This window comes from Salminus brasiliensis, chromosome 17 (assembly GCF_030463535.1).
Source record: "Salminus brasiliensis chromosome 17, fSalBra1.hap2, whole genome shotgun sequence".
NCBI classification, from domain to species: Eukaryota; Metazoa; Chordata; class Actinopteri; order Characiformes; family Bryconidae; genus Salminus; species Salminus brasiliensis.
This window is the reverse complement of record NC_132894.1, coordinates 32316254-32386440: the sequence shown is the minus strand read 5'-3', so window position 1 is coordinate 32386440 and position 70187 is coordinate 32316254. Positions and strand designations below refer to the sequence as shown.

At 40.5% G+C, this 70187-nt stretch overlaps 7 protein-coding genes across 7 annotated transcripts in view; 2 read left to right on the top strand and 5 right to left on the bottom strand.

The window, feature by feature from the left end:
• strn (striatin, calmodulin binding protein) overlaps positions 1 to 2696 on the top strand; it is a 49940-nt gene extending 47244 nt beyond the window's left edge. Inside the window, exons 16-18 of the mRNA XM_072660683.1 lie at positions 372 to 473; positions 945 to 1031; positions 1183 to 2696. Of these exons, the coding sequence (XP_072516784.1) occupies positions 372 to 473; positions 945 to 1031; positions 1183 to 1352 (359 nt within the window). The 3' untranslated portion in view covers positions 1353 to 2696. The remainder of the gene's footprint in view (positions 1 to 371; positions 474 to 944; positions 1032 to 1182) is intronic.
• Positions 2697 to 12137: 9441 nt separating this feature from the next.
• opn6a (opsin 6, group member a) lies at positions 12138 to 21942 on the bottom strand. The gene is made up of 6 exons (XM_072660710.1): positions 21816 to 21942; positions 19658 to 19863; positions 15623 to 15722; positions 13603 to 13707; positions 12919 to 13142; positions 12138 to 12656 (listed from the first exon to the last, which is right to left on the bottom strand). Exons 1-6 carry the CDS (start codon positions 21940 to 21942, stop codon positions 12138 to 12140), a joined length of 1281 nt encoding a protein of 426 aa, XP_072516811.1.
• An 8107-nt stretch (positions 21943 to 30049) lies between these two features.
• eif4a3 (eukaryotic translation initiation factor 4A3) lies at positions 30050 to 35370 on the bottom strand. The gene is made up of 12 exons (XM_072659914.1): positions 35099 to 35370; positions 33767 to 33839; positions 33571 to 33637; positions 33399 to 33461; positions 33149 to 33281; positions 32978 to 33058; positions 32725 to 32866; positions 31745 to 31883; positions 31324 to 31439; positions 30966 to 31073; positions 30417 to 30544; positions 30050 to 30267 (listed from the first exon to the last, which is right to left on the bottom strand). The coding sequence occupies exons 1-12, from the start codon at positions 35250 to 35252 to the stop codon at positions 30251 to 30253; spliced, it is 1221 nt and encodes a 406-aa protein (XP_072516015.1). The 5' UTR covers positions 35253 to 35370; the 3' UTR covers positions 30050 to 30250.
• Positions 35371 to 37549: 2179 nt separating this feature from the next.
• Positions 37550 to 40359, bottom strand: rpl37a (ribosomal protein L37a). The gene is made up of 4 exons (XM_072660392.1): positions 40291 to 40359; positions 38828 to 38956; positions 37764 to 37846; positions 37550 to 37666 (listed from the first exon to the last, which is right to left on the bottom strand). Exons 1-4 carry the CDS (start codon positions 40291 to 40293, stop codon positions 37603 to 37605), a joined length of 279 nt encoding a protein of 92 aa, XP_072516493.1. The 5' UTR covers positions 40294 to 40359; the 3' UTR covers positions 37550 to 37602.
• A 1621-nt stretch (positions 40360 to 41980) lies between these two features.
• Positions 41981 to 55570, bottom strand: pfklb (phosphofructokinase, liver b). Its single transcript, XM_072660933.1, has 22 exons — positions 55303 to 55570; positions 53527 to 53600; positions 53356 to 53433; positions 52040 to 52229; positions 50922 to 51087; positions 50770 to 50814; positions 50357 to 50465; positions 49255 to 49350; positions 49075 to 49167; positions 48801 to 48926; positions 48199 to 48263; positions 48052 to 48115; positions 47802 to 47948; positions 47421 to 47491; positions 47229 to 47316; positions 46107 to 46259; positions 45585 to 45749; positions 45357 to 45418; positions 44116 to 44227; positions 43868 to 43967; positions 43059 to 43164; positions 41981 to 42909 (listed from the first exon to the last, which is right to left on the bottom strand). Exons 1-22 carry the CDS (start codon positions 55382 to 55384, stop codon positions 42762 to 42764), a joined length of 2340 nt encoding a protein of 779 aa, XP_072517034.1. The 5' UTR covers positions 55385 to 55570; the 3' UTR covers positions 41981 to 42761.
• A 1508-nt stretch (positions 55571 to 57078) lies between these two features.
• Positions 57079 to 61192, top strand: cfap410 (cilia and flagella associated protein 410). The gene is made up of 7 exons (XM_072660935.1): positions 57079 to 57249; positions 58441 to 58459; positions 58565 to 58611; positions 58706 to 58935; positions 59048 to 59195; positions 59876 to 59972; positions 60190 to 61192. Exons 1-7 carry the CDS (start codon positions 57173 to 57175, stop codon positions 60343 to 60345), a joined length of 774 nt encoding a protein of 257 aa, XP_072517036.1. The 5' UTR covers positions 57079 to 57172; the 3' UTR covers positions 60346 to 61192.
• A 159-nt stretch (positions 61193 to 61351) lies between these two features.
• On the bottom strand, positions 61352 to 69482 carry orc2 (origin recognition complex, subunit 2). Its single transcript, XM_072660934.1, has 17 exons — positions 69307 to 69482; positions 68798 to 68901; positions 67653 to 67799; positions 67404 to 67490; positions 66975 to 67067; positions 66787 to 66818; positions 66350 to 66407; positions 66036 to 66217; positions 65721 to 65819; positions 65376 to 65485; positions 65140 to 65272; positions 64106 to 64202; positions 63767 to 63913; positions 63453 to 63624; positions 62785 to 62846; positions 62451 to 62569; positions 61352 to 61860 (listed from the first exon to the last, which is right to left on the bottom strand). Exons 2-17 carry the CDS (start codon positions 68892 to 68894, stop codon positions 61777 to 61779), a joined length of 1719 nt encoding a protein of 572 aa, XP_072517035.1. The 5' UTR covers positions 68895 to 68901; positions 69307 to 69482; the 3' UTR covers positions 61352 to 61776.
• Between the last annotated feature and the right edge of the window lie 705 nt (positions 69483 to 70187).

Here is a 70187-nt window from a genome sequence, read left to right as displayed (position 1 = left end):
ATATTTTATTAGCCAAGTATATTTTCACATATACAGGATTTGTGCTGTATGTTATATAAAATGCAATAAAATCTGAAAATATGTAAAAAAAAAAAAAAAAAAAAAAACACATAAATCATACAAAGGCAGTGCAACACTGTACATGTTCAGGTGTATTGTCATGATAGTTTACCCATACAAAATGAATGTAATACATAAAATATAGATACATTTTGATGTTAGAGTGGAAGAAGGAGCCAGAAGAAGCACGGTAGCTAATTATAGAAATGATAAATCTTCTGTTTTTATTGGAATAACATTATTTTTACTTTTCCTTCAGTTTATTTACCTGGCAGAGTCACACTCAACATGTATTTTCTCTCTGTCCTCAGATGCTCCTCATCAGATCAATAAAGTTCTCAGTCACCCGACACTGCCCATCACCATCACGGCGCAGGAGGACCGCCACATTCGCTTCTTTGACAACAACACAGGTAACACCAGCCCAGTCTGGGGTTTAATTCTGTCCCAAAAGCACCACAATTATCAAACAGCGGCACAGAGAGGAGCCTTTTGAACTTTCTGAGCATTTGAACTTTTGTCAAGATCGATACTCTACACAGAGAAACTGTGTAGCCTTGCTCTGTTAAGGCTGTAGTGCGTCTGAGAAATTCATGGCATTACTGAGTACTTACTAAGTACTTAAAAGCTTCCTCTGTACTCTGCAGCTCACACCCCTTTTCCTGAAGTACTTAAAGCTAAATGCTCATGGAATTCTGAAAACGTTTGTTAGCAGACTGAAGTGAATGATTGCTGTCACTCAAAAACAAGAAAAAAATAAATACAAGAAAAGCAAGAACCTTCTTAATTCCCAATGGAAGTCAATGTAAACGATTTTTCCCCTCATGCCTTTTGAGAGATTTTCTATTGGTCCATTCATCAAGAAATTTCACATTTGTCTTCAGGCAAACTGATTCACTCCATGGTGGCCCACCTGGATGCTGTGACTAGTTTAGCAGTGGACCCCAATGGCCTGTACCTGATGTCTGGTAGTAAGTATTCACTGCCTAATTCCTGATGTTCAGATTGTGATAAGAGTCATGACAAGAAACAACATCTAGTGAGTTGGTAGAGTATAAATATAATTATTATATATTTATATTATTATACAACATCACGTTAACTCTAACCCCCACCCCACAGGTCATGACTGCTCCATCCGCCTGTGGAACATGGAGAGCAAGACGTGCATTCAGGAGTTTACGGCTCACAGGAAGAAGTTCGATGAGTCGATCAATGATGTGGCTTTCCATCCCACTAAGTGCTACATCGGCAGCGCCGGAGCCGACGCCCTGGCTAAAGTCTTCGTATGACCTCTGACCTCTGCTCCTACCATGGACCAGTGTGGGTTTGAGGCCTGAATGCCAACAGGACCCGAACAGGGCGGGCTGGAGGTGCCTTTTTTTAGATAGAGCTGAGGAAACGCTTGGAGGCATTTTGGTTTGGTTTGGATTGAAATGTGTGGTGATGGTGGGTGGCATGAAGAGCACGGGCTTCACTCCAGCCGTTTTTTTTTACCCGCAAGCCCCTGGCTGAAATCCATAACCTCCCTCATCCGGGCAGGCCTGGGTGTGTAATGTGGACATGTGCAGGATGATGGAACCAGATAAACATAAACAAAAACAAACAAAAACACAAAACACCAAACATTACTCTTCACCACCAGGGGGTGCCATTTGTCAGCCTCACCAGAAGTTGGGTGCTTCCCACTTTTTTTTTTTCCCCCTCCACATTCTTCTTCTTTTTTCAATTTTTTTGAAATGGGAGAGCATGAATGAGCTGGAAGTGCATCAGCCGCTCACACTTCCTAGTCCTAGTCCAGAGAGCCTCCTTTATGTTCTCTCATTCGAATCAGTTCAATGATAATGTGCCTTTGCTTACGAATACAGTTTGTAGATCTCAGTTAGGTTCATTCTGGATGGAGTTTAACTCCTCCCCACCCCCCACTCTTTGTCACATTTAATTATTCAAAGGGTCCTGATGTATAGTAGGGGTGTAACAGTATACAGAAGTCACGGTTTGGTTCAACCCAAAAGCTGAAGACAAACCAGGATTTTTTGTTCATTTATTTTGATCTGACCGTTGTACAAAGTTATGGTATAGCGCCCCCATGAGGTGGTCAGTACACTCTGTAATCTACCAAGCAGTAAACATTAGCATGTATGGTGGGTTTCCAGACTCAAACCCTACAACTGTCCAACAATGCCAACATGCCGTCCTCATCTGGATTTGGAAAAAGGCGGGTCTTCCGTCCGTAGTCAGGCGCCAATTAGCTTGAGCTAAGCTTGACACGGCATGCTGCAAACCTGCTAACTGGTAACAGCTAAGGCTTTCAGGTGGAATTTGTTACAGCAACTGTATACAAGGAACTGTGACGTCCGTACTGAGACAGAACATGTACCGTTACCCCCCTACTGAACAAATAGACCTACCAACCTGCAGCTTTTAGTAGTGTGAGGCAGTGTGGTGTTTTGTCAGGTTTTTGTCCCTGAAAAAAAACCTATAATGGATTCGGATTCATATTGTCGGAATGTCCTGACAGATAGAAGCTAAAAGTTTCAAATTTACCAAATTATAACTTTTTCTGTCATATTTGACAAATAAGCTCCCTGGACAAAAACAAATGAATCACCTTGCATGTTTAAGGTGGTAGTAATTTCAGGCTTTTGCAGATGGCGCTGCACAAGGATGATCAGGCTATAAATACCTGCGGGGTGTGTGACAGGATTCATAGATTGAGAAGAGCTGGTACAGTGCAGTGAACGTCTCGTTGGATGAGTGGAAAATGGGTCGCAAAGCAGATTCGCTGTGTCAAAGGCCGTAGTGTGAAGGAAGTAGCTGAATTTGCAGGTGTTTTGAATCGTACGGTCATAAGGGTCTACCAGCAGGCCTGTTTACCAGGAATTGGTCCTAAAAAAAAAAAAAAAAACTGACGATTTTTGCAACTTGTCAATAAAAATAAAGTCCTGTGGAGTGTTCTTTCAGAAGTTGGTGGTGAAGGACCTGCGTTGACTTCTAGAAGCAGTTTTTGCCTGAAAAAGAATCGATTTACTGTTTCGCCCTGTCTGTCAGTTCATCTTGCAGTCACAATTCTGCTGAGATTTTCCTGTAGACTGAGATTTTTGCCACTGCTGGTAGACCCGCATGACCGTATGCCTTCATACACCTGCAGATTCAGCTACTTCCTTCACACTGTGGTCTTTGGCTACGCCCAAATGCAATCCCTCCTTTTAGCCAATCATTAACGTCTGCTTTGCGAGCCATTTTCCACACATCCAACAAGACCCTCACTGCACTGTACCACCACTTCTCAATCTATGAGTCCCGTCACACACCCCACAATATTTATAGGCCCATCACCCTCGTGCAGCGCCATCTGCAGGAGCCTGAGGTTTCTACCACCTCAAACACGCAAGGTTTGGTCCGTGGAGCTTATTTCTTTTTTTTTTTTCTCCCCCAGTTTGAGTCACCAGTCTCTTCCGTAGACGTATTTGAACCTGTTTCCTCGAGGTAGAGTTTGATATATTTTTTTATACATCATCTTAAAAATAGTTATTATCCGTAGTTGAGTTTAACGACGTTCAAGCAGGGCTAGAGTTGTACATAGAATGATATTACAGTACATGATATTAAAGTAACTTATTTATTGATGAAACCATTACCAAAAGTTTCTCTGTGGCTTTACATCTAAATACGAATGAATTTTTATTGTGCTCTTGATCCTCTAATTTTCTTAAGCACCTTTAACTTAGCTAGTAAACCCAACCCAACCCCACCCACCCCCTCCCTAAACAACCCTACCTCCTCCCTAAACCACCACCCTACCCCCACCCACCAGCCTACTCCACCCTCAAAACTGTCAGTCTAACTGTTGCGTAGGTTTCTATACAGTATTTCTTTGAAGCATTAGGTGGTGATATCTAAGCTTGTTTTTAGAAAAAAGTAGTTCTCAATATTAAACCTACGTTGCCCTCTTTTCTGAAGAGGGTACCAGCTGATCCAGTGGGGTTGTAGATTTTATGCAATGTCTACAGTATTTTTTTTTATTTTTTTTTATTTTTTTTGGGCGGGACACTCCTGGGGCGGTTTTTGTACACCTGAGACACCATCACTATTGTCATGCCAATGTTATTGTAACGTTCCAACAGACTTGAGACTAGAGAAGTGGTGAAGTCCGATTAAAAAAAAAAAAAATCTGTTGTCATGTGATTCAGTTGCCTAGCTTTAGATTAATCGTATGAATGATGCATTGTGTGTTTTGGATTCAAACACAGTGAGTGACCTTGTGTGTTTAAACAAGCCTTTCAGGACGTACTGACGCTGCAGTGATTCAGCATAGCTTTTTTATAGGTTTTAAGGGATTTACAGATTTGATGTTTTTAGTTTTGTTTTATTTATTTTTCCCTTTTTTTCTTTTTTTTTCTTTTTTCCGTCAGACAGAAGCTCATAATTCAGGAGTTTTTTAAGACCTGCACAACCTGCAAGTGTGTATGCGAGTGTTTGTGTCAGCTGGTCAAAAATGTAAGCTAATGTTCAGAAACGGGTGGAAATGATGGAAGCCAGAGAAAAATAACTTCACCCTGCAGTCAATGCAACCTGTTTTCAACCTTTTTTGCACATACAGCCGCACCCATGCTCCAACGATACCATCTACCTGGTGGGGTGGTTGGTTACACCTTCTGTATGAAACATGAAACTATTGTTTGGAGCTAATATATAAATATATATAAATATATATATATATATATATATATATATATATATATATATATATATATATATATATATATATTAAGCAAAATACTAGGTTTTTTATTTCTTTACTGTAAGTTCGATGACCGAGGCTGCAAACGATTTGCAACCCAGATGGGATGCAGGATGATGTTTTTGTTTTTTATTTGCTTGTTTGTTTTGTTTTCCCCCCCTGTGGTTTCCTCTGTCTGTGATTACTTGAAATTTAGGAGTGTTTCTAAACTAAAGGGGGGTTATTCAGAATTTTGCAGTTATGCAGAATTCAGTGGTTGAAATATAGACAGAGTCATTCAGAGCACAATTTGGTGTGAAATGCTTCACTGTAGGGAATCTTGCCAACTTACCAGATTTCTTTTACATTGGGGGTGATGAGAAACAGGCATCAGGATCTCCAGAACACAAATCTGGCCTATTTCATTTAGGGGCCCATCAGCGGAGTTATCAGTGAGCAATGTCCCCAGCTTTTTGGAGGTGTCCAACTTTCTGTTGATTTCTATTTTTTTTTTTTTTAATTGATGAAATTCCCTCTGTGATAATGCAAGCACTACAAAGCAAAGGAGTATGTGTGTGTGTGTGTGTGTGTGTGTGTGTGTGTGTGTGTGTGTGTGTGTGTGTGTGTGTGTGTGAGTTGTCTTTATTTTCAGGTCATTCAATCTTGATTTTAAAAAGACATTTTTGGAACGGAGAAATGCACAAGTGGCTGGAGAAAGTAAAAGTGTGTGTGTGTGTGTGTGTGTGTGTGTGATTCTGGTAAATAAGTGAATCCTTTGTTCTTTCTGGTGCATTTTGCTTTTAAGGTGAGAGAGAAACTTGGTATGTGTAGATTTGTAAGTATTTACAAACAGTCTATTTATGAAGGCAGTATACAGTGCATGTTAAACTGCACAGAGCGAACATGCTACCCAATGATGCGAGCGTTCAACAGTGAACAGTCTTAACAGGACGTTTAACACTGACCTTTTGGCAAATGGTCTGCTGCTCCATTGGTCTGCCATGTGATGGATACAGGCACACAAACGTCTTCTCTTAGAAGACTGGGTTCTGGTTTAACACGACTGTTCGGTTCCTCAGGAGCTGGATGAAGGGTGTAGGGTAGTCGAGGCATTGGCTGTAAAACTGCTGGACTACAGCACACTGTAATGTGGCACATTAGTGACGAGCATTTTAAAGGGGAACTTTACAAAAAAAAAGTCAATATGCATAGTTCTGTTTCTGACATGTAAATTTATTTAAAGTAGGTTGGTGTGAAATGGTTAATTTTAGAGAGACTTGCCGATTTTTTTAATATATATATATATATATAATTTTTTTTTTTTTTTTTTTTTTTTTTTTTTAATACAGTGGTGGTAATAGGAACCATTTTATTTAGTACCCAGATCCACCAGTGAACCTCCACACATCAAGTTAGTTTTTAAATAATGTTAATGGTGATAAAATAGTAATAAATCAGAGAAAATACTTTTTGTTTTGGGACTATTTTGTCAGACAGCATTCTGCATGTATCCCTACGCCATTAAAGGAACCAGGTGTTGAGTTTTCTACAACACAAATATAACCATAGCCATCAATAAGCAGTGTCTCAGACCTACGGCAGTGAATTCATAACCATTTATTGTGATCTCTTTCTCTAAAGGAGCTTTTTAGAGGCATTGAAGTCCTCAGACCTCTGTTTGCGTTCTCCACCACTGTGAACGTTTCTCTGAGAGTAGAGCATTTCTCACCACACCACTCTGAGTGACTTTGGTTACATCTATCAAAATGTTCAATTCTGAAAAAGTGATGGAATTCCCCTTTAAGACCACATGCAAGCATATGTAACTAATAATAATAATAATAATAATAATAATGCTCTTCACCATGTTGTCACCAAGAACCTCGTGTCTCGATGTATTTATTGCATGCCAAACAAATGAAGCGGGCTTGTTGGTCAGATGTCTAGATTTGTCCTACACTGATATCCAATAATAATTTGCATTGATTCATGTAACAGTGTAGTGCCCCCTTCTGGTCAGAGATGGGAACCGATTAGCTGACTCAGCCTAAAAAGGGTTCAGATGACAGCCATGCGTAGCCCAGGTTCCGCATTGTACCGAGTGACCAAGCTGCTAAGTGCTGGTGTTTTCATCAGGGCTGAAAGGCCTACATCCTAAATCAACACTACTGCTCTGAGAACTCCTCCTCTAGTAATCCAGGGAACGCGGCGTGCACTTAGAGGAACACTCCAGCATTGCTCATCCCAATCTCAGCCAGCTGCGTCTGTAGAGTATGTCTGATGATCACGGAGAACACCTCCAAACACAGAAACTCTGTTTAAAACACCTTAAATAGAAACCAGTGGGCTGGTGCTGAAGTGACTGCCCATTGACTTCTCATGTAAGTGTTTCTGTTGAGTGAAGAGGTTGAGTTAGAAGGGATGTCTGTGGTAAAGTGACTGCACAGGACTCGGATGGAGATCTGGTTGAAAAATTCTGGACTTGCTCTTTAAGGAACAGGCCCACCACAGGATGCTTGTACTATAAAAAGCAGTGCGTCATATTGGCAGCGTGACCTTTGGTCACCGGTTGAAGTTTGGCCTGTCTAGAGTGAACTGTCTGATGATTCAGACGAAGACTCAGTGATTAGAACCAGTGAGTGTGAACCAGAGGCACTAATCAGAATAAACAGGGGTTTAATTGTAGAGGTTCAGGAAATTCTAAACAACCGTCAGGACACTTTGACCAAGAGTGGCTTTGCGTTTGCATGCCATCACTACAGACAGTGCAACAGTTAACAGGGTTTATATGTGACAGTTGGAGCTGTGGACAAGTTTGGTTTTGGGTTTTGTTTTGTTTTTTTGTTGTTTTTTTTTATTACACCAACACTCTGTAATCTGTAAAGAATGAATTTTGGATTTCTAACCCGTGCTTGTTGTGTAGAGAGTATGGAAGATCATACGGATTGGATAAATATATTAATTCACTTGTACATACTTTATTATTGATCTTATAGTTTATTCTTTTTCATGTTGTATTTTCTTTTTTTTCAGATGGAAGACATTTATCAATATAATACAATAATAAAAGAGAATGTTGTATTTCACATCTGCAGCTTTATTGCTGGCTTATTTCTGATTGGTTTCAGATCAATGTTCACCGATTTGTTTTTAATTATTTTATTATTATTATTATTATGTTATTAATTATTTTATTATTGGTAAGAAACGAGACCAGAGAGTCAGAATTGTTCGCAGTGGTGGTGAAAGGAACCGGATGTCCAAAGAGTTGGATGCCTCTACAAGCTATTACACAGACTGCTTATGAACAGACTGCACAATTCCATTACATTTATTTATATATATATATATATATATATATATATATATATATTGCCTCACAACACCCTGCATGTACCCCTCCACCTATATATTGAAAAATAGTCCCCAAAGAAAGCAGTTTTAATTTACATAATCACTATTTTACCATCTTTAACATTACATATTCAATTTAGAAGGCATGTGGGGGTGTACCGGTGGATTTGCATAGTCAATAAAGTGGCTATATTTGACTTATAGTCATGACAACGTCTGGTTCCATTCACCACCACTGTAAAGAAATCTAGGTCTGTGTATTTCTCTACAGTGAACCGTTTCACACCGAAACCCTCTCTGGATGAGTGTTCACATCATAACTGCCCAATCATGCAGAAAAGTTGAAAACCGGTGCAGTGCCCCTTTAAAGCCCAATACATTCAGTATATAGAAAAATATATAATGTGTGGTTAGTCAACCAGCATGACCAGCTTTATCAAACTCGTCGACCAGTAGAAGCTTGGTAAAGTTGGTCGTACTGATGGACCACCTAGTCCATCCAACTCATATAAAGGACAAAGCTCCAACAACTGTTACAGTACCAATGGCGCTCCCTTGTGGATCTGGTAAATGGAGTTAGTTACCCAGCCAGCATGCTCCTGTCGGGCTTTCATGGGGGAAGGTGGGATAGGTGGGTTCTAGGTGGGCTTGGGCTCTGAGTGGGTTTGTACATGTGTTGTTGGTGGGACGAGCAAGTTGAGCTTCACCAATGGGCCCCATCGTTACAGTCCACTGTAATCTCACATGGGTCCCAGCTAGGCCTCATGTGCTGTGTACAACCCAGACAGGGCCCATTTCTAACCCCTCCTGGTGGGCATCCATATGTGGGGCCAAGAAAATAAATAAAAACATGGACGTAACTTTCTGGGTAGGTACAAGCCTCCCCTCTTTCCACCACCAGAGGGCAGTCCACCACTTTTGACAGTTTTCATTCTAACTAAAGTGAACAACTCAAAATGATGAAGGGCCTCAAAAACACCTTAAAACTTTAACATTTTCACCTCAGTGGATGAAATGATGCTCAGCTGTGTGCATATTAAACGATGAGCATCTTTATATATATATATATATATATATATATATATATATATATATATATATATATATATATGTATATATATATGTATATATATATGTATATATATGTATATGTATATATGTATATATGTATGTATATGTATATGTATATGTATATGTATATATATATATATATATATATATATATATATATATATATATATGTGTGTGTGTGTGTTTAAAAAATAAATAAATAAATAAAAAAACACATTATGACATAAAGAGCCGATGCAAATTATATATATATATATATACGTCATAAAAAAAGTCATAATGTGTTCTTTTTTTCCTTTTTTAAAAAAAAAAAAAAACCCTCATGATTTTTGATGTCGTCCATTTGTGATCTCCATTAGGAAAAGCTCAAGGCCCAGTGCTCGTCTCAGTGACTGATTCAGACTGAGTGAGTCGATCTCCTTCACTTCATTAAAGATGCTTCATTGCCTGCTTTCATTAAGCCAAATGGCCCGGACCCAGGCTGAGGACAGATCTGTGTGTGTGTGTGTGTGTGTGTGTGTGTGTGTGTGTGTGTGTGTGTGTGTGTGTGTGTGTGTGTGTGTGTAAATGATCGTGGTGACTAAAAATCACACCTTCAGATGAAATCCCACCTTCCCAGCAGTGTCTGCCAACTGTGAGCAGACGTTTAGATGATAAAGACTCGAGCGACTGGTGACTAGCGATCGGGTGACTGCTGCTGAAAAGACAGAAGCTGAATTTACAGGGGTGTTTTGTTTTTTGGGGGGGCTCTGTAGCCACTCGCTAAGCTAGCCTTTGCCTAACTAGCTCAGCTACAGCTCCACAGGGCCTCAGCCGGCCCAGAGCAGCTGCTCTAGAGTAACTGATACAAGCGTTGACCATTAAAACTCATGCGACTGGTTTTGGGAGAAACAGAGGCACATACTGTCAGCCGGGGCAGAACGAATTAAAACATTTTAAGCCAAAATGTAAGTCAAAATATTAAGGTAAAATAATCCCTTAATTTTACTTCCGCCATGTTGCTTTTTCTCTCAAGACGAGCCGGCGCCAACCCGGAGGATCACCGGATACTTAACGCAGAGGAGGATACGTCTACCTTGACCAGGCGGCATTTTATACGAACATTCGATTCAGACATCACTCGGTTCGGCCCTTTCTGCCTTCGAACACTGCCTGTGTAGCCAGCATTATATACTTACATATACATTATACTTTATTATATTAAAAATAAAGTAAAGAAAAATGAGGAAGGGATTTAACAACAGATCAGATCGTTCCAATGGAGAACTTTTAAAACACACGCCAGCAAGGCCAGGTCAGGACATCCTAGCAAGTTCAGCCTAAGAGCAGACCACAGGATGTAAAGGAACTCCAACAATCCTGAAACGTCAACTACAGTTAATGTCAACCTACAGCATCTAAAAAAGGGTTTTTTTTTTATGTCCTGATGTGTCCTGATTTTTTCACATGACTGTGTATGAGGGGACAAAGGCCTACAGAGAAGGTCAGTGCAGTGTCCACAGCTACACAGAGAGGAGTATAATAGTAGGGTAAGTGTTGAGAGATCATCTGATGTTTAAAAGTGATGTTCTGAGTCATGTAGGCAGTAAAATCAGGTGCTGCAGAATACTGCCGTCCTGGGATGACTCAGTTCAGAGTGTGCTCAGTAGTGCTCAGAAACGAGCCCTTCTTTATTAAAAGGCCCGTGTCATGTAGAGTTTAATGGTTTGTGTAAATAACTGATTTCATTATGTATGGTTCAAATGCTTGTGGACAGCCCTTCTACTGAATGCATTCAGCAGATACACATGAACCTACTGGCATCATGTGTAATGCCAAATGTTGGCTAGATCAGTAGCGCTAGAACTGGAAGGTGGTTATCTGGAATGATGGTGGTCCGTCCAGTGCTTTTTGGATGAGTTGGGGATGAGGTGGGGTGGTGATCATCCAACATATAGACCTTGCCAACAATCTTGGTGCTGAAGGTAATGAAGTCCTTACAGCAGTGCTCCGCAATCATTTTTTTAATAACCTTGATTTCTGAAGAAACAATGAATGAGCAGGTGTCTCAAAACTTTTGTCCTTATCTATCTACCTATCTACAAATCTATCTGTCTGTCTGTCTGTCTATCTACCTAAACTACTTACATGTCTATCTATCTATCTATCTATCTATCTGTATGTCTGTCTGTCTACCTAACCTATTTACATGTCTGTCTATCTACCTACCTAATCTGTTTACATGTCTATCTATCTATCTGTCTGTTTATCTACATATCTGTCTATCTACATATCTGTCTATCTACCTACCTAATATATTCACATGTCTATCTATCTATCTGTCTGTTTATCTACATATCTGTCTATCTACATATCTATCTGTCTACCTACCTAATATATTCACATGTCTATCTATCTATGTCTGTTTATCTACATATCTGTCTATCTACATATCTATCTGTCTACCTACCTAATATATTCACATGTCTATCTATCTATGTCTGTTTATCTACATATCTGTCTATCTACATATCTATCTGTCTATCTACCTACCTAATATATTCACATGTCTATCTATCTGTCTGTTTATCTACATATCTGTATGTCTGTATATCTACATATCTATCTGTATGTCTATCTATCTACCTAATCTATTTACATGTCTAACTGTCTGTCTATCTACATATCTGTCTATCTACATATCTACCTACCTACCTACTTACCTACATATTGGTCTGTCTATCTATTCTTTTATGAGTGTTCTGTGTCATTGATGGGGAGAACAGGGTAAACTTTAAATATTTATTTTCACATTATAACTCTTACATACAGAATAATATTCTTATAGAAAAATAGCATTTCTGGTCTACATCTCAAATAATTCAGTTTCATCCAATTATCATTCATATAAAAACTGGAAAATATGACAATTATAAATGAAACAAGCGTTCTACAATCTGTCACACTCGTACTCCACGGATTCGGACGCTTGGGGCACCTCAATGAAATACACCTCCTGGTTAGCTAGTGGAGGGCTGGGGGGTCGACTTCCCACTCCAGAGTCAGGGCTGGGGGCAGGGTTGGGAGGATCTCCACCAGGCCGAGGCTTCTTTTCATTGTTTATTCGTTCCGGACTGCGTCCCTCCGCTCCCTCAACCCTGGGCCTGTGGCGTGGGATGTGGACGGCCGGGGATGGGCCTTCACCTTTGCCTTTGATGTGTTTGTAGCGTTTAAGCCGGACGGCATCTTTACCCTCTCTGGCGCAGGGCAGCAGCACACCCACGTCTTTGCGGAACTTGGAGCTGAGGCCGAAGTAGATGAGGGGGTTGTAGAAACTGGCCGACTTGGCAAACAGGCGGGTGAAGATGCTGGTCAGGTTTGGCACGTGAAAGCCCCAGGCTGACCACATGGAGACTACAGCGTACGGAGACCAAGCCAGGATGAACGCTGTGCAGATTACTATAGAGACCTGAGATAGAACAGAGAGCAGGTCAAACTGGTGAGAACTGGAGTGGTCAATCATCCAAGACACTCTATGTCCAAATGTCTGTGGACACCCTTCTAATGAATGCATTCAGCTACTTTAAGGTTCACCCATATATGCGGATGCACACACACAGCTTGTCTAGTGCCTGTAGAGAAGTATTGCCAATAGAATAGGACTCTCTGGAACAGATAAACAGAAACCTACTGGTCGATGTTTAAGTGGCAGAGGAACAAATCTGACTCACGATGGTAACATCCCGCTCGATCTTCCTCTGCCTGTCTGTCAGGTCACCCTCTGCGGACATGGCGTTTCCTCTCTTTACCGTGTTGATGATGGACACGTAGGAGAAGAGCATGACCAGCACAGGGACGACGAAGCAGAAGATGAGGATGGTGATAATGTAGGATTTGTGAATGGTGGAGTAATTTGCTTTTGCCCAGTCAATCTCACAGGTACCATACCCTCGATCTGTAGAAGAAGGGAAACAACAGATTTTATGGACTGAATTGGATTAATCAAGGGCTTGAAGGACATTTGAATGTTCATGGAAACAATACTAAGAAATAGAGGTAAAACATAAATAAATAAATAAATAAATAAATAAACAAATAAAAAAATTGTGAATTTAAGTAATAAAAATGTAATTTTCTTGTGAGTTCCAAGTAGGGCATGTCAGCTGTCCAAGATGGCCGCACCACACATCAACAGTAGTGAAAGCAGTAGTGTTGTACAGTTTATCAGCACTTCTGTCTATTTGTGTCTCATTAAATCAGGCGTACACTCAGTACCGTCCACCTTCTGTCTGTGGACATGTGGAAGAACCTCTATGGCTCTATAAAGCATCTACAAGGTAGGCAGACTTACATAGGAGATGTTTCTAATAAAGCCAATTACTGTAAATATACACTGACAGAACACTCATACTGACCTGTGTAACTTCCCCAGCCCAGCAGCGGCGCTCCAGACCAGAACACGGCTCCAATCCATATCAATATGACACACGTGCCTATAGTGGCATTGGTTATACAGTGTGCTGTGAAGAGAAGGCACAGTCTGTGAAACAGCCTGATGTTTTATTGTTGTATTAAGTACAGTAAGTGTACTCCGAGGTTCACTCTGTAGATTTGTACAGGGCTTCCCGGATTATTGGCCCCCTTATTAAAATCTCTATTTAAATAAAATAACAGAATTGAAATTATGTACCATGACAGTGGAAATATGTGGCGTACATTTTGTTTGTAAGGATATCTGGGGCACCAATACTTAATACAAAACAATAATAAAATGTTTATTTTATTATTGTTTTTTATTTTATTATTATTTATTATTTAAGTTTATTTATTTAAGTTCCATAATAAATCAAGTCTTTCAGAGTCAGAGGGATTTGGTGTGAAAGGGTTTCACTGTAGAAAACGTACAGTAAAAACACCACCAGTGAACCTACACACATCTTCTGACATACAGATGTAATATTAACAATGGTAAAATAGTGGCAAGCCTGAAAAAGGACATTATACCACGCTTCATGTATCTCTCCACCAAACAGTGGCTTTGAGTGGTGATAAAACAGTGTCTGGGGGGCTCAGAGTGGTCTAGTGGTATTAGGCGCTGACACTTATGCTGCCTGCCATCAGCATCCGGAGCCCAAGAGAGCACAATCTGCCTTGCTCTCTCCGGGTGAGTAGATGGCTCTCTCTCTCTCCCCATATCACTTCAGTATGATGTTGGTCGGCATGTGTGTCTGCCAGCCGATGCATCAGAACTGGGTACCCCACCCTTCCCCCTACTGGGCTTGCATCGCTGCAGTTCGAGAAGGGCGGTGGCTGGTTGTGAATGTGGCTCAAGTGGAGGGGGCATGTGTCAGTCCTCACCCTCCCAGTGCCAGGAGCATTACATGGGATTGGAGAGAGTACTAATGAGTGGGTAATTGGGGAAGAATCTAAAATTAGGGAAGAAATTTGGGTTAAAAACTAAACTAAAAACAAAGGTGTCTCAGGCTAATGGAGCCTGTCTTGCGAAGCTTTAGCGTAACTCGTTCCACGAAAGCAGTTAACACCCTTTTCTGTCAACCCAGGTTTAGATACTCAAGCCCATAGGATAAAGCCGTGCGCACGTTATGTTTACAGCAAACAGATAATCATGAGGTAAAGGAGCCAAGAAACATTAAGAAGAAGTTCATTATTATTACGTAGAGAAGTTAATATTATTTTCACTGGTTAAAAGAAAAGCTTTCACATAAAACCTTGTATCTCCAAAACGACAACTTTACAGGAGAAGGAAAAAAAACTCAACTTTCAATGGACGTCAATGTAAAAATATTTTATTCAGGGTCATTTTGGGGCATTTCTATTGGTGCATTCATCACGAAATTTAAACACCACGTAAAGGACAACCGCCAGATTCACATTCCGTCAAAAACTGAAAAATAAAAATGCAAGGTTTTTGCCTGACAGCAACAACACACTTGTAGTGTGACTGTCTCTGCCAATGTCTCAAGAAAGAAAAAAGAAAAAGTCTCTCAAAGGACTGGAGAGATCTACCTCAGCCCTGATTACCCCAAGAGCTGTTAATGATCCAAAATCCCAAACTTAACCTGCTTAACCTGGAGCAGATTTGGCATGTAGCACAGGTCGTCTTGGCGATGTATCCAACAAGTAAAAAGTGCCTGAAAATCCAGGATTAGATCAAACTACGCTTGAAGTTAGCTGGCTAAGCAGGACGGTTAGTGTGAGAGCTTTATGAGATGTAACAGACGTCTGGACACTATCACAGCAGGTGCTGACTCAATACGTTTGTTGTGAATGGAGTATTTCACATCAAACCACCTAAAAGGCCATTGACCTTTGACATTGACCTGCTTTAGGAACGGCCTGCTTGGAGCATTTTATATTGAATCTCTTTCAGGACTTTCCCAAATTTAGGCCATGGCCTCTAATCTCTCGCCTCACCTTTGTTTGGGTGGCATCCCTTGATGTATCGAGTGATGCTGATGGCGGTTAATGTGTTGATGCTGCCCAGACCAAAGAGCAGTGTAAAGAAGCCATCAACCTGGAGAAGACACAAACACCAGTATGAGACATAACACCACTGAATCAGCCAATCCTGAGGCAGACGAGTCGCTGGTAATTAGCAGCTCGGGATGCGAAAGCATGCAGTCATTTCTAATACAGGCTTAAGCTATTCATAGAAAAGTCGACCACATAAGAGTTCCTTGTTCCTTGTGCTGTTTGCTGGGCGTTCGCTTGTCAATTTGTCTCCTGGAATAGATGAATCAATTATGCACACGAGAAGTAAATGCTCGTGGCTCTTTATGGAGAACATAATTCAGCATAATTCATAAACTGTTAATTGTGGCGTCTAAAAGCTTTGATCCAATAAGCCAGTTTAGAGGCTGCCTGGTGCTAATTGTGAGGAAATTGTCCGTGGTGCTTCACATCTAAGGAATTAGAAAGAGAATTAGGAAAGGAGAAAGGTGGGTTTAGCAGCAATTTAGAACATTTCTTAAACAACATTATGTAGCATTTGCACATTAATCTCTTGAGACTCTGCGTCCTCATATGGGAACATTACATTTATGCTTTTCTGCACCATGAAACTTCACTGTTTATAACTCTGACCTTTTGGCCTCATAAGAGGACGTTGTTTTATGGAGAAAGACTTCCTGCACAAAGACACAAAGACAAATTAAAAATGCACACCAAGCAAAAGTCCGGATCTCAGGAGGTTAAAATATCAGCGTCGGCATCGTGCTGAAGCTACACTGACTGTAACAGAGAGAATGGCGTCTCTGTCATTGCCACTCTGGGCTAACCCGAGTCATATTAGTGTAAAATCCTGTAGCATTACTCTACCGCCTCAGTCCACATGATACACTACTTACAGATCAAGCCAACTGCTGGATATAAGCTTTCATTATGCAGTTACATTAGCTAACTGGTGGCTATAAGTTTCCTCTACTTGTTAGCTACTTTTGCTAAATAGTGGCTATAAGCTTCCTTTCCTTTTAGCTACATTAGCCAACTGGTGGCTATAAGTTTCTTTTACTTGTTAGCTACATTAGCTAACTGGTGGCTATAAGTTTCCTTTACTTGTTAGCTACATTAGCCAACTGGTGGCTATAAGTTTCTTTTACTTGTTAGCTACATTAGCTAACTGGTGGCTATAAGTTTCCTCTACTTGTTAGCTACTTTTGCTAAATAGTGGCTATAAGCTTCCTTTCCTTTTAGCTACATTATCTAGCTAACTGGTGGCTATAAGTTTCCATAATTGTTAGCTACATTAGCTAACTGGTGGCTATAAGTTTCCTCTACTTGTTAGCTACATTATCTAGCTAACTGGTGGCTATAAGTTTCCTCTACTTGTTAGCTACATTAGCTAACTGGTGGCTATAAGCTTCCTTTCCATTTAGCTACATTATCTAGCTAACTGGTGGCTATAAGTTTCCATAATTGTTAGCTACATTAGCTAACTGGTGGCTATAAGTTTCCATAATTGTTAGCTACATTAGCTAACTGGTGGCTATAAGTTTCCATAATTGTTAGCTACATTAGCTAACTGGTGGCTATCAGCTTCCTTTACTTGTTAGCTACATTAGCTAACTGGTGGCTATAAGTTTCCTCTACTTGTTAGCTACTTTTGCTAAATAGTGGCTATAAGCTTCCTTTACATGTTAGCTACATTAGCTAGCTAACTGGTGGCTATAAGTTTCCATAATTGTTAGCTACATTAGCTAACTGGTGGCTATAAGTTTCCATAATTGTTAGCTACATTAGCTAACTGGTGGCTATAAGTTTCCATAATTGTTAGCTACATTAGCTAACTGGTGGCTATAAGCTTCCATCACATAGCTACATTAGCCAACTGGTGGCTATAAGTGTCCTTTACTTGTAAGTTATGTGGGTAACGTAAGCTTCCATTACTTATTAACGTCATATATTAACTGCTGATAAACCTCTATTACTTGTTAGCGAAATTAGCTACTTGTGGCTGGAAGCTTCCATTACCTGTTAGCTACGTTAGCTTCACAGCTCCAGTGCAAAACTAAAGAAGCAAACTTTAGACAGTGAACATGAACAGATCAGTTAACTTAGACAATTTCTTTACGCCAAACTACACTTTAAAATGAGGTGAGCGTTTTTTCCGCGGCTGGTGGTCCGCACAGACGATAACACAGTGACCACAGACGAGATCATCAGCACGCAGGGGGGACGGGAATCCTCTCAAGACTCTTAAGGACAGATTGACAGGTCATGTCTAAACATATCCGTCTCTGTCTCTCTCTGTCTAACACACGTCCTGCGATTCAGCCAGCATTACAGTTTGTAATCCTCTCTAATTCAGTCTCTCTCGCGCTCTCTCGCGCTCTCTCGCTGCCAGCAGACACAAACAGTTGTGACTACTAGAACAGATTAATCTGCTTCGGAGGGCAATTCAGCGATTCCCCATTAAACCTCAATCTCGACACGAGGAGCTTCGGCCTTTATCCCATACCTCCAAAGTTCAGTCCTAGAGCCAGAGCATTCTCTGCTTCTAAACCATGCAAGTCATCCTAAACACATTCAATGACGTTGAGGTCTGGACTCTGATGTGGTCTGTCTATTTTTATGAGAACAGCAGCAGCTTATGCAGTTTGATTTGATCTAATCTTCTTCTTGTTGGTCTGTTTGTTTTTCTCTGCAGGAGCGTCTTGATCAATTTTCTTCATCCTTTCAAACCCAGAGCGTTGAGTAGTCTCCTCACAGTGGAAGGATGGACAGAGACTAGAGTGAAGAGAGCGAGAGTGGAGCTGGAGTTGCTCATCTCGCTTGTTTATATGAAGGGAGTTGGTCTTTTGGTGGTCTACAGGTTTTGGAGGTCTCATTTTCTCATTTCTCTTTGCCCTTCGTTATGCATTGACATTATTTTATGTCTGATCTCCTCAATAATATCTTCTAATTTCTTCTACTTCATGGAGTCCTGTATTTTTGAGGGCTCCATTATTAGTTAGCTACAATAGCCAACTAGTGGCTATAAGCTTTCTTTACGTCTAAGTTACGTGAGGTACATAAGCTTCCATTCCACTTGTTAATGTTGGTTATACTGGCCAGGTTACGCTGGAGTTTTGGTGGTCTACAAGGTCTTCCGTGAGTGTCTAATTTTCTCTAGATTATCCATCTATCTACTGTCCTGTATTTTGAAGGAATCATACCATGGTGTTATGGTTTGCCTTCTGTTCTTTTAACAGTTCCTCTGTACTGAAAAAAAACCTTTCCTCACTTTGAGAAATTACACACAGAGCTAAAGACGAATTACCTATCCACCAGCAAGACCTCGGCTCTGAAGGTGTAATCTCAGGGTTATTCATAGAAATGTCATTATTCACAGATCCATTCTGCACCTTTCAATGAGCGCGAATGAGTCCCTCGTCACTTTGCTTTTAGCAGGACGCGATACTAGGATGCATTAGCGCTGTTAACGCCACACCCTGAGTCCAGCAGCTCAAAGACATGGTGAGAAAAAAACAGACGTCCAGCTCGCTCTTCAAATGGGACTAGCCGTGCTAATGGCCTATTAACAGAGCTGTGGATTGCCACCTATCGCAAAGTAATAACAATGTTTGTCCAAATCCAGTCAAAACAGGACACCAGGTTGTCTGGTCTATCCGCTTCAGACGAGACGGCAAGAAAGGGACTGCAGTTCGATATGATTTTGCCTTTGATCTCCACTGCTTGTGTAGTTGTGTAGAGATGTCACCAAGTTTTGATCTCACAAAACACAACATATTCAGTATATCTGCATATTCAGCCTACTGCAGTTTAGCCCCGCCCATTCACAATACAGCACAACCAATCAGAGATCATTCATATAAATACATCAGCTTGATCTGATCTAAGAAATAAACAGAGGTTTGGAAGATAGTCTAGTAGGAGTAAATTAGGACTGTTCTTGAAACAGAAACCCATAAGTGTGAGATATGACCCCCTTTTTGACCCACACCATCGTACCTGGCAGGTCCACACAGAGGTGATGAGGTAGCCGTTGTCTCGAAACACGTTGAAGATTTCGAGGATCCCGCGTGAGTATCCAAACACAGATATACTGGCGTCGGATATGGCCAGGTTTAGAGTGAGGTAATCCGTGGGCTGCAGAGACGTCCTCTGCTTAAACAGGACAAAGATCACAATGCTGTTTCCAAACCATGACAGCCAGCCTGCAGAAATAAAATTAATAAATTATTTAATAATTAATAGACAAATAGCTCGATTCTGTGATTCCATGGTAATTCGCTCTGTGAAATGAAAGGCATTTCAATGTAAGCCTTTAACACTTTGAAGTCTATGGTCTTTTAAGTCAGTTCCTCGTCCTCATAACTACTGTTTTATATGATTAATCAAATACAATTATACAATAGAAGTTACCAAATTAATATTAATAGTAATTAATAGTAGCAGATTTCCCCCTAATTTCAATAGTTACTGAATAATTGCAGAAGGTAATGAACAATAACTGTAGATACTGAATACTGAATAGTTTACTATAGTTATACTTATTAATTCACAGTAGTTACTAATGATATACAGTAACTGGATTATTTACGGTAGTTATTAAAGTATTTACAGTAGTTACTTAATAGTTTACGGTAGTTACTGAATCATTAACAATAATTGCTGACTTTTTAATTATTCAGATGGGCCTTGGCCAGGGAAATAAGCAGGAACCTTAAGGTCACTCTGAGAAAGCTCCAGCGTATGTTTGTGGAGATGGGAGAACCTTTCAGAGGATTAAGCATCCAGGCAGCACTCCACAATCACCCCTTTATGGTAGAGTGGCCAGACAGACTCCTTTGTGAAAGGCATAGGACCGCCTAGTGGACTCTCAAACCATGAGAAACGATATCCTCTGGTCCGATGACGCCAAATTTGAACGTTTTGGCCCAAATATCAAGCGTAATGTCTGGAGGAAACCAGGCTCTGCTCATCACCTGACTAATGCCATCCCTACAGTGAAGCATTGCCGTGGCAGCATCATGGTGTGGAGATGTTTTTCAGCCGTGGGACCGGGACGTCTAGTCCTGATAGACGGAAAAAAGACGAATGTAGCTAAGTACACCGAGATCCACGAAGAAAACCTGCTCCTGCGCTCTGGATCTCAGCCTGGAGCAGGCTTGAAGGTTTAGCTTGCAACATGACAATGACCCAAAGCACACAGCCAAGAGAATAAAGGAGTGGCTTCAGAAACATGGAGAAGGTAGTAGGGGTGTGCAGACTTTCCGGCTGGACTGTACATACATGTACAGGTATACAGTATTGTGCATAGGTATAAGGACAAAAGTATTGGGACACCTGTTCCTCAATTATTTCTTCTGAAATCAAGAATATTAAAAAAGCATTGCTTGCTTTTGTTGGAGTAACTTTAGAGTCTCTACTGTCCAGGAGAGACAAGAAGGCTTTCTACTAGACCTCAACTCCCCATCTCATCCCAAAAGTACTGGATGGAGCTCCACCACCATCATTCCAGAGAACACAGCTCTTCCACTGCTCCACAGCTCAATGCTGGGGGGCTTTATACCCCTTCTAGCCCACGCCTGGCATTAGGCAGCATGGTGCCAATAGGTTCAGGTACTTCTCTGCATTTGCACCTTAAAGTAGCTGAATGCATTCATTAGAAGGGGTGTCCACAAACATTTGGGCAGGTAGGTAGACAGTACACAGAGATAAATGGATAGAGTTAGGGTTAGGATAGACCGAGCTCAATAAAGCTGCTGAAACAGGTCAGAGGAGAGTGTAATCCAGCTGCTCTATAGATACAGTACAGAAATGTACTGACCCATGACCTTTTTCCAGAAACCATCCTAATTTAACCAGCCTTATTGTATCAGGGCTGCAGACAGGAAGTTAAAGAGGCACTTAACACTTCCTGCTACCCTGATCAACACTAAGGCAGTAAGTGCACTTGATTCAAATGAGTGAACATTGAAGAGCTTAATTACCAGTCGAGCTGCCTGTAGTCTAGCGAATGCAATCCACCACCGATCTGCTAGAACCCCCCATTAACCCCCCAAAGCTTTAAGAGCTTTAAGAGCTATTCAAGTCACAGTGGTCCAAATAAGACCCCCGAGCCCAAAAACTTGGAGAAAAGCTCGAGCCTGAGCTGAAAACCCACCCAGCAGCAGCAGGTAGACTCCTATGATGGTCTCGCCCTGGTCAGACAGTGGAGGATCTTTGCTCATCAGGCTGAAGTTGTTGTTCCTCCACGGTATGTTCCCCACCTGCGGCGGACTCAGAGACATGCTGGCAGCGCGAGCCTTTAGACCACCTCAGACATGAATGACCGGAGAGCGGCGGAGCCACCGAGCTGCTGTTAAAAGCTCCTGAGCCGTTTTGGACACCCTGCTGCTACCACGCGCGCGCGCGCGCGCATGCAGGCACGCACACACACACACACACACACACACACACACTGTGTAAATCCCCACTAAAAATACCGCGTGGCGCTGCCTGCAGCCCGGGGTGGTGACGTGAGGCATCGGTAATCCAGCTAACTCCCTCCAGCAGATGGAAGTTTAGTGACGAGGATTAGCACTGGCAAGAGCTGTAGATCAATAGGAGGTGTTTACTAATGGGGCAGATCACCCAGTATGAAGTCTTATCACCCAGTATGAAGTCTTATTAACCAGTATGAAGTCTTATTAACCAGTATGAAGTCTTATCACTCAGTATGAAGTCTTATTACCCAGTATGAAGTCTTATCACCCAGTATGAAGTCTTATTACCCAGTATGAAGTCTTATCACCCAGTATGAAGTCTTATTAACCAGTATGAAGTCTTATCACTCAGTATGAAGTCTTATCACCCAGTATGAAGTCTTATCACCCAGTATGAAGTCTTATTAATCAGTATGAAGTTTTATCACCAGTATAAAGTTTTATCACCCAGTATGAAGTCTTATTAACCAGTATAAAATCTTATTAACCAGTATGAAGTTTTATCACCCAGAAGAAAGTTATACCACCCAGTATAAAGTCTTATCACCCAGTATGAAGTTTTATAACCCAGTATGAAGTTTTATCACCCAGTTTGAAGTCTTATCACCCAGTATGAAGTCTTATCACCCAGTATAAAGTCTTATTAACCAGTGTGAAGTTCTGTAGCTGAGTATCCTACTGGCCAGTGGTCGCTCTCCGTGGTGCTGAAGTGCAGCTTGTTCTATGAGTCTATAAACATAATACATACAGATACATTGTAATATATACTGTAGGTCCTTATTTATAAGAAATGCTTATAGAATATATTATTATTGCTACATGTAGGTACTAGCATATGTTAATAATGCTCGGGCATATATTACTGGTTTCATACAGGTTCTTACACATATAATACATATGGGATATTTTATCATAACATATAGGTAACTGCATACACATAATATATACATGATACATTAATATTTTCCTATTTGAACTTACTGATCATCGCTGTCAGAGTTGTCATGTGACAGGGTGCAAAATTATCATAATGGGCAGGGATGCGATTGCACATGTTTCCCAACTGCATAACAGTGGTGCCCCACAGGTCATTGATGCGAGAGGGGAACAGAGACTCCAGTAAGTGGTACACCTTCCATCAAACCCAAACTGCGTATTTAGTATTTATGGTTTTAGTTTATTGGTTTCTTACTTGCAAAAAATAATGAAACGAAAAGCAAAAATATAATGTTTATCATTATTATATCATCTCAGACACAAAGGATGTCTGTCTTGTTTTAGTGAGGCTTGTATGATCTGTTTTATATTGTGTTTTTGCACGTTGTCACCTAGAATGCAAAACAATAACAACAATAAGAACGAGAATGTCATCTTCTTCTTCATCATCATCTGCTGCAGCCGTCTTCCTGGAAGGATTTGCACTAGATGTTGGAATGGTGCTTTGGAGTTCCATCACTGCAGAGATCCCCACAGCCCAAAGCTTGGGGCTTTATACCCCTCTAGCCCATGCTTGGCATTGGGTTTGGTGACCTTAGGCTAATGTGGCTGCGTCAGAGTGTCCCACTCTACTACTCAATGGTTTTCTGTGGAGATTATACAAGCTGTGTGTCCACTAAACACCAGCAATGGGTGTTTTTCAGTAATAGGGGTGTCTACATATCTCTGTATGTCTAGTGTATTTATAATAATATTATAATAATAATAATAATAATAATAATCATAACAAATGTCCGTTAGTGTGTGCTTCAGGTCAGCAGCCACCATTCCAGTGCTTTGCTAATAGGATCACTAAAGTAGGGAGTGGAGGATAGGAGGAAAGTGCTCTCAAGGCCTCAGGATAATCCTTAGATGCATTTGATTCCCTAAGGCAGAGCTGTACAGTCACAAACACACGTTGTAGGAGCCTGTACTAGAAAAGACTACTTCAAGGTACTTTAAGTAGTGTTTTGAGTGATACCTTAGAAGAACCACTTTTGGTTTAATAGAGAACCATGTTTGTAAGATGATGAAGAATCTTTTAAAAATCTTTTCGTTTCTTTAGGACTCACACTTCTCTATTACAAACATATCTACAGGTGGTTTTTCAATGGCATTGCCGAAAGAAAACAAGGATGCCATGTTTCCCTTCCCTATGCAAATGAAGCCATGTTGTCAAATTTGCAACCAGAGTCCACGCAGTAGAGACTAGAGGCGGAACTAGACTCATCTACTCAGAGCATGCATGTCTCAGACCTCCTTCACTGAGCTTACAGCACAGAAGCAGAGCAGATTTCCTCTGTGGATACCCAGTTTGTCTGGGAAGTGGAATGCTTTACCAGTGAAAGTGCCAAATAAAAACAGAGGAAAATGAGATGAAAAAATGGGCTGTTTTATAATGGAAACATATGGAGGTGGGCGGAGCTACACATCATACTGCTACCAGAGAGGTGCTAACCCAGTGGTTGCTTTACTTCTGAGAGACATTTCGCGGTGCATGTTTTCTACAGTTATTGCCATGGACAGTAGCTTGAACATGTACTAGCTTCAGAGTTAAAATGGACTTATAATGGAGGCTAATGGGCAGATGCTTCAGCCAAATGCTTTTCAGTTCTGATTGGAATCAGAAGAGAGCTACAGATACAGCAGATGGGGATAAGGTAGATCTCCATCTCCAAAATGCTGGAGTCTTCTTTTTTAAGACAGCTAAAAGTAGAAAGCTCCAGTAAACGATGGGTATAAAGACTCTAAGCGTTACACTAATGATCTACGAAGGCCATCATTTATCTGACCATGAGTCATTTTGTGAAGACTTGATTCCTGTCCGGATGTGGTTTGGTCAAGCGTGTCAGAGCGCTCTATGTGTGCCTTGGCATCGCCTTTCCTCTGCTATCAATAGTCTAATTGTAGCTGATTATTTTGAAAGCCAACTCGGCGACATTCCAGAGAAAAGCAGGGAATAAGTGCTGGTTCCACACTCTGAAATCACCAACGCTTGCTCTATAAAGGGATCACTGGTACTGTGAAGCCTACAGTAAAAGCTAACAAATCCATACATAATATGCAAATTAAATGTAAAAAATACATGAATATATAAATATATACCTTTAAAGATTTATACTATATATATATATATAATGTATAATGTATATATAATAATTCAAATCCTGAATCAACCAATGAAAAACTGTATAAATGCAGGCCAACAGAGCTCTCCTATTGGTTAGGACTTCAGGAGCTGTGCTAAAGTGGTTCATTTACTGCAGCATTCACTGGCTTGAACTGGATAGATTCAAAATCTGGAACAGAACAGAATAACAGTATCACACTCTTATGACAAAAATAAAGGTGCTATAACACGTTATTTGAGTGATGCCATAGAAAAACCATTGTCCATATAGTTAGTAAGTAAATAAAATACTTAGGTAAGTATAGGATGATTTTGAGGTGTGGTTTACATGATGCTAAGCTAATAGCCACAAGTGTCCATTGCCTAATTGACTGCACTGGGGTTTGGGGCGGGGTGGGTGATATTGCTCTGCAAAGTGGGCCCACTGATGACTTTCTTTACCTTCTGATTGTCATCTTGCTTCCTCCCATAGCTAATCCTCCAGTGTCTGACCAGGGCACAGGTCAAGGCCTTCAGGCTATTGTGGGAGGAGATAAGAAACCACCTGCAGAGAGTAAGAGAGAGAAAGAGAGAGAGAGTGGGAACAGTCTGAGAAGCCAAGCAGGGCTCACACTCCGCATTGCACACGCTGCACAGTCTGGCCTGATGTTAAGCATTTGGCGCCAGTGGGGAGGCAGCATGGCTGGAAATGAATGACGCCATCGGAGAGCGCTGGACTGAGGGAGATGCTGATTACATTTGTGTTGCTCAGTGGAGAAAGAGCATGATTGAGTGTGTGGGGGCTGATGGATGGCATTTCAAGAAGCAGAGTGCAGTACAGTATTGGGAGATTCAAGCTTTTTATTTTTAAAAAAATCCATCAAGAGAATCAGATTATCTTTTTGTTGTATTATTAAATATGAATGTATATGAGGAATGTGTTCTTGGTGGAATTGTGGAATACCATAAATAGATAACACAGCATACATATAGTAATAATAATGCTGATATTCTTTATCAAAGGCACTTCTTTTTGTTAAATTAGGTGCAGTAGTAATTTCACACAAGTGAGTATTTAGCTGTATATCAGCTTATTCTGCATAAAAAGCCACAAAGTCGCATCTAAACTGTTCCAAAAAACCTCAGTCAATCAGATTAGCTTTCCTCACACCTCAATACCTTCCCATACGACCTCAAAAGGCTTCACTAGAGAACCGTCTACTCTGTCTGTTGGCCAACCATTTTTTATGCTAAGTTACAGCTGCGGTGGAAAGTTTACACAGAGGCCACCAGGCAAGGCAGACCCCTGCTTGGGACCCCGGGCCTGTGGGCTGCCAAACGTTAAGCATTTATTAATACATTTATTAGCTAGCTAACATGGCTAGACTCGAGGACAGGAGGCCGCTGCATGGTAATTTTGCAGCAGCATGCGTAGTGTTTAAAGCATTCTGGGATATTTGGGGCGTGCCAAGTCCACACAAGCCACATAAAGTAAGTAAAGGTGCATGTACAGCTGTGGTAGTGATCACACACACACACACACTAGTAAACTAGGGGCAGTGAGTACACACACAAACAGAGCGGTGGGCAGCCAGCTCCAGTGCCCGGGGAGCAGAGAGGGTGAAGGGCCTTGCTCAAGGGCCCAACAGTGGCAGCTTGCCGAGCCCGGGTATCGAACCCACAACCCTGTTATCAATACAGCCGATGATTCACAGCGCCTGTCACTCTAAAATCAGTTCATCAATAGAAATTCAAGGTGAACGTCTTCTCCAAAGACACGCTCACACGTGAAAAATGAAACGAAGCAGAAGAGGGGGGAAAATTAAACAAATGATTCAGAAAAAGATTTGATCTTATGAAACGTGCGAATCATTGAGTCACAGTGACTCAACAACATCCGTCCTAAGATCAACTGGAAGGAAGGTGTTTTCATGAAACCGAAACACCACAAATCAAATCAGTCAAAACATGATGAACTCAGATCAGCACCTTAGACTGAGCACCGAAACGATGGGAAACGAGCAATGGGAAGCACCGCGTTTCAAATGAATCGATTCAGTGTCGAATCAGGGTTTCGAGGCTGCATCGCTAAGCAGGCTCTTGGAGCACTACCATGACCCCACAATTCTTCTCTATTCAAAATATAGTAGATCAGACACAATAACAGGTTTGTTATTGAGGTGACACCCTGTGAGACTTGGACTCAGACTCGGACCCAAGGCTTCACAAAAAGGCTGCATCGCGAGGAAAAGCCAATCTCCCTCCTTTCACTCTCGCAGGGGCCTGAGCCAGTGGTGAACAGTGGCCCTGCTGTCCTCTAGGCTAATAGGAAAAAAAAGGCTCATCTTTTTTCCCCTCTCCGATGCACTCTGAATGAGCCTGACTCTGAGGAGATGGATCACACTTCACAGCTCATTTCCGGCTGCCGGACAGAGCGCATAAATACTAAAGCAGGCAGGCAAATTGCACATTGTTAATAATACAGTCATCATCATGCATGCCATCACTGGAGCACTCATGTCATAACTCAGCAGTGTGAGAATCGGGTGGTTTTTTTAGACAGTTAAATGAAAAACTACTTTCACATTTAATTTGCCACACCAAGCATCTGGCTATGACTCAGCCCAGCTTCGCCAGCCTGATGGAGAAAAACATTTCACTGCTGCATAATCACTGTGTATCTACAGAAGTACATTTAATTATTCGCAAATCAACCACTGGATGAACCCATCAAGCAACAGCGAGTTCACAACAAAGTTTAAGAAGCAGTAGCACAGACGAAATGACTAATTTCCTTCTTATCTGCCTCTATCTGGTCAGGGTAGCAGTGGATCCAGAGCCTACCTAGAATCACTGGGTGCCTGGTTGGAATAGCCCAAAACAGGACACCACACACACCTTCAGACCTAGAGGCAAGTTAATATCCAATGTTTTTGAGAGGTGGGAGAAACCCACATGGACTCAAGAGCATGCCAAACTTCTCAAAATTAGAAACTGGATGAGGATTGAACCCACAACCTCAGGCTATTAGAGCTGGGAGGTACCAGCTGCACCACCATGGCACACCCCACAATCTATGCTTTATACAAAATGTAGTTGATCAGATACAATAACTTGGTACGTGACCTCAGCCGCAGATTCTGACAGTGTTAGTATCCTGTTGATTCTCACTAGGATGATTTGGACTGAGTTTGGAGTTGAAATTGAGGTCAGGGTTAAGTAACGTGTCACTGTCACTTCTAGTTTTAAAGTAATGGACTTTTTGTTTTAGGAGTTTGAATCAGAGGAGCATCATGTGGTTTTTGTCTTTGTTCTGGGAGATGGATGCGATTCCCTCGGCTGTTTCTGCTGAACTCAATCAAACCAGCTTTAATCTCCATCTGCAGGGGAACTCATGTCCCTCTCAGTCTGTGGTGATCAAGCACTCTGCAGTTCAGAGCTTCATAGTGAGTAAGTACGATTCAGACTTCAGGGGTCAGCTCCATTTAATCATGGCCTATTCCAGCCATTTCCACCGAAAGATGAACAATGAGCTTCCATGAAAATGTCTTAGATAGTTTTCAAACTGCTTTCTAAATTGAATCAATCTCTGGAGCTGGCTGCTCTCATTGCTGAACAGGTTACTCTATTTCATCCGGAACTGAAAGTGACTTAATGTGAGACTGAAAGTGTGCTTTAATAATAGAACACACACTTTTGGGAATTACAGCGGTGTGGTAGCTTAAAAAAAAAAGCATCCATTTTTAATTCAGATGTATTCAAAAGTTGGATGTGACCTTGAAGGCAAGGCCCAGCCAAGCTGATCTGTCTACATCTACATCTGTAAGAGTGAGTAGCCACCACAACAGTGGTAGAATATCAGTAAACCCCAAAGCGTGGTGCATGACATGGTGCATGATCTTGCTAGAAGTAGCCGTTAGAAGATCAGGGTCAGTTATGGCCATTAAAGGATGCTCATGGTCAACAACAATGCTCAACCTGGCTGTGGAAGCTGAGTGATGATTGAGCGGTATTAACATTTCACAGCGTGCAGCCCAGTTATTTTGTGGCTTGGCCTCATCCTGATACTTAAGATGGACCAAGTGGACAGGTGGAAATGGGGTCATAGATTCATCAGCTCAGCCTATTTTGCCCAGTTAATTAACCTGCCAGTTTTACAGAGCATCTGCACACTGCAGCCTCAGCTTTCCGTTCTTGGCTGACAGTAGTGGAATCAGTAATGGTCTTCTGCAGTTGTAGTTCATCTGCAAGGTTCAACGGGTCATGCCTTTCTGCTCACCACAATAGCAGAGTATATATATATATATATATATATATATATATATATATATATATATATATATATATATATATATATATATATATATATATATATATATGACAGCCATGAAATATGTTTGCCGATATGATTTTTGAACCTGGAGTAAGAACAGAACAGAACAGAACTCATGCTCGCCACACTGAGCCCATCTAATCCTCTGGTTACAGTCAATGACCACCTGAGACCATCCACTGTGTAATGCGTTTACCTGCTGGACAAAAATACCTGTACAGGACATTTCCCTCGACACCCAGTTCACCTTCAGGCGTTAAGACAACAACATGGAAGCTGCTGAGAGCACTGAAGGATTTGCTCCCTCCTGCAGTGCAAGAGTATTACCCTGGACTTGTCCTGCATTTACTCCATAAGGTCAAGAGTTAAGAGTGAAGTTCCAGTGGAGATTTGGGAGAGACATGCATAGAATACTGCAACGTCCTTATAATGAACCTTATTTACATATTAAATATATTTTTTTTCTTTTAAAAAAATTAAACCAAAAACGGGTGAAAGATTCCAAAAACAATTCTTTATTTACAAAACCTCACAGTAAAGGTATGAGAGCAATCCACCATTAACATACTGGGCTTAATCTACATAAAAAGACATGGGTAAATAAAATAAAACAAGCCAAAAAAAGGGGGGGGGGGATAGTAATGGGTCCAGATGAAACCAAAACGCTCCTCACTCTTCTCACTCCCATAACCGCCTCAGATCAGGTCAGCCACTGGAAAAACAGAAATTTGTAGGTTAGAAATTTTAGGTGTGACAAAGGCTCAGTGTCATCTGCAACATCACACACAGATGTCAAAGGGGCATGCAAAGAACTGGCGTTTTTATTTTCTAAAAGCAACCAGCAAGTGCACTGTAACATACCGTTCATTGGCATTTCATCAATCTGTGTTGAGTAGTACTGCTCAATATCACGCAGAATGCGGATATCGTCATTCTTCACAAAGTTGATCGCCACACCCTTGCGCCCATAGCGACCTGATCGTCCAATTCTGCACAGAGAAACAGGTTGATAAAATTCCAGGTTAGACAGGACTGTTTCATTACTGTAAGACAATCCATTTCTCTTTTGTAAATCTTAGAAGGGCTGAATAATATCACAAAATTTGACAACCAGAAAAATCTAAATCAAGGTTTGCAAACAAGACCACTGCCATTTCGGTCAAGAAAAAGGAAACTTGCAAATAAAAATAGGAGCAAAATGAATAAGAAAGAAAATAAATGAATAGGAAGAATATAAGAAGTAGACAACTGGTTTGGAGTCAATGGCTAGGTTCCCCTGAAAGCATTACAGCACACTGGTTGAGTGAGCAGCACACTGAACACTCTCTCTACCACTTAAAGTGATCTTCAAATCCAGATGTTTTTTCGGGGAAATTGGGCCCTGCCCGATTGATGAAGAAAGACTCTCACCTGTGGATGTACAACTCTCTGTTGTTGGGCAGATCGTAGTTGATGATCAGGGAGACTTGAGGCACGTCCAATCCTCGGGCCCACACGTCTGTAGAAATCAGCACTCGGCTGCAAAGACACAAAAAGAGACAAAAGTGTTAGTCCACAGGGACTAGACAAGCAGAGTTTGAGGGGGTGCAACTTAGTAGCTGAGTGCAATCATTAGAAGGGGTGTCCACAAACATTAGAAGTTGGTAACAGACAAAGCCAAAAGACAAGAGGCAGACAGTGTTCCCATTACCATGCTAATTATTTTAACCCCACAAAGCAAACGTGGTCCCGCCCAAACCGTCCCAAAACTAGCCAGGCTGGTTTTTACCTGGCTCCAGATCGGAATTCCTTCATAATCGACTCTCTCTCTTTCTGTGGCATGTCTCCATGCATAGAGGACACAGTGAAGTTTGCCTCCCTCATCTTTTCAGTCAGCCAGTCCACCTAAACAAAACAGAAAACGTAAGCAGATGAGAGTCAAACTACTAAAGAGAACACTTCGAAGCACTGTCACTAAGTAACAGAGGCTTAAATTGACCCGCATTCAAAACATGAGGTGAATACCTAAGATGACACACAATAGCCCTCTAAATCCTGAAAATCCTGTGCCTGTACTTTTGCCCATTTCTAACAGTATATCACAGTATCAGTACAGCACAGTCTATTAAACTTGATTCACTTCTATAAACTAAGCCAAAACAAGACCCTTAGACTTGATGTCCTGGAGTGAGACATAGTGCGGCACTCACCTTTCGTTTAGTGTTGCAAAAGATAACCGCTTGCGTGATGGTAAGTGTGTCGTACAGGTCACAGAGTGTATCAAACTTCCACTCTTCTCTCTCCACGGCCACAAAGAACTGCTTAATGCCCTCCAGCGTCAACTCATCACTGCACACAACAAGAGTCATTTCCAGTTTATTTCCCCTCAGGAAGATTGTGCAAAAATAAACAAACAATAAAAAGCACCCAGAAACACTAATAAGGCCCATCGAGATCATTTAGATTGTGCAACTAATTTCACTTCTGCTTGTTATCCGTCCACTGCATGCAAATTAATTTTCAAATTTCCATTCATTCTTAATGTGGATCGGCAAAACATGCACAAGAGTTACAATAGTGAGTCACAAATAACTGAACAGCATGAGCAAAAGGGGCTGAGAGTAGATCAGTGGTCAAATGAGCTTCTACTCCTACTACGGCCCGGCATTTCCTGCGAGCAATGCCGCAACGGCTGCAGTTTGAAAAGAGGCGGTGGCTGGCAGTAACTTATCAATAAATTCGATTAATTGAGAAAAAGCAAAGTAGCATTGACCAATTGGGCAAATGCGACTTTCCACGGTCCTTAAAGCAGCAGCATGCAACTAGTTGTTTTTGCTTCAAGGCTCCCCCTACAGTTGGGGAGTGTAATTCACTTTAATACCACTGTGGTAGTAAGTCAGGCTTTGTGCGCCCTCTAATGGACAGATGTACACATGCATTTGTTGACAAGCTGAGAGATACATTTGAAAATACCACAAGTTCATTTGCATCCTGCACTGTACACAAGCAAAAAAAAAAAAAAAAACGCACTAGTAAAGAAAGTGGAGGGTGCTATTTGTGCTGTGGAAATCTCAACAAGAATTAACAAATGGCAAGGACACTACTCACAGCCATAAAACACCAATCCTATTTTAGCACATTATTTGATTTATTATATTAGATACAACACAAGTGGATAGATGTTCCTTACCGCTTGACCAGAATGCGGATGGGGTCTGTCATGAACTTGTTGGTCATCTCGAGGATCTCATGTGGCAAGGTGGCACTGATTAGAACCACCTGAGTGGCAGGAGGCAGGTACCGGTACACATCATAGATCTGCTCCTTAAATCCTTCACAAAGAGATTAAAGGGATTAAACACAAGACACACAATAACACTGCACTCAACCACATCACATCAGTTAATCTAACTTTACAACAGTCAGGTCCCTCAGGTCTTTACCTTTGTTAAGCATTTCATCGGCTTCGTCCAGAACCAGCATCTTGATGGCGCGGGTCCTCAGACTCCTCCTGCGGATCATATCTATGGGAGAAGCAGCACTTCCTCATTACCACTGACCTGATCTGAGCTGACAACAGAAAAGCAAACACCCTGACGCCAAGACAAACTCACCAAACACTCTGCCAGGGGTTCCTGCCACCACATGCTGACCATAGTCCAGCTTCCTAATGTCTTCACCCACATTTGTGCCACCAATACAGGCATGGCACTGCACATTCATGTAGTCACCCAGCGCAAGAAGCACCTATAAAACAAACAGAGTCAGCACCATGAGGGCACAATGCATGATAATACTAATAAAACTTTGGGTGTATCTGAGTCATCTGATGGAGCAGCATTTACTATATTGGAACTAACTTACCTTTTGGATTTGCCCGGCTAACTCTCTGGTTGGAGCCAAAATTAGTGCTTGGGTCTCACGCACCTACACAGAGGGAAAAAATCAGAGGCTGAATTAAGCAACTGAAAGCGTATCTGAGTGGAACTTTGCTAAAAAAAATCCAAGTAAACCAAGCAGACGATGAATAATATACCTGAATGTCCAGACACTGCAGCACGGACACGCAGAACGTGGCCGTTTTACCAGTACCAGACTGTGACCTACAGAGCAGAAAGTCTAGGTTAGAGGTTTCGGCTGATGTACCTGCATGTGTTGGACCTGAACAGCAGTTTAACCGTTCAGTTGCAGCATGCAGTAAATAAGTGGAAAAAAAAAGTCCATCAACTCACTGAGCGATCACATCTCTGCCCTTTATTATCTGCTTGATGGCTCTCTGTTGGATTGCTGACGGTTTCTCAAAACCTAAAGAAAGGAGCAGAGGAACACATTTGGAGATTAGACCTTTGACTGAGCATTAGAAGAAGCTGATATTGTAGAAGACACCAATAACTAATGTGAGGTATTTATTGGCATAATTTCAATGGAATAACAGATTCCACATAAAACAGTAGAGCCTCAAAATAGGGTTTCCAGGTCTGCTCAGCTCTTCTTAGAAAGCCACTTGGGCTCATCATGCTTGAGGACATTGGTTTCGGTTATTATGTTTGACCAAAATACGCAGTATTATGCAGTTACACACATTATTTCCTCACACTTAATATCCCACAGTAGTAATGGTGGTTGGTCAATTCCAGGTCTGGGTGATTATGCTGCGCTACACCAATAAGAGTCCTTGGGCAAGACTCCTAACACTACATTGACCCAGCTATGTAATACGAGTCGCTCTGGATAAGAGCGTCAGCTAAATGCCATAAATGTAAATGTAATAAAATAATTATTAAATACTACAGAGAAGCACTAGGAGATGCTCAAAAATCATCAGAATCAGGGTAAACGGCCAAGTATGTTCAAGAATTTGTTCCGGCTGTTAGTAACATTCAGCTACATATAATTTACAGAATTACTTGCTTGTCCAGAGCCACCTAAATGACCATGGTAGGTAAAAAAAAATAATATATAGAGATCTCAGTCTTCCCTTTTTTAATAAATCGTTTCTTCAGTTTACAGACAGTTTAAACTGCCCTAGAGATTCATTAAACTACAGGGATTATTCATTAAAACGATGGAATATCGTTTACACACTTTATTAACCTTACAATAATAATAATAATAATAAAAACATCAGCACTATCTAACAGTTAAAGATCTCTGAACTTTTGGACTCAGGTTTCTGAGCATCTGTACTTCTAACGTCTAGTTAAATAAACATTTTAGCATAACTAAACAAGAATAACACTTAATTAAACATCACTGACTGCTTTTCTACACGACTTTAACCAATAATTACGAATATAACGACCTGCAAGTAGCCTCAAGCATGGCTAACGTTAGCTTAGCTGCTTCACGCCGAAGCTAACAACAGTAGCTACAGCTTGTTAGCCTGTTAGCCTTTTAGCTAAGCAGCTAGCTAGCTTGGTAGCTAATGTGCCAACAACCTCACAAATAAGCCCCTAATCAATCACCCGATTGACTCAAATATCTCCTCAAAACCTGACAGGCTGGTGTGTGTGCGAGTGTGTGCGTGTGCGGGAGGGAGCCGAGCTGCGACCCGCGGCCTGTACCGTAAGCGTAGATCCCGCGGAGCAGGTCCTCCCGCAGGCCCATCGTATCAAACGTGGGGGTAACATCCACCTCCTCGCTCGTCTCAAACTCGATTTTCGTCATGTCTTCCTCCTTCAGAAGCCGCTTTCTTCCACCTGCGGGAGCTGCCGCCATGTCTGTACGGTAGTAGGTTAAACTCTAACGGGGTGAAATCGGCCTGAACCGCGCTGAAATTACCGCAAAGCTACAGGGGGGGAAACGAGAGAGCGCTGATGGCGCGTGTATGCGGCAGAAGTGACGCACAAAGCATGCGACAAAGCGCAGTGACGTGGGTTGAATCGAGGCCGCCCTTCGATATGCGTACTTGTGCTCTCACTAGGGCGCCTATTAAGTGTGGCGTGCGTGGAATACTACAATGCCGTCCTGGTGCCGGATTCCCATGTACTGCAAAGTACTGTAATAATGTAGAAAGAAAAATATTTAGAGACTTAAACCGTTCCCTCAGTTTAATACATAATTCTCGTAACTTAATAAAAAATGTTCCCTGAACAAATTGTCTCCTTATTTAATAAATTGTCTCCTTAACTTAATAATTAACTTAATAATTTCCTAAATTTTAAAATGCCCCCTAGTTTGAATTAATTAATGGACATAACAGCTTTATTGACAGATTTTATTTTATTTAATTGTGGAATCAAGTCTCAAAATATTTTTATAATATATTTTTTATGCTTTGATACTTTTTTCTTTTACACTTCTTCACTATTTCAGTAAAAATAGTAATATTATAAACCATTTAAATGCACTTAAATATTAAATGACAGTAAAATAGATTACAAATTTAAAAATAAATGTTGGATTGTTGTTTTCATCAGTCCGAGACTGAAGATTCAACTTTTAATAAAAATAGAAATACCTGGGTATGTCCATAAAATATCGTTCCTTATGAATATAGACTGTGGCAAGAAGAATTTAAAAATCACTATAAGTTCAACAGCTTTGTTCTTGTTCTCATAGTAATCTAATCTATGCTTAGATGTAATGTATATTATTACGTATGAGTTAGTGTGTAGAATTTGTGCTATCACAGGCAATCATTCTTAACACTTCTTGTTTTTATTATTTTGTTGAAATTGTTGGCAAAATTAACCCCATGACAGAACAATGTTGCCAAGCTGGGCACACACTTTGCTTAGGTAATGCATTACTTCTACTACTGTAATGTGAGGGTTTTTTCTGCTATGAGTCTAAACAAGCTCGTTAACTCAGAAGTAAGCAGCCAAAGTCTTCACAGGAACACATTTTTAATCGGTCAGGTATTGCAGCACTACTTTGGCTGCCAGGTAAATTCTGGCCTTGCCCCTCAGTACCTGAGTGACCTCATCTATTACAAACCATCACACCAACTAAAGCAACCACAGGTGGAAGTAATGGTTCAGGACACAGTCTAGACTGAAATATGACTTCAGTTAAGATTTTAATAATAAAATGACTTGAGTGTTTTGGTAAACAGAGTTTGTGGGGTTCTTGATCTTTTCAGCCATGTAATAGAGGCCTGCTGGAGCCACAGGTTGTTTTATCATTAATTATCATTATTTTTTGCCTTTTTGATGTTTAAGGCAGCTCTACAACAACAGATGAAGTGGGCCAGTGGAGGTGTAGCTATACCTACAAAAATGGTAATCTTTGTTCACACCACAATCAATATTTTGCTAGCTTGTTTTTCTTTTTGCAGTACATTTCTGTAACACAGCAAGGACTTTATATCATCTGGACATAAATTCTTTATTTACATTCTGAGTCAAAGTCCCTTCACCTCCATCACCAGGGTGGTTAAATAAGAGCATTTGACCACAATGTGTTTTGTTTTCTTGGAGCTCAATCACTTTCCTATCCAGTTTGATGCTGGTTTAAGATAAACATTGCCAGGCTTATTCCACTGCCCTCCTGACTGACCTATAGGAAGAATCTTTTTTGGTAACTGGGTGAGGGCTCTCTTCTCACAGACAAACTTCTCATCATGCCATGGATTCTGCAAGATGTGGTAAACATTCCTTTGAGATTCTGGTTTATGGTGACATGATTACATCACATAATTCCCGCAACCACCTTCAGTGTGCCAATCTCTGATTCTGATCATCACAACCCGAAGTGTTCAATTTACATCAGACTGACAGAACAGGTGTGTTTGGCAGCAAAGATTTTTGAAAGCCTTTTCATTTGGGTGGTTTGTATTTTGCATAGAAAGCCAATGGAAGCACAGCTACTGTTTATATTTCATTCGTCTCCTCGGATAAACCATTTAATTCACCATTTGGTTTAGCATAAACTTTTTATACCTGCACCTGAATATGAAAGAAAACAGATGCTTTCTGTAAATTCTGGCCCTTTTAAGCTGTGGATGCAGAACAAATTAAGTGTGTGATGTTCCAAAGAGTCACTGAGAAAAAAAGATGACAGACAACGCAGAGTCCGAGACATGGTGGTTTTAATGTCGTAATCTGTACAAAAACTACAGTCCAGCCTACTGGTCTTTCATCTCCTTCAGTCTCTTCATGGCAGACTTGACTGTGACAGCAGATGTTGTACTGTAGAAAGAGAAAACAGGCATGTTAAAGCCAGAGCACAATAACCAAACAACTACAACACTGCACACTTCACTACTTCAAATAGTCAGAGCCTTACTTGAATGTCCAGGCACCTCCAGCTACAGTCTTCATGCAGGATGTGCAGTGCCAGATGCCGACAGCACGTCTCTTCATCTTAGTCTGAAAGTAGAAATCAACAGCACAACAGATCAGAGTTGTGAATAATACCATTTCTCATAACACCATATAAAAGTTAAGGCTGCTTCTATTCTGTCAGGCAATCTGTGTAGTTTAACTACCTATTTGACATCAATGCAATCCTGACGTCAGCCCAATAACTGTCAGCAACCTCCTTCATAAATCTGTACCAGGCTGATTTGCAGTCCTCCACATTATGATAGAAGTCATGACCCTTTTAAACAGCTGTTTGACAACCCCACTTCCCTTATAACACTTACAAACCAAGACAGAGACCAAGCGTCCAGTCAGTGTGTGTAGCTATACAGTCCTGTGCAAGTCTTGGGCACCTCAGAAAATTGCTTTTAAAGCCATTTATTTGGTATTTATCCGATTATCAGAAAAACATTAGAACTGAAATAAAAACAAAGTAGTGTTTTTTTTGCTCATCAACTACTGCAAAACTCAAAAGCCCTACTTTACTTGTAGCCATTATACAGAAATTTGTTACATGTGCAGCTGGCAGTGAATATAAGCCAGTTTAAGTGAATTCTGGGGGCACAAAGAGAATTACACATCTTGCTAGATCATTTTTTTTTTTTTTTTTTTTTTTTTTTAAACAGGACCTTCCTACTTGGTACAGTTCGGTTTTACTTTATGTATAAAAGCACAAAACAAATGGGTTATAAAACAACTATGTGCCCAAGTCCTTTGCACAGTACTGTATTCGCACTAAGTGGCAACAATACACAAACAATCCAGCCAAAAGTAACACGTAACTCCATAAAAGACAGCCACAGGAGAAACGAAATATACTCAATTCTTGTGCATGGAAATGACGGGGTCAGAACTGAGGGTTGTGCAATCCCGATCAACCCCACAACTGTCATGCTTACTGCTGGAAAGTGCAGAACAGCCATGGCATCATTTCCTCAACTACGAATCCTGCTATGCTTTCATTAAACCCTTCACTCCAGTACTCACCTTGCCGCAGAAGTAGCAGGTGTACTTGGCGTGCTGGCTGATTTCAATCTTTTTCACCATCTTCCTGAGGGAAGCACCATAACGGGTGCCGTATTTCCCCACAATTCCCACCTTCTTGGTGCGCTTGGCCTGCAGAAAGGAAAGGAGGCAAAGACACAGAAACAACAATTAGTGGATTTCAACTGGCCAATATGATCATCTGTGTGTAAACGTTAGGAAACCCTTGTTTGCTTGCCATGTTCTGTTGATTTCGTAAGTAACAATGTTAGCTAAATCCTCTACAGGAAGCAAATTTAAATGCCATTTTCTGCACAATTTATTATCTGGATTAAAATATACAACATATTTGCATATTTCCAATGTTATATGAAAAACAAATGCATAGTTAGGGATGGGCAATTTTGAAAGACAGTATTTATGACGATACAGGTCATCACTAATATCAACAGATCCTCAAAAAAAACTACTACACAGATACTCTCCCATACTGACTACAGTGATCGTTATCCATTATATGCTGTACTTCCTATCTAATTAAACCAGGCTAACAACACTGTAATGAAACTAACAGTTGACCCCTTTTCTTTAAACACTAACAAGATCACTGATCTGCTTAGAAAAGCATGTTGTGCATCACGGTACATTAAAATCCATCACATTGCCCAGCTCTAGCACAGTGTCCTCTATACTACACTACTCTATACTCAATTAAAGCAGCCTGTCCTTTACATTTTACCAAGTTTCTTCAGGATTTACCTGCCACTATCTTGCCAATCCCACCATAACAGCCCACAAAAGCTGTCATCAGCCAGTTTAAGTTACTGTAACCTTTTCAGGGACCATAAACCACACAACACTGTTGTACAGTCAACCTCTGAGATGCAGCACAAGCCACTGGTAACCCTACCAGCAGCTAGCACTACCCCAGGGCCCGTGTTGATAGCCAGCATGCTAAGGTACTGCCAAGCACTCTGTAAGCACTTCTCTGTAAAGCTTTTTAACAGATATTATAATTGTTAAATAGCCAAAATGTTCACCAGACTAAGACACATAATTCACAAACGTGGCCCCTTTAACTCCAATACATCAACTCTCCATACTGAAGCCTGTCGTGCTGGCTAACACTATTTACCATCAAATCAGGGCATTTAATTCAGCAATAAAGGACAGTATAGGATCCTAGACAGGTTTATAAACGCTAAAGTTCGTGGTTTTACAACAGGTTTTCTCTCTATAAGGAGCTGAAGCCATAACCAGCTCCTCTCTACTACCAGTACAGGCGCTGATCGGCTAGCGCCAACTACAAAGAGGAAAAACAACAAAATCATAATGTTTTACTATCAACTACTTGTGTGTATAGCTTTCGCACATTTCCAAGACGAGCATAGTAGATGAATATAAGACATTTGAGGCCGGATTGGGAAGATTTAGGCAGATTTTTCCATCGCGTTAAAGTCACTCACCATCTTAGCAGAAGAGGTGCGAAGCCAAAGAGGGAGGAAGAACTGCGCATGCGCGATTTACCACCATCCGCGGCCTTGCATGCTGGGATATTGGAGGACCAACTGATCCTCTTCAGACGAGAAAACTTGTTATAAAATATGATGAATTATTAACATTAATACTTTAATTATTATTCAGATGTGTTTTCTGTACAAAACAATGCAGATTCAGTGTGTAAATGTACATGTTAAACGTGTTGCCTCCTTTTGGAAATTAGGTTACCATTAGAACCCACAGGTTTCTACAGGTATAGGGCACCACGTCTAGAGACCACTAGTTTCTTTTATGACACTTAGTGATTAAAGAAAAAATATATAAAGATTATAGGCTTTTTCCAGCATGGTGCTGCAATTCAGATGTGAAAATTACAGTTTTTGAAAAACTGGAAAAAAAAAAAAAAAAAAAAACATTTGTGTTGCACATTGTTTCGCTGCTCATTTTAACTGCAGATTAATTATAAATAAATGTATTAATCAATGCATTAATTTAGAGGGAAACAAATATTTGACTGTTAGTGGTTGTATTATATAAATATCACACATTTGTGTTGCACACCATTTAATATCCATGTTTTAACTGCAAGAATTTAAGTCATTTTAGGTAATGGCAACTAGGTGCAATCTGTGAGATATTACTTTAGTTTGTTATCAAAAACATTAATTAATTAATTTCAAAACTAAAATAGTACTGATGTTGAACAGCAGAATATTATGACTCCTGATTAATAGTGGGAATAACCACCCTTGGCTTGGCTTACACTAGTGAGACGTTGTGGCATGGACTGTACGACAGGTGATGGAAGGTGTTTACTATAGAGGTTATCTGCTCCACAGTGGCACATTGATTGCTTTGTACCACTCACCAGAGTCGTCGTTCCCCTCCAGCATCAATGGCCCATGGGGCACCAGTGTTACGCGGTTGGGAGGCACTCCATGTCTGAGTAGTCCATTCCTGGCAAACCTTCACTACGACAGCTCTAGAACATCCCACAAAGTTGCCGGTTTCAGAGACGCTACCACACTTTCACAGTCATTTCAGACTATTATAACCACCCCTGGTTTGGAATGAATTTGGCTCGGCACGTCACAGATACCACATGACATGGTTTGCTGCATGAATATTTAAGCGAGCACACCAGTCAGTTGTAGCAGAGTGCAAAATGTTCGTTGTTGTGTGAAGATTTAATCTTAAAATGCGGTATCGGTGAAAGGTAACTTGGAAACTGCTAACTTCTAGAGCAGTTCTAGAGCTGCCGTAGTGAGGGTGTCCTAAGAAAGGGCTTAGGCCATTGGTGCTAGAGGGAAACAACAACTCTGGCGAGTGCCACAGAGTAATCAGTGTGCCACTGTGGAGCAGTTAACCTCTATAATGTGCCATAAACCTCTATAACGAGCACCTTCCATCACCGGCCATTCCACAATATCTCGCTAGAGTCCTCCAAGGGTGGTTAAGCCCACTATTATGAAGGTGGTCATAATATTCTGATTTGACATTGTATAATATTACATTAAATATAACATACTAACCTAAGGTTGGTATTTGTGGACAACCAGCAAATAAATTAAGTAGGAAAAATAGCAGATTGTACATTATTATTATTATTATTACCCATAGTTTCAGAGCTGTCAAATGACCACACAAAGACATGGATACAATTCTAGAAGAATATATTGATCAAAGGGATTATTATCAGGGGAAAATCAGATGGAAGCAAGACTAGAATTTATATATCCAATAACGTGTCAATTTCATTCTCAAAAAAGACAAACAGCTATTTATACAATACAAGGAGAGAGATGACTCTTACAAACGTACAAATTCACATGCATAGAAAGGCTTAGGTTTATGGACATGCCTTCTGATTGCTCTCCAAAAATACTGGATAGTCCCTTTAGAAATGACACCTAGTGTACACTGGCATATATTACTTTCACAAAGAAAACATGTTATTTTCTGCTACTTTTAAATAAATTTGCAGCATTTAGATTACAGGACACTCAAAAATGAATTGTCATGAATGGGTTACCAGTAGGTCAAAGAGAAACCATAAAACACTTAACTAGATTTCCAGTCTGGATGGCCCAATAAACTCTACTGAGTGCACAAGTACTGCAATGGCATTTAACGCTAAATGTACAACAAAGGCACAGAGGGACCAAATCACTAACACTTCATACAGTATAATACTATCACTCTGCCACTAGAAAAGTTCAGTGTTAAATTTGCGAAGGGATTTCATTAGAGAATCAATTCATGAATCCAAACACAGAATTAATTACGCTACTGAGGTAAGCTCCAGTTTTACAACTATAAAATTCATAGGACTTGTGCAGGTTAAAGAGGTATTTGGCGCTAACTGTAGTAGTCAGTACTGGAATGGCAGGGTTTTTAGGACTGGCGCCCTCCTGTGGAGGGAGTGCGTTTCACATCTTCAGAATCCCGTCTCCATGCTGAGGGTCCGCCGGGTCACGTGCTCAATTTCACCGGTCACATACTCATCGAAGTGGGTCTGGTACTTGGCCAGCATTTTCAGCATGACCCGCAGGTTAAGCCACCACTGCTCCTTTGGCATCCTGTGCCTGAAGAGACACACAGCAGGGTGTTAGGGGTGTTGTTAAATTACCTTGCTTGGCTGACTGTTGTAATGCAGTCATATAGATTAGCTTATGGCTTGTAGTATTACTGTGCTATGTGTTACTGCTAATATTAGGACAATGGTGCCACTCACTCAAAGTCAGTGTGGTCCTTGAGCTCTGTGACCGGGCTGAAGGACATCACTTTCCTGTTCATGCCGATAACGCATGCTGTCTCCGGGGCATTGGCAAACACACGGCCTGGGATGGGGCAACATAAAAAGGAAAAAAAATAAATAAATCAACAAAATTAGAAACGGCATGAGTGTGTGTCCAGTCAATTCTTATGCTTTCATACTATAAAACTGCAATTCCATATATTAAAATAATAAAGACGTTAAATTATTTAAATGTATTATATTATAAGTATTATATAACATATATTATCATATAATATAATTATAAAATAATTATATTATAATGTATTATATTTATATAATACATTGTATTATATTCTTTTATTCTATTTATTATTTTAGATTTGTTTTCCCATTAAGTGCCAATAGAACATCTGTGTAGGTTTATGTGCCACAATAGTCCAATAAGTGTTTTTTTGAGCAATAAATGAGCTGTGTCTCATATATTAGATCTTTCACAACACAAGTTTTTTAGTTTTTAGTGTTTACATATGATCAAAAAATCTTGGACAATCACCGTAAACATGTGCTATATCCGTGTCTGAATGTTGGATGTCTGCTCATCCAACATTTCTTCTAAATTTAATGGTATTCATAGTTTCTTTTCTTTTCTGCAAAGACAGCCTTGACTCTTCTTAAAAGACTATCCACTAGATGTCAGTAAAGTAAAGTGAGAATTTGATCGTGTTTAGGTGAGGTCAGGTAGCGATGGTCAATGATGCTATACATACACATGTTCCCACACATCTTCTCTTGCCTCGCCTTACCTTGTCTGTACATCTCTTTCATTTTCTCAGTGAGCCACAGAACAGCCTTCACACCCATCTTGGTGCCAAAGTTCCTGTCAAAGGGGGTCGGGACCCCACCCTAACAAGGAAATAAATAAATAAGTCCAGAGAAACATAACTGTACACAGAAAATAAAAAAATCAAAGTCAGCAAATCCAACACTGGTCACTTTTAAGTACGATCACACAGTTTGATGCTGTGCAGATGGTCAAACTGCATCACCTCACCTGCTGCAAGTGTCCCAGAACATTAACCCTGCAGTCAAAGATACCCTTGCCTTCAGCGGAGTACAGGTTGTGGATGAAGTCTGTGGTGTAATGTTTATGGCACTTCTCATTTCTACACAGAAGAGGGAGAACAGGCATTATTTCCATCCAGCATCATCATTCACACAGCAAGATAAAAAAGCACAGCAGTTTATAAATCTGTTTTGGAGAATTCCTCTACCACATGTGTACCGCTGGAATGTTAAAAAAGATTAAAAAAAGAGATTTTGAATAAAATAATAAAAAATCCCACATTCCTTATGGTGGACACAATGTCAGCTTTGGCAGGAGCAACAACGTCTTTGTCTCAATTTCCGGCTTGTGTAACTGCCAGTTTACATGCAATTAGTTCTACAATTATAATTATACCACTTAAAATATACAGCATAATTAAGTTTAAACATAATTGCCCCACAAGTTTTGTAAATTTATTGTTGTTTCATCTAATAAAAACAACCATTTGTCCAATTTCTTTATATATTACAATTCTACAGATAATTTTTGTCATGGTGCTTTTAAAGCTCATATTTGTAAATTACATCTATTCTGATTGGCTGTATTTATTTTATTTTATTGGCTGCAAATATGGTATTTGTCTGCAAAGGTTAGTGCACAGTTTCTTGTTTGTTTGTCTTCATTTGTTGAATTTAATAAATAAATGAATAATTAAATTCAATTCCAATTTATTTATATAGCGCTTTTCACAACAAACGTTTAACAAAAGCATCTTTACAGAGATCTGGGTCCAAGCCTCTTTTGAGCAAGTCAGTGGCGACAGTGGAAAGAGAACTCCTATAAATCCAGAGGAAGAAGCCTTGAGAGGAACCAAGACTCAAAAGGGGAACCCATCCTCCTCTGGTCATAATAATAAATAAAAACATAACAATGGATCATAACCTTTGCACACAACTTATTTAACATTTTATTTTTCCTAAGTGTGTTAAATTAAGCTAATGAACAGTAATTGTGTGATAAAATGTGTGGAGGTGTGTCTCTGCAAAAAAATGTGACTTTTTAATGTTAGAAAATCAAAAATACATGTCATCCGACCAGGGTTAAGTCAATGCATGTCAGTAAGAAAAAGTAATGGAATTAGGCCACTGTCTTTCATTTGGTTTCATTTTTATAGGCTCTTTGCAGGGGGGAAGATGCTTTACGTGTCCCAAAAGTCTGGGAGTGCATTCTCCAAAGGGGAAAATTACCTGAGCACCAGCCCCCGCTGAATGTCTTTCTTCATCTTCTCAGTCAAATGCTCCACATTCATCTGACAAAATTAAAAGAACAAATCAAACTTATCAGCACGTGTTTTGGAGTTTGTAGTGCTAATCCAGAGTTAGTCCAAATTTCGACATTTTTATGTTTATGTTCTAATATCAGCAGATGTATGTGTTTAAACAAATAAATAAATAAAACAATGTGGTAGAAGTTACCTCCAAGTCATGGATGTTGAACGATTCCTCAAAGATATAAGCTGCATCTGCCCCAACAGCAATGCCTGTTGTTGTTGCCAGGTAACCACAATATCCTCCCATGGTCTCTACAATGAACACACGCCTCTTGGTGCCAGATGCAGATTGCTTGATTTTGTCACAGCTCTAAAATAATTAATTAAATAAATAATAAAACTAAATTGTTGTTATTGTTTACCAACAGACTTCCAGGAATAATAAATGCTTTTATAAAAAAATGAATAAACGCTCTACATTAAAAAATGTTTGACAATACAAATAAATAAATAAATGAACAGCACTACACGAGTTGAAGTTGGGACATTCACTGAGTCAGAGGCTGCATAGTTTACACATAAACCCTGTATAACTTGTTAATGAACAGCTAAACACTGGCGGTCAAGAGTTATATTAGTTGCTGGCCTTAAAGCCTTCCAAAAACATAGTATCCAAATCATAACTCCATTTTCCAAATGTTTTTGCTCACATATCATTTAGTCGTACCTCCATAGCAGCATTGACGGCTGTGTCCGCTCCCAGACTGAAGTCGGTTCCAGGCACGTTGTTGCTAATAGTGGCAGGGATCACACACATAACGATGCAGAGTTCGTCAAAACGTCCTCGAGCCTCCACCAGCTGCAGGACACCTTCATAAGCCTGTGGAGGTTACAGAACAGCACATGCTTCTGTATCTTATAAATATTTGGAGTGTAAATCACTGACCTCAGAATGATTCCATTTGGTACAATAAGACCTTATTTACACACTACTGGATTATAGACTAGCATCAGGTCCCGCTGGTTATATGGGAAAAATATAATAACGATATAATATTCCATACACAACATATCTTGAAACACAACACGTATCACAGTTTTGTTTGTCTGGGTTGGGAAGTTAACACATGGAGTAACACAGGAGTTATTGATTGTCCTGTACTAAATTCAACTGAACAGGACTAGGCTCTATTTGTAAGGGAACATGCAGCTGGCCAGTGTTCTCAGCAGTGATATCCATAAAAAGCTCACACTGCAAAAAATTTAATTGCAACAAGCCAAAACTCTGTAAATTGCCAACATATATTGCATTTTTTATTTTAAGATTAAATGTCTACAAAAGATTAGACTGGAGTACCCATCAACTGTGAAATACAACAACCCAGTCAGTTTTTGTGGGCTGCCTAGAACAGCAAACAAACTGCATCATGGAAGTATATATTGATCCAATTTAAGTAGCGGGCCAGCTATTGAGAGAGCGAGAAAGAGAGAGAGAGCTAGATATATGAACTCAAGGTGAAGTAAATGTTAGAATACATGAGAATAAACAAATGAGAATAAACCCAAATCTAAGAATTTGGGTAGCCAGGGCGAGGAGTAATGAAAAGTGGTGGTAAGATGAACAGGCAATCAAATTGGTTGTTCCCAACAGAGCTGTTTAGACAGGGCGAAAGGGTGCAGTGATGCTTGATCTCCCAGAGAACTTCAGGGATACAATATACCATCCTAAAACCAATGCATGTATATCACATCTGAGGGTTAAATGACCCTCAGATTGCTCAATCACAATGCACAAGCACTCCTAATAAAAATATTAGCATATATTTCTATATATTCATAAGATCCATACCTCAAATCCACCGACTGCCAGAAGGGACTGGATGTTGTACTTGGTGATGGTCTCCACTATTTTTTCCAAGCAGGAGTTGGGGAGTGTTCTATAATTACAAACAATTGAAAGCTTTATAATACTGTACTATATAATCATAAAACACACACACACACACACACACAAACTCTCACAAACTCCCTGATAGCCCACCGTTTAGTCCCCAGCAGTGAGCCTCCCTGGCCAGTCCAGCCAGCAACATCATGCCAGTGTACCTCAGTCACCTAAATCAATTTTTAAAAATACATAAATTAACAAACAAACAAACAAATGAACTTCTAGCCATCTGCTGCCAACGACATTCTGAGGTAGGTGTGGGCGATATGGCAAAATATATCATACCACACAAAAAACAAAATACAAGAAGTGCCACCATATTTAGTTTTTCTAATAAAACTGAAGAAATATGCCTACAAATAATTTTAATAAAAATATTTACAAAACACATTTGACCAGGGGTGTCCAGACTTTTGCATACAAATGTACAGAACACAGAATCAGAATGCAAGAAAAGTACTGGCCATGTAAACTCACCATGTCTTTGGCCAGGCCTTCAAAGCCATCATTGACGGTGTAGACCCGGAGACCCTGGGCAAGACCTACTCTGACCGCTGACCTCACGGCTGCATTCATCCCAGCTGCAGGAGCGCCCACGTTCAGAATGGCCATGGAGTGTTCACTCTTCAGAGAAGAAGAGACAGCAGAAAGAAAAAGATGAGACTGAAGCAGAGAAACAATAGAGGAATAAAAAGGCAAAAAATTTAAACATGGAAAATTTCCACACCTTTGATTGAGCAGGTTTCTGATGGGCCAGAAGCTTGTAGGTGTTCCAATTGTTCTCGAAGCTCCTGCATTGAAAGTGTTTAAGGAGTCATTTTAAGGAGACAGACACACAAACACACACACAAATATATATATTTATGACCCTCACTTTCCACGTAGCTGAATGGCCTCTTCAAAACGCTTCTCATTCATGGCTTTCTGGACTTCCTTTGTCTAAAATACAGAGGGTTAAGAGTTTGAAAAGCTTGCGATGGTAGGCATAAATCAACACATACCTCTGGTTTTGGGTTAAAAATCAGCAAAAGACAGCCCACCTACTAGTTTAGACCAATAATAGAAAGTTAGAGAAGCCTACAGTCTTAAATACTGGGGTCACATCTGCGTCTTTGCAGATTAAGGTTCTTTTTTCTTCGCTTATTTTTAACAAGGAGGTGTATTTTGCTCCATTTTTGCGTGCCGGGTACCTCACATCTCTGTTCTTCAAACTAGCCCAGAAGATCTCACCTACTTTCTTCATAATTAGAATTTTTTCATTGTATTCATGTTCACCTGCATCTATTCTAATGTGATCTGAAACTCTGACCGGTGTAACATGGGCTGGCTGAAATGAAACCCAAACTGATTATGGAAACAAGTGCAAAACAAGTGTTTGAGAGATCTGGGATTACATGTAAAAGCATTACAGAGTGATTTGGGATTACGAGTATATGAAGGGTTATGGGGTGACGAGGGATTAGTCATGTGACTCACCATATTGACACACTCCATCAGAGGAAGCCGCATGGCCTGGTTTCCGGACAGTCCGATCACACAGGCTGGAGTTTCTGGAGTGGCCTCCAACAGAGCCACAACGGCCTCAACTCCTAATTTACTGCTCTGCCGAGACACAAAGACAGAGACAGAGCCTTTTACACACTCTCAACCTGTAACACCAGTAACACACACAGTGGCTCTCTAAGCAGCACAAGACTCTGCTGTTACATCACTGACCACTAACCGTCCCCCCCAGCCCCTGTCAACTTACCAGCACCCTGTCGAAGGCGGACGGTGTCCCTCCTCTTTGTACGTGTCCCAGCACAGTAACCCGGGTATCATAACCCAGTCTCTGCACCACCAGCTAAAAGCAGCAGATCAAAATGACAATGTTTTTCTGTCTGGAACCCAAGGAACCCAAACTCAGATATGAATTTTAAGGTTGTCTTACGTCCTTCACGTAGTTAGAGGTTATGGGCTGCCCGTGCTTATCGATGGCACCTTCTGCGATGATCACTATATTGAGGCGAGAGCCCTTACTACGGCTCTGCAGAAGAACGCATACACACACACTTACAGTACAGTTCAAATGTCTGAAATCATTGTTCAAGTTTGTTATCAATATTTTTAATCATATTAAACCAATTTACTTGTAGATAAACAGAAAAGGTTGTAGTACATTTAGAAGGAAATATATGATGAAATTAATATTATTATAATTATAATTAGTTATTATTTAATTATGTATTACTTAAAATGCTTATATAGGTTATTATGGACGATGAAGAGGGTTTATTATTAGAGCGAGCAAAAACACGAATACATAAATAAATAAATACATACATACATAAGAAAATAAACGTTTTTTAAAACATTTGACTTTTGAATGATTTGGGGGATGGACATTAACATAAAAGCAGGAATTATATGGGAATTTATTTAAAAATATTAATACTTTATTCATTTGGCATTATGAAGCCACTTGTAAAATGATATGTTGCATTTATTACAGTTGCCTGTAGGTTCAAAACGTATTAACAATAAAAAAAATACAATAGCAATGTTAACCTCGGCAAGTCTCACAATATAGTTTTCAGACTGTTACAGCAGTTTCACAATCATGGATTTTCTCCCCTTCTCTCATAGCTGCTGCCAATGTAAGCCATTATTTTATATAAAATAACAAATAAGATTAATATGACAAAAACCAAAAGCAGACTGTTGCAGTCACTAAAAACCTTGTATTTCCATTTTGTTGTTTGACATGATGTAAATCTGTGTCAAAATTTCATGATGAATGGACCAACAGAAATGCCCCAAAATTTCTGGGAATAAAATCTTTTCCCACTGAAAGGTTTTTTCTTTATCTTGTAAAGTTGCCATTTTCAAGATCTAGGATTTTTTACATGACAGAGACTAAATCCAGCAAAATGTATTATCTTAAAAGTACAAAGAGATTATTATTATTATTATTATTATTAATAATAATAATAATAATAATAATAGTACATTATCTAGCACATCCATGCATAGGGCTTGTGACCCTGCCTCACCTCTCCCAGACGGGCACACATATGGTCCTCCCACCCTTCCTCTGGAGGAGCCTCAGGTATAAAGACCCAGTCAGCTCCAGACGCCAGAGCAGAAACCACAGCTAGGTACCTGCATGATGAGACCAAAGCAAAAACGCAGATTCAGACCCAGACAGACTGCTGACTACATATATAATTCTTCAAGGATACAGATATTGAATAGAAATTGAAAAACTGTGGAGAAAAAAGTTTCTACCAGCACCATAAATTCATGCTTTTTAACCTTTCTCAGTTAAGAAATATAAATCATTTGTGCGGTCAAACAGAAATGTTAGTAGAACAGCAGCACAACAACAAAAGCCATCAGTTAAAAATGTGAGGGATTATAGGTAACATGTCTGTAGGTCATCTGAATTGACCAAGCCAGTGCTCACCCGCAATGCCGGCCCATCACCTCCAGCACAAACGTTCTCTGGTGACTGAAAAAGTAAACACAGCTTTGAGTAACAGTGGGTGATACTTGATGAGGAGAATTACTAAAATGCCTGTGCTTTTGCTAAACGCATGCGTGTCTATGACCTCTCACCTCTGTGCAGTCGTGCTGATAGCATCGATGACCTCCATGATGCGATGAAGGGCGGAGTCAGCACCGATGGTCATGTCTGTGCCGCAGAAATCGTTATCGATGGAACCCACAAGGCCCACGATGTTCAGGTGGGTATACTGCTGAGCCAAGGAGTCAGTAATTCTCCCTTAAAACACACACACACACACACACACACACACACACACACACAGTCCCATTTTAATAACCATCACTCAGCTTAGTTTAATTTTCAGTTTCTTACACCACATTTGCTGACGCTCTTATGTGCTTGCCCAGTCTGGGACGTGAACCCCAGTCTGCAATGGAGAGGGTGGTGTTGTTATCCACTACGCTACACCACCCACATACAACATTAACAAACTGATGTTGAGTGATTACACCCAATTAGACATTAGATAAGCTTACTAAGACAGAAATGTTTAAATAATTCAATTAAATCAATAATTAATGAATTATTAAATGCATTTTATTTGATATATTACACTTTGGATTTAAATATTAATAAAAAAGGGTTATAAGTAAATATACCATTTTAAATCATAAAAGGTGTTTATCAGCAAAAATCTCAAAAAAAGTTTTTACATAGAATTCCATAATTTACAAAAATGAAAACTGCTATAATTATTCAAAAAAAGTTACTAATTTTACTTCAAATACTTTGGTCCTACATAGTCTTCTGGCCTGTGAGATTTGTTTTTCCTGAAAAGCACAGAATAGACAGTAATCCAAGTCTTCCAGTTAAGAGCAGAGCAGGGCAGGAGTGAATATGTGAAATTTGGCAGCAGGTTTCAGCCTTGGTGCCACAAAGGGCCATGAAGCTCAGCCCAGCCTGCATCAGCCAGAGCAGACAAGGCAACTATTGATGCTGATTCATTCAAGTAAATGGAGCAGAAATCCACAGCTACACAGTGAAAAGAGGGGATGTTAGCAGACCTTGAAATGTCATATGCTAAGAGAAGTTGTGAGGAAATGCATGCACTGCTGTCAGAACAAATCTCCAATGTATTTCCATTATTACAATTATCTTTCAGATTAATGTGAAAACCTGTGTTGGGATAATCAAGGAAAACATTTCCAGACGTTTCCTGGCGCATTACCTTCCTGCACCAGCTGGGCCAGCAGGTCAGGCCACTCCTTGCGGAAGATGTTAGCTCCGGTAAGGCTGCCATCTCCACCGCACACACACAGGTTAGTGATGCCCCGCTGGACCAGGTGGAAAGCAGCAGCCAGGCGACCCTCTCGCGTGGTGAAAGCCTTACAGCGGGCACTGCCAATCACCGTACCACCCTGATGGAGGCCAGAGGTGAAAAATCTAACTGACTTCACTGCTACTGATTCTGGAATCTCAGAACTGAGTCAAATTAGATTTTATAATGCATTTACAGGTTTAAAATTTTTACATAGCTCATTTAGTTTAAAAAACTGATACTGTACTAAAATTATTTTAGTTTTTTTAGTGTTAAACCTAAATATAAACATTTTCTGCACATTTTAGACAAAAACATAAACATAAAACATTACAGAACATTAACAAATAAAACGTTACATAACTAATGTGGCACTAATTTTTTTTGTAAATAATAAATTAAATTACACACATAAAACAGTAATTACCATTTAAAACATGCAGAATGTTACTCTGTAGAGGATGTGACCTTATTTACAATCAAAAACACATGTAATTTAACTTTAACAGCTTAAGACTGTAAGGTTTAATTAACTGCTAAAATGAATTGGAAGTCAATGTAAATGATTTTGTTGCAACATGCTATGATCTGATGAATGGACGAATAGAAATGCTCCAAAATAATGCTACGCTATATCAAACAATGACAAATGACTTGCTAATTTACTTGGAAGAATGGATCTAAAATCGATAAAAGCTATATCGCTTAAAGCTGACTATAAGGTCAGTATCAGGAATTACAGCTCAATCCCATTTAGAATTCACAAAACACACTCAGATTATCCTCCTCTGGCGACGAGACCAGCGGCCTGAATCGAAAGGCCTCAAACCCTCAGAGGAGACGTGACTAAGGACAGGCGAGTGGGTATGAGCGCGTGACCAGAGGCTGCAGGTCACTGTTGAGGGAGAGAAGAGGAACTGGAGTGTGCGGAGGATCACAGCAGTAATCTCACGCTCAGATTTAATCCCCTCAGTCAGCACTCTCTCGCTTAAGCTCAATCCCACCCTCTCAGTGTTGCTACTCAAAACCTTCAGCAGGATAAGACACAGCTTTGACTACAGAGACTCTCATTCTTACTGCTCTCGGGTCTCTGGTCTCTCTGCAGTAGGTGCAGGTAGTCTTGTCCAGCGTGCAGCTTTGGCATCTTCAGTGGAGATGTAGGGCAGTGTGCTCTAGCTGTCTGAGATTGTACTGATTTACACAATAGGGACGGGGTTGGCACTTACCAGCTGGATAATGTTGGTCACACTTTGCCAGTTGGCGATTTTGATGTTGTCATCTCCATCCACAAGCCCTTGATAGCCCTTGAAAGAAAGACCATAGTCAGTGGACTAGTTCAGGTACTATGTACCATATTAATTGAACTGGGTGACATAGACTAAAGGTCGTGAACCTACCTCATAGATCAGATAGACCTTGGCACCAACATAAATGCCCATGCGTGTTACGGCACGAACTGCAGCATTCATTCCTATAATATAGCAGATGCACACACACACACACACACACACACACACACACATCATTGTTACCTTAGGTTGACTCAAATTAAGGATATTTTGAAATTTCACAAATTGTAACACAATTTTACCCCCCAAATTTCCAATTCTCCCAGTACCACATTCACCAATCACACAGCACAACCAGTGCCGGAAGGGTGGAGGCTAGTAGGCCTATGTGCTTTCTTGAGTCGCATAGAGCACAACCTCAACTTTTCTTTTCACACCACTGAATAGCTCAACAGGCTTGGAGGAGGAACACACTGCCAGTCACATCTGCTAACAGATACCTGCACTGGCTAGCATTGCATTGAGCGATGTGATGGGTGGGAGAGGGAGGGCCAACCTACCCACTCAAAGTCATAAATTCTAGTGAACAGCATCGTTCACTGCATCAGCTGACCAACACATGGACCAAAATGCATTGCAAGTCAAAGGAGTCGATGATGTCGGCTCATACAAGCAAGTGTTAGTTAGAAACTGGACGCTGTGAAGAATAGTAAATAGTAGACGCAGTAAATAGCCCTACCTTATAAACTAATAAGGTAGTGGTGGCTCTGCAGTTAGAGCGCCGGGATATCGATAACAGGGTTGTGGGTTCGATTCCCGGGCTTGGCAAGCTGCCGCTGTTGGGCCCTTGAGCAAGGCCCTTTACCCTCTCTGCTCCCCGGGCGCTGGAGTTGGCTGCCCACCGCTCTGGGTGTGTGTGTGTGTGTGTACTCACTGCCCCTAGTTCACTAGTGTGTGTGTGAGTGTGTGTTCACGACCACAGATGGGTTAAATGCGGAGGACACATTTCGCTGTGCCTTTCACTGTACAGTGACAAATACGTGCACCTTTACCTTTACTATAGGGAAACACTAATAAGGGAGCAGGGATACTTTTTGGTCTCAGCCCCAGGGCGGCATAATATGACTGTGACACAGAGCGATGTCTGAAACTGTGCCCTATTCACTATCCCCTACATGTGAAAATCCAGATCACTATATAGAGCACTATTAAAGGAAACCAAATCTGACAAGGTAGTGAGCGGCCTTCCTCATTACAAGTATCCCATGTCTTCCCCCATGTATCCCAAGCAAGGTAACATGTGGGATGCCACATGTTTTAGGACACCACAATAGTGCACTATGTAGTGAACATAGCACAGTTCTGGACACAGCTTAGGTCTTTCTAACTGATTATTGCCCTTGCAGTGTGTACATCTACTGTCATGCTCACTGAATCAGACTGAATGGATATGAATCATCAATTTTCTCAGAGCGATTCCACACAGTAATCGATGCTTCATCCCAGCCCTGGTTGCTGTGGGAGGCCTGAGGACACGCCCCCTGCCCTGCTGCACACGACATGCAGTTACGTAAGAAGCCAGCATTCTCATACACCATCCTTTTAGATATTTAACTTATTAATCTAGACCACTAAATACACACTTTAAACTAACTTCAGCTCGCAAAATGATTGATTTATTGATCTGCATTTAATGACATTCACCTAATCGTTGTCAATTCTGCAGAATGTAGCCCCCCCCCCCCCAAAAAAAAAAATTATAATAATAAAGTGGACCTCAACAACAGGTTGGAGACTTAAGCTGATTGTAGTTGGCAAAGCAAGTGAGCAAGTGGATAGAGAAGCAAATGATTAGCTCAGTGCAGTGCCAGTGATTAACGTTACCTTGTGCATCTCCACCGCTAGTGAGAACCGCGATGGCTTTTCCAGCGCCTGCCATCCGCAGCTTCTCAAAATCCACCAGCATGATGATGGTGATGTTTGCCGAGCAGGGTATCTGCTATGTCTGTTTTGCTAATGGTTTCCAATGCAGTCAGTTTGACTGGCAAGCTGCCTCGCTAGCCCTCCGTCCTCGTCAGTATGCAGGAGACATGGCAGTGTTCGGCAATGAGGCGATTTCGCTCTGCTCCGCCTCTTGTTTGCACTGCGCTTTCCAATTCATTAGCGAATCGGTTGATCAGTTCGTTGGCGAATCGGTTCTTTGTAAACAGTTCTTTTCAACACAGCAGATCGAACCGATTCACTGAACATTCGTATCTGACACATTTGGTGTCAGATAACGTCAGATAATTTTAACTTTAAAATATTACAAATAAATATATATAACAAACTGCTTAGCAACGCAGTATAATTCATAATAATTCATCGGGATTTGAATCACATCACAAATCGTAACTGAGAATCAAAAACATTCAAATTAAATTTAAAGTCATTTCAGTGCATTGCTGATTTATTATTGTTAAATTATGAAAATGGTCGTATGCTTGTATGGATATGAGAATAACTCTGGAATCAGCGAAACGCTGATCTGGATATTCGATTCATTTTCAGATGAATCGGTTCGGTGCGGTCAGATAATTTACAATTATAATTTACATAATTTGGTGCGGTCAGATAATTTACAACTTTAAAATATTACAAATAAATGAAATAAAAAACTGTTTAGCAACGCAATATAGCTGGAAACTACTACTTGTGCAACTCTGAATTTTGTTCGGGACATTCATCGGGATTTGAATCACTTGCATAACAAATCGTACCTGCGAATCAAAAACATTCAAATTAAATTTAAAGTCATTTCAGTGCATTGCTGATTTATTATTATTATATTATGAAAATGGTCGTATGCTTGTATGGACATGAGAATAACTCTGGAATCAGCGAAACGCTGAACTGGACATTCGATTCATTCTTCAGATGAATCGGTTCGGTAAACTGAATCTTTGCTCTGCACGTTCTGCACGATTTTCTATCCCCTGCCAGTTCAATGCGTAGCGTATTAATGTATTATTGTGTCACTCGGTCTGTGGTACAGTCCTTTCCTAAGATGTGCATTAATAAGTTGCGATGTTAGCTGGATATTTTTGATTAAAATACTATTTTTGTATTGATCACTTCCAGTTTCACTATTAAAGAATAGTTTCAGGCATACTCCAAGCAGCATAGGAACATATTAAGGCAGAGCTGAGCCTGAATGTAACTTAATTTGCTAATTTGTTAATAGCTGCAGCAGGGTCTAAACAGGGACAGGGATTATATTTATGGGTCGCCCTGCAGTGCGTGAAGAGAGAGCAGAGAATGTAAACAATGCACCCTGATATGGCTGAAGGGATTTTAAGTGGGGCAGCAGAACCTCTATCTCTGATAGCACATGTCAGGCTCTTCATAACGATAAGCCTCTCTGCAGGGTCTTCACGCCCATGCACGACGGAGAGAGCGATGCTTATACATATATTTTGTGGATTTTTTTTTTTTTTTTTAAATCTTTGTACATTTATATTCATCCGAAATCCATGCAGAACTAAAGAAATAAAGTACTGGGAATTATTAAAATATTAAAATATATATAATATAACGGATTGGCAAACTATCTGTACAATATCGCCGCCTTGCGGCTTTGCCTGGAAGTGCATGGCTACGCATGCGCACTTTACACCCTGACTGTGCGCTATGTGATGCGATGGCAGCTCTGCTAAAGTGCTGCTGCTTGGACAATTTTAAGACAATAAAGTAAAAAATAAAAGCTAATTTTACAATGAAATTAACTCGGAAACTTGTCCTTTCGCGGGCCAAAGCGTCGGACCTGGAAAGTGTAAAAAAACTGAATTGCTGGTACGTTGTCTGTGTGTTTACCTGCTCGCTAACGTGGTAGCTAGCAAACATGACGGGAGTCTTAGAGACGGTCTGAAGCATCGATACAGGCCGATACGATACGATTAATCGCGTTAATAATTAGGTTTATATTCGATACACTCCGAGAAAAAAGGGTTTTACGTGTTTAATTTAGTTCACAACAAACTATACGACAATCAAGACCCTGTTTAATGTTAAAGGCAAAGTAAAAACATAGATTTTCTTCATCTACTGTGGTTCCTGTCAAGGTTGGATAGCTGTATATAGGACTTTTTTTATCATTAATGTTTAAAATAGTCCTCCAGAGGAGGATGGGTCCCCCTTGTGAGTCTTGGTTCCTCCCAAGGTTTCTTCCTCCAGATCTGAGGGAGTTTTTCCTTGCCACTGTCGCCGTTGGCTTGTTTACGGGGGTCTTTGACCCTTCATGTTATTCCTTCTTTCTTCTCTGTCTCTGTTCTTTATTAAGTACTAATTATGTAAAGCTGCTTTGTGACGACAACATATAATAATATAAATATATAATAATATATAATATAATATAAATAAATCTGACTTGACTTGACTTGACTGTATTAGTCTACAAGTGAACAAGTAAAGGTGATGAAGGTGTTAAAAGCAGGAGAAATGGACAAGCGTAAGTATCTGAGCCAATCTGTGATGACTAGCAACTGGGTCAGATCATCTCCAAAACATCAGGCAGGTCTTGAGTTTTTGTTGTTGTTGTTGTTGTTGTTGTTGTTTTGGTCAGTGCCTACCAAAAGTGCTCCAAGAACGGACAGTCAACCATTGACGAGGTCATGGACACCTAACGCTCCTTGATGTGACCCGTGGAGTCCCCACCTCACAACTTACAGGGCTTAAAGGGTGTATCCTGGTGCCATATACCACAGGACACCTTCAGAGGTCTTGTGGAGTCCATGTCTGGAATGGTCAGATCTGTCATGGTGGGCACGAGGGGGATCTACTCAATGTTAGACTGTTGTGCTGATATTATTGCCCACTGACATGGGCAACGTTATGCGTGAAGCATTGTGTGTATATCTGTGCATAACTTGAGCTTGTCATAGGACTAGCTAAAAGTGTCTTTATTTATATTGATCACTGTTAGACACAAGCACCCAGGCTGCCAACGTACTCAAGTAACGTACAGTATTTATGTTTATGTTGCAGGGGCTGCAGCCTGACAGATGTAAGTGTTATGTATTTTGTCCAGTATGGTCATCTGTTTAGTTTTAACATATTTAAGGTCTTTTCTCAGCATTGATTGTCTCTTTGTGATTGCACACATCCTCAGATCTCAATCTTCTCAGAAATACCCAACATTGAGGTCTTGACATTAAGGTGAGTTGGCTTTACTGTGTCTCAGGCTGGTCTGTTATGTAGTAGAGTGGATATCATACTAAGGTCATACCTCGGCTCTGTTTCTCTTTCTCAGTGCCAATAACATCTCCTCCCTGGAACACATCTCCAGCTGTCACAATCTGACAGAGCTCTACTTGAGGCGGAATGACATCCAGGACCTCTCCGAGCTCAGCCACCTTCGAAACCTTTCCAGCCTCAAGGTTCTGTGGCTGGCAGAGAATCCGTGCTGTGAGGCTGACCCAGCTAAGTACCGCCTGACCGTGTTGAGGAACCTGCCTGGCCTGCACAAACTGGACAACCAGGGTGGGTAAGACCCCCATGTTTTGGTGTTTTGTCCCCTGCAATGGATTCAGCCTATTACTGAATAGACCCAGAGTGTAAAAGCCCTTTAACGCTGCTCTTCCCATTTGTCTAGTTGTGACAGAAGAAGAACTTGCACTTGCTTTGGATGAAGGGGAAGAAATCATCACCCCTCCAGGTCCCATTTCAGCCACTTCCACCAATGGCCTTGCAGAGGCAGACTCTGAGAATGACCCCCTTAATTACAGTATGGAGGAGACCAAGTAAGTCTGTTTTTTACTGTTTTAAATCACCACACACTTTCTTCAGTCCTGATAAGTCATGTCAGATAGACTTCCTTATGTGGTTTCTGGCAAATGTTCACTATAAATATGGGCAAATATATAGTATAGCTAAAAGCTTTGGTTTTAATATGCATTAATATGGAACTGGTCCCCTTTTGCAGCTCTAACAGCAGCAGGTCTGGAGCTCTGCAGTTATTATATTAGAAGAGCGTTGAAGACTTTTCTGCACTATGAGCTCAGCACTCGGCCCTGACCCTGCTCTGTAACTTTACGTGGTTGGACAGACACTCAGTGACTGAGCTGCTCTCTGTGATTCCTCCTAAACGCTTCCACTGTTCAATAATAATACCACTCACAGCTGATGGTGAAGGATCTTGGAGGGAAGACATTTCATGACCCAACCTATTCTTTTACTGGCTAGGGGCTTGATTTCATGTACCTGTGCCAATGGGTACACCCAACTTGTACCTACACTTTTGAGAATTTGATAATATCAGTCAACGTTGTAGGAAGCTTACTGATTATATGATGTGTCCCAATACTTTTGTCCATATAGTGTGTTTTGTCCATCAGTACTGCAGGGGTCTCAATGTAATGCAGTCTTCTTTAAATCCAGCCTGATGAACCCTGATAATAATGTTTTGTGTTTGGTTCCACAGTACAATTCGTGCACAGTTGGGAATGAAGCCCTTACCTAGAGATAAATTCCCATCGTTTTCTTCCCCACGAGAACCAGGGGCTACCCCGAAGAAAAAGGTCAGTTCACATGTTACATTATATGACCTCTTCGTATCATTTCCTCCCAAACTAATCAGACATACGTCCATAGATGGTATGAACATTACTGCCATTATTTACATTAGCGTCTGCTGATTTAGTGGTCATTAATGATTTATGTGCCTTATGAAGAGTCAGCAACGGTCAGTGTAGTGTTGCAGGTTTCTAATGATGTTCTCTCTCTCTCTTCATATAGAGTCACACACTGGAGGCGGTGCTGTTATTGCTGAAGGATCTGGACGTGGAGGAACTGAAAATTGTTCAGAGCGCCACGGGGAACAAGCTCAGAGCACGCAGTCGACAGAAAGAGAAAGAGAAGGAGAAGGAGAAAGATCTGATCACTGAGCTCTGATGCTTCCCAAAATACAGATTAACCAACAATGCAACCGGATCAACCAGCAATTAGGTAGTTAGTCAAATGTAATAATGAGGGCTTTTTTGAAATCCATGTAAAGATGTTTACAGGCCAAGTTTATCAAGCATCTCAGAGTAAGAACGCTGATCTAAATGTAGGCCTTGTCAGCTCTCGTAAGCCTGGTTAGTCCTACACACAAGATGAACCCTGTGGAAGCCCGTTTTCATCAGGTAGAAGAAATCAGGAAAGAAATAACTATTATAGGTGAAATAATGACTTTTGTGGAAAATTTGACTTAAATTAGATTTACTACATTAAGAAAGTAATTGTTTCCAAACAAACCAAAGAGGGAAAACTTTTTGGTCCCTTCATCTGGTGGGAACGGGCCTCCATGGATTCCAGATCAGCAGTCAGTTTGGAAAAAAAAAATAAGGACCATCCTTTCCAGCCTCTAAACATCCCTGCCCAGCCATACATGTATATAGGCATTCAGAGACGCACCCAAGACAGTTAAACATCAGCAAACTCGGCTTTGTACAGGCATAATCTGTAAATGGCCTTGATCTTCCCACCACCAAGTGACTACTAGTTCATGATCAATGGGCTAATGTGTAGTAAATATTAAGTGGCTTACTGGCTTTGGCTGTGTTCATGTTGTTCCCTGACCTTGTCTTGTTCTGCTTAGGTGGAATTATGGGATATTTAACATTGCCATCACCCAAAAAACTTCTCTCCATTTTTGATAAGACGTGAAGCTGGCAGTTCTTTATATTCTGGTTAACTTTGTGATGGATGGACTAGTATAAATGCTTCAGAATGACTTGATAAAATCTTTTTACACTGACTTTCATTTAAAGTCTCTTCTTTCTCCTGTAAAGCTGCTGTTTTGGAGATACAAGGTTTGTCATGACAAAGAGAAAACGCAAATATTTATATACACACACACACATATAAGCCTGTGTTCTGCTTCACCAAGTTAGTGTTTTGCATTAGAATCTTATCTGTATTATTATTATGAGGACAAATGTTCCAAATGTGTGTATTTGCTAACTGACTCTTTAATATTTGTATTTTTGTATGTAAATAAATTGCAATTCACCTTATTTATTACACCTCTGTACATGATGGTACATAAAGAGAGCACGGTTTACAAAATATTATACAATATTAACGACCAAAGGCCACAATAGAAGTGCTGTTCTATTAAACACCAATATCCAGTACTTGGAAGTCATCAGACAACAGCAACAGCATGAATGATTACTCCCAATCCAAGACTCTTCTACTGAACATCTTTCTGACAGCATGAAGCAGCAGGGCGATCTACAACAGATTCCTACTGCCTATCCAGCAGCTTCAGAACAAGTACAGTCTAAAATGATTAAACCACTGAAATTGGATTTGGCACATGTCCCGATTCCACCCAGCTCACTCCACATCCTCTTTCTCTATGAAGTCTGTGAGAGTTCCTGCATCCACAGGGATCAGAAGGTACTCCACTCCATCGGCACCCTGCGGAGAGATGAGCCGTTAGTACATCGAATAAGAACACTCAAAAAAATGATCGGTACACCTATACCTACCCATTTGACCAGATCAGTCAATTTTGTAAGTAGCAATTTCACAGCTAGGCTGAGAATAGTCCACAGACCAAAATCTAGATATAGTCAGAAACGAACCATGAATAAAAGGCTAGAGGATGATTAAACAAATTGCATGAACAGTATTAGTCTTTATCTGTACAGCTAAAATGTATACTAAAAAGCTAGGTGTTGTAAGGTGGCAAGTAAGCATATGGTCACAATCATGCAAAAAAGCCTGTATTCCCATTTTTGGTGGTTTTCAACATTTCAGCTTTGACATATTGCAAATCCGGCAGTTCTTTACATTGTGTCAAGATGATTTCATGATGAATGTACCAATAGAAAGAAAAAAAAAAAAAAAAAAAAAAAAAAAAATATATATATATATAAACACAGAGAAAATAAATAAATGAATAAAATTAAATAATTTTAATAGTTTACCCTTTACCTTTTCACAACTAAACTGTGGAACTAACTGAATTAAGATCTGATTCAAGGACCTTTTTTTTTGTGATTCACCTTCTTGGTACGGATGAGCTTGTGGTCTCTGAACTCCGTGAGCTGAGTCCGCAGTGTGATATCACTGTTCACCAGGAATGCCTCACGACAGCGCTGGTAAAAGTCTTGGAAAGACAGACCTGAACACAAACCAAAATAAATAAAACCAGTAAAGCAAATAAAAATCACAAGATTGATGTTTGGACAACCAACAAAGCTGTAATTCATTTGAGATAACAGAAGTGTTTGCTTCAAAACATGAGCTTAGATTCCCAACAGCAAGAACACCTGAAGGACGTACTGACAGACTGACTGACTGACTTTCGGACTGGTTTTCAGATGCATGCCGTTTTACCTGTATAGGAAGGGTTGTCTTTATTCTCCAGCTGAAACTCAGCCAGCAGTCTGAAGATCCCTCTGTGGAGAGACGACACAAGGTCACCAACAGAATTTGGGACAATATCACTTTTCCTAGGTCATGGACTATAAGGATACCAACAGCTTGTAGGGACACACATTTCAGGATTTCTTCAACTACTAAAAATCATTGAAAAGGTGGAGTTTAGGATTAGGAGTTTGTGTTTTTATTTAGGTTTGGTTTATATTTTAGGAAAACCTGCAGTGGTTAAAGAAGCAACATGTGAAAATGTGAATTTTTGGGCAGGTTATGCAGCGTTACACAGTTCTGGTAAGAGGTCTTGTGCAGCTCTACCAGTGTGCAGTCCTCTACCAGAGTGCAGTAGCAGCAGTTCGGCCAGGAGTGGCAATGCCAGAGATGCCATTTTCCCCAATTACAGTCAGGGAACCATCAACATGATTCTGAAGCTGTTATTTTAAAGTGAAATTGCTGCATAATGTTGGTTTAATTATAAATTTAGCCATCTGTTGGCATTTGAGGGACATTGCTAGAACACAACCACTAAAATTTTAGCCAACATAACATCCTACGTTTTTCGCCCAAATATGCTTGGGAGACTCTGCATAAAGTGTGTGTGTGGGGGGGAGGGGGGGGGGGTGCTGTACCTGGCATTTGGTGTAAGACTGCGCAGGACGTGTGTAAGCGAACTGAGGGCCAGTGCGCCCGTTTGCTGCACCAGCAGAGAGTTCTCGTATGACGTCTCCTCTGTGTACGGCAGGAACGACGTTGTCTCATACCACAGCCAGTTAAACAAGCTCATCTTTGAGTGGTCCCACACTAAACAACAACAGAACACTTGAATTCAGCAGAACCAGGCAGAATTAGATTTTCAGTCTGTCCACACACACACACACATACACACACACACTGTAAAAAGTGTCAAGTGTGAAAAGGGTGTAACTTAAGTATCAAAACAGACCAAGAGGACCGTTGATGTGATCTATGGAGGCAAGCAGGTGCATGTTGGGAATGGAGGCTAGCTGTCCCAGGGCTTGCTGGTTCTTCTCACCACGCAGCATGGGGCCATCAATGTTGTGGATGATCAGATAGAAGTGGTTGTCTGGGTCTAGTGAGAAGTCAGAAGACTGTTAAAATGACCGTACATCAGTCAGCAGCATCAAAAAGAATGGTGTACGAATTTGTCTTCCAGTGTGGACCACAGTGTCCACACATTAGACCTAAAGACATTCCAGGTACCCAAAGACATTCGGGGTCTGCATTCAACACAATGCTTTTCGACTGATTAATACTTAAGTACCATTTTTAAGGGTTTTCACTATGAAGTCTATTTGGTCCATCGGGGTACGAAAGCTTCCATCATGCTCCAGCATCTCACCAGTGATTGCATTTAAAATCTGTCAAAAAGGAAAAACATGGAGATAAAGCAAAAAAAAAAGAATTGTGGAAAGAATTACAGATCTGTGATACAGCTTGACCCACAAGCATCAGGAGCAAAGTCCTTTCAGAAGGGGGTGTTTTTTTGTGTTTGATTTATTTGATTATTTAATGAAAAAAATAAATCAAAGAGATCCAATATGGGGTCTATGCTGCCATCAAGTTTATGCTCATGCTGTATCTGCTCAAACAATACGTAAACATAAAATACAGCAAAAGAGAATAGAACTACCTACATTACCATTACAGAGAAGTATACCTATACACTACATGATACTGATATCATCATCGTCATCATCCATTCGTACTATATTCATGACTTAAATGTAAATTTCTTTTACATTTGTACTGGACGGGAAGAACTGAGCTTTATGAAAACACTAGCGTCACAATGCAAGCATGTTTCTGCATATTCAAAATTATATTCAATCATATTCAAATGCCTCCTTACTCCCTATATAGTGAACTACACTTTCAGTCATAAGTCATAAACTACAGCACCTACACACAGATAGCACTAGATTTCTGATTGACCTATGAATACATGCAAGTACTGTAGATACTAAATAAAATGCTTTTTTAGATTTAGAATCCTTCATTTCCTGACTTGCATGGTACACTACATAGGGAGTAGTGTGTAATTTCGGGAATAAACCTCTGAGTTTGTATTCCTTCTTCATGGTGCCTGTAAAATCGCCTCAAAGCAGGGCTAGCACACAAGCATGCAAGTATTTTCGTATCTGTGTGGACGGAAATATTTTCAAAAACAGAGAGAGGAAAATTTGCACACATGTGGACAGGGCCCCTTATTTATAAACAAGGAAAACCATGCTTTTAAAGACATTTCTTTTAGCTTCTGTTTAATAAGAGAGATGTGCATCGTCAGAGAGGACAAACCGATTTAAGGGTGATGCTCGGGAAAAAGCCATTGACCACCAGGTGGACAGCGTCAGACAACATGGTAGTGCGGAACTTCTCCAGAAGAAGCTTCTTGGAGCCCAGGCCATAGAGAAGTATGTTGAACCCCATTCTGAAGATAGGTGCAAATACATATATTCATTACATTTATGCATGTTCATTAAAATTACACTGACATTTGAAAAGCACCATCCGAAAATCTGAAAAGACTCAACTGTAACTGCAGCATCCACTTGCTGAAATTCTTCTCGTGTTTTCTGTTGAGCTGACTGATCTCATCCACATAACAGGAGGGCTTGCCATCCAGCAATCTGAGCAGAGTTTCCTGCAACACACCAAGCATAATTTCCATAACTAATAAACCTTATAAATAACAACTACAGGCATGGAGTTGCTTCATAGAGCGGAATTCCATGGATTGATGGATAACTTAAGCCCAATGTGAGGGCTGGTAAATTTAACAGAATACTGCATAAGCTTAGGTTAATTTCTCAGCTTATGTCATCTGGTTGGCTGACGCCCAGCTGTGTTAACAGTGCAAAAAGTGGGTGAGCACTGACCCGATCTAGTTTTGGAGTTTGGAGCTTCTGAAGAGTCCGGTCTGACGTCAGAACCTTCGAGCTACTGTGAGCTTCAAAATATTCCTCCACCAGGTTCGGCTGCAAAGAGGAAAAAAAATGTACATGCTAAGGCTCAAACCTGTGGCACATGCTTCCTCAACATCACGGAAACAAATCTAGAAAGGAGTTAGGGAATAAAACTATAAACATGATGGCTTAAGACCAGGCCAAGTAAAATATCAGTCACACAATAGGTTTTATGTTTACGAAACATAAGGGCACTAACGGCCGCACCACTGACAGCTAAAATCCCACCTCTGGTGCTTTCTTGCTCTTCTTTGCAGGGGTCTTGTAAAGAGCAGCAGCAGCTGCAGAAGTCTTGCTGGGTGTTTTGAGCTGAGCTTCATCTTTTTTCCCCTTTTCGTCCTCATCATCATCTTCCTCCTCCGAGTTTGAGGGGGAGAAATCGCTGTCACTGTCTGACTTAAGGTTGGGAGCTGAAAAACCCATTATAGTAAACATAGAAATATGTAAATACAAACACCAGGTATTCTTTATAAAAAAAGTGAGAATGGATTCGATCATCTTTGACTAACTGACTAATACTGGTTTAAGTAATTCTTCCAGACCTGATATTCTCTTTCTCAGTCTGTGAGGAGTCGTGGAGACAAACTGTACTTTCTTTCCCTAGAGAGACATAAATAAGAGCAGAAAGGAAGACCTCCAGTGACTAAAAGACAAAAGAAGATCTCCAGAATTCTCCTCGCAGCTCACCTGATTTAACATCCTTAAGCAATGACTTACCAAACCAGGTGTTGCATGATAACTATAAGTAATACTGGACACCCATGAGGAGAACTTGAGACATTTTAATAAATGCTTAAATCTTAAACCACTACTTTCTGTATGAAGGTTATTGGTATTTATTCTAATATTTTTGGGGGGTTTCCTGAGCAGATTTTTAATTCTATCGATGTCTTAGACCTTTAAAAAGTATTACAAATTCACAGTTAAACACTGTAATTATCTTGTTCTCACATGTGTATGATGTATTTTTCAGTGTTACCTTCTGAGGGGTTTTGTTTTGGCTGGCCAACTCTGCAGTAGGTGAGGAGAGATGGAGGAAAATAAACAGCAGAATTAATATAAATGACAAATATATGACGTAAGAAAATAAGACAAGTAGTATAGTTACCGAGAGAGAGAGAGAGAGAGAGAGAGAGAGAGAGAGAGAGAAATTGTATTATAACTAACTCTGGCTTGCACGGGTAGGGCTAAGCGCCTCCTCTGGACTACCAGGTGTTCTAAAGGTGACACTTTTGCCAGGTGTGCGAGCCCACTCTGATGCTAGATTGAGAGCGAGATAAGGAGAGAGGTACAGTGAGCAGTGTATTACATCTGCAAATATTTTTTTTAAATATACAACTGAAGGCAAATGAACCTCACACAGATACATATGAAATGACATGAGCCCAGAAAAATGTGACAGCAGGTTTGACTGGGTCTGAGGGGTCGTTTTGCATGTCTGTCGGTCTGTCCGAATGCAGAAGGCTTGGCCTTCAAGCAAGCATTGTGCAAGGGTGGCTTAATGAGCAGCACTTTGCTAAGACATGTGTTGCTTGCTTTAATGCCAAATTCAGTTCATAAATCAGATAAAGGTTCAATTCTCTTATTCACACTCACCCATCTGAGCCATTTTATTGCCGCGCTTGATGGTCTGGAAAGTGAACACTGAGGCTCCTGCTGTGGATGATCCATTCTCATCACCAGCTGCACGACAGGATCCAAAACAAAAAACAGCACGAACTTTCAGTGAATGATCACAAGAAGGGAAACAACTGGATTTACAGGCTAACAAATGACTTGCTGACAGACACAGCTCATGAGCTGGTCATCAATGTCAGCTTTGTGAATTTTACGGCAAAATCTCACCTTCTGCTCCAGCACCAAGCGCCTCCACATAGTTTTGCTCATTAAAAACTCCGTCCTCCTCCTCAGATTCATCAGGGTCTGCCGCTGGCTTTTTGGGGCTCTTCAGGCTCACTAGAGTTTGTGCAGAACCTTTGGGTGCTTTAGTCCCTAAAACACAGCCAGGTGATGTAATTAATAATCAGACTTTCTGGTCAAAACCAGATTAAATTGTTTGGTAAATAAATAAAAGAATTTCCGATCATATACCAGTATGGGTGAAAGACAAGATCTGTTTATCGAAGTATCATGAAGTTATGTTTTTGTAATACTGCATCAATCTGGCCATCAAATTTCTCCCTTTTTTAACCAATTACCAGAGAGAGCATCTTAGACCGTGGGTCATAGTGGTATTAGACAGCTATCCAGAGCTATCCAGAACCCCAGTATCGATTTTTACAGTATTGAGTAGTTTACATGTAAAGACAGAGGGCAGACAGTGGTTGACTTTGTATTGTGTTTAAACTCTGACCACTAGACAGCAGTGTTGTCCTCTTTTCTTTTTTTTTTGAATTACAACAGCTTTCCAAAAATTTGATTAACAAAAGCTATATTACATATAATATAATATATTGCTTACAGGATCACAAAATCTCACAATACAGTGAATCATAACACCTGAACTGTAATGCGTAGGTTTTTTCAGAATATCTACTCTACTACTATCATCTACACTCATTCTCCAGATGTTCCAGATGAATTTAGCCACCTTCAGATGTACCCCTCATAGTCAGAGGCTTGTATAACTTCCATTTAGAAGCATACCCAAAAGAAAAGCATGCTGTGGAGCAGCTGCCAGACCTGATCCGAAGGTCGCTTATGTCTAGTGCCAAGCACTGGCTAGAGAGGTCTTAGTCCTCCAGCACTGGCCTGTGAGGCAGTGAAACTGTGTTGTCTAGAACGATGAAGCTCTTGCTCAAACTTCTGCGATGAGTTGAACCATCAGTATCTGACCTCACCCTCGATTTGAGAAGAAACACTGGGTGAACAGATGTCTACATACTTTCGATCCAGCTGTCCGCTGAGGTTCCTGCGTGCTTGCCTGTTGCAATGAAACCAGAAACACAACAGTGCAGAAAACAGAGACGCGTCTTGGCATCAGTCAGTACCTTCATGTTTCTCCACGATGTGGTCCAGCACATCTCCGTCTCCCACAAATCGGACTTCCAAAACTCCAGAATCAGCAGTGCGCTTCTGTGGACTCATATTAGACCTGCCAGAAAAGGATGGGGGGGGGGGCAAGATTATGAAGGGATGCTTTAAACCAAACAACACCAGACTTCTGTACTTGTGTGAAAGTTAACCCATGCCCTTACTTCTAAATTCAACAGGGCAGCAAAGTAAACATACAGGCTCTGTTAAGGAGATCTACACAGCTGCAGACCTGCCTCCCCAGAACTTCATAGCTAATAATAACTGTAAATACAGTAGCTACAGTCCCAAGACTACACATATACGTTCTGCTCATACTTAAATAATATATTTAGCACAGAAGGCCTGTCCACCTGCTCTGACCACAGCCACACACTTCTCCAGCTGTCCAGGTTAGCTAGCACAACAGTGCAACCTCGCTAGCTAGCAGTAACTACAGTACAGGCTGCATTGTGGCCGAGCTCACCCCGAAATGGCGAGAATTTCCCCCAAAAGTAGCAGATTTCAGAGCCTTTCTCCACAAAACCCTCCAACTGTGCAGGAATTCACCCAGAAAAAGAGCTTTAGATCAAACCCTGCCGCATTTTAAAGCCCTGCAGTGACACTTCAGCAGCCCGGCTCTGATTCCGCGCCACCAGAGAAATATCCAAACCACGTGTGTGGAAAGGAAGTGACGTCGCCGCTGTCGCTCAAGGCTGTGTCTTAAATCGACAGGTTATTCCCTACGTAGGGCTCCAACTGGGAAGTCAGCTGTTTTTTTAGCAGCGTCTGCTTCCCACAACACACCGCAAATATATTATCAACTACTGATTACTTCAGATCAGCGTTAGTTTAAATTAGTTCATTTAAACATCATGTAGCTAACTGGGGTGGGTTATAAACAATATTTAGATATATTACTTGCAATATCCCTGCTGGGATCAATAAAGTATTTCCTGTTTCTTCAATGTAATAAATTATATCCTTAATTTAATAAGTCGTTCCCTCAATTCAATAAATGATAACCTTAATTAAATAAATAATATACTCTAATATTAATAATATACTATAATTTATTCAATGATATCCTCAATTTAAAAATCAGTTTCCTCAATTTAATCAATGATATCCTCAATTTAATAAATCGTTCCCTCAATTTAATCAATTATATCCTCAATTTAATAAATCGTTCCCTTAATTTAATCAATTATATCCTCAATTTAATAAATCGTTCCCTCAATTTAATCAATGATATCCTCAATTTAATAATCAGTTTCCTCAATTTAATCAATGATATCCTCAATTGAATAATCAGTTTCCTCAATTTAATCAATGATATCCTCAATTTAATAAATCGTTCCCTCAATT

What these genes read in the sequence shown, in the direction of transcription:
- opn6a (XM_072660710.1), bottom strand. Translation starts at nt 21,942, where the DNA reads ATGTCTCTGAGTCCGCCGCAGGTGGGGAACATACCGTGGAGGAACAAC. An exon ending in AGTCTACCTGCTGCTGCTGG is followed by an intron (nt 19,864 to 21,815) that starts GTGGGTTTTCAG and finishes TTATTTCTGCAG; the next exon opens with GCTGGCTGTCATGGTTTGGA. An exon ending in CCTCTGTGTGGACCTGCCAG is followed by an intron (nt 15,723 to 19,657) that starts GTACGATGGTGT and finishes TGTCTTCTCCAG; the next exon opens with GTTGATGGCTTCTTTACACT.
- rpl37a (XM_072660392.1), bottom strand. An exon ending in CCTGCTACTTCTGCGGCAAG is followed by an intron (nt 37,847 to 38,827) that starts GTGAGTACTGGA and finishes TTCTACTTTCAG; the next exon opens with ACTAAGATGAAGAGACGTGC. An exon ending in GGAGGTGCCTGGACATTCAA is followed by an intron (nt 37,667 to 37,763) that starts GTAAGGCTCTGA and finishes CTCTTTCTACAG; the next exon opens with TACAACATCTGCTGTCACAG.
- pfklb (XM_072660933.1), bottom strand. Translation starts at nt 55,384, where the DNA reads ATGCTGGTGGATTTTGAGAAGCTGCGGATGGCAGGCGCTGGAAAAGCC. An exon ending in GGCCCAGCTGGTGCAGGAAG is followed by an intron (nt 51,088 to 52,039) that starts GTAATGCGCCAG and finishes GTGTGTTTTAAG; the next exon opens with GGAGAATTACTGACTCCTTG. An exon ending in TTCTGGGACACTTGCAGCAG is followed by an intron (nt 43,968 to 44,115) that starts GTGAGGTGATGC and finishes TTTCCTTGTTAG; the next exon opens with GGTGGGGTCCCGACCCCCTT.
- orc2 (XM_072660934.1), bottom strand. Translation starts at nt 68,894, where the DNA reads ATGAGTCCACAGAAGCGCACTGCTGATTCTGGAGTTTTGGAAGTCCGA. An exon ending in CATCGTGGAGAAACATGAAG is followed by an intron (nt 67,800 to 68,797) that starts GTACTGACTGAT and finishes GCTGTGTTTTAG; the next exon opens with GGACTAAAGCACCCAAAGGT. An exon ending in AGTGAAAACCCTTAAAAATG is followed by an intron (nt 63,914 to 64,105) that starts GTACTTAAGTAT and finishes ACTTCTCACTAG; the next exon opens with ACCCAGACAACCACTTCTAT.
- eif4a3 (XM_072659914.1), bottom strand. Translation starts at nt 35,252, where the DNA reads ATGGCGGCAGCTCCCGCAGGTGGAAGAAAGCGGCTTCTGAAGGAGGAA. An exon ending in CCGCGGGATCTACGCTTACG is followed by an intron (nt 33,840 to 35,098) that starts GTACAGGCCGCG and finishes TCCTTTCTTTAG; the next exon opens with GTTTTGAGAAACCGTCAGCA. An exon ending in TGCAGTGTCTGGACATTCAG is followed by an intron (nt 33,462 to 33,570) that starts GTATATTATTCA and finishes CCCTCTGTGTAG; the next exon opens with GTGCGTGAGACCCAAGCACT.
- cfap410 (XM_072660935.1), top strand. Translation starts at nt 57,173, where the DNA reads ATGAAATTAACTCGGAAACTTGTCCTTTCGCGGGCCAAAGCGTCGGAC. An exon ending in GCACAAACTGGACAACCAGG is followed by an intron (nt 58,936 to 59,047) that starts GTGGGTAAGACC and finishes CCATTTGTCTAG; the next exon opens with TTGTGACAGAAGAAGAACTT. An exon ending in GGGCTACCCCGAAGAAAAAG is followed by an intron (nt 59,973 to 60,189) that starts GTCAGTTCACAT and finishes CTCTTCATATAG; the next exon opens with AGTCACACACTGGAGGCGGT.